Raw genomic sequence first — 72089 nt, 5'->3', positions numbered from 1 at the left:
GTAAATTTGTACAAAGTGTGTAAGTGCATATAAAAGAAGAAGATAAGTAGTAAACTTACGAGTCATTCAAACACCAAATTCTACACATATCTATTTAGTTTTCTTTGTCTCCTGCTAATCTCATTACTCTGCTCTCTAATTTTTATTGTGATGATAGATCATGTAGGCGAAGCGTACTAACTAACTTTGCACACCCACAAATTCTAAACGAAATATCAAATTTTGATGATTTTTTGTTGTTGTCACCACATGCGACTTAACTACTTATAACTATTATTTTGGCTTCTAGGTAGTAACTATTAGGATTCCCACAGATGCTGAGAGGGGGGGGTGAATCAGTATTTGACCAATTAGAGCAATTTTTTAACTTAAAAGATGCATAACATATTAATACTATATACCGGCAAACAGTAAGTAACGCAATAAATAGAGATAACAACAACCACATGAAAAGAACACCATAACACAATATTTTAACGAGGAAACCCAGTGTGGGAAAAACCTCGGTCAGATTTGTGACCCACAATATTCACTTACTGGCCAATAAGAGAATATTACTGCTACAATAGGGGCCTGCACATGCAGGAAGGCCAAGTGCCTAGAGCTCACTGCTCAAATACAAAATAGGAAGTCTCACTGACTTACAAAATGGATTATATAAATCCAGTGTCTTGTACTACTTCAAAATAGCATCTATAATGCTAGATCCAGTACCGGTTTCTGCTCTACTTCTTACATAAACCCTTAACCTATAATTCTCATAATAGGTATGCCTTATTTCCTTCCTTTATTCTCTTTTTAATGTTCTACAATGGTCTCTTATATATATGAGTCATTTCACAATGTTGCCAAGTCAGCTTAAAATGATTTTACAATAATAAACAAAATATATTAACAACAAAATTCCTATCGGCTTCTATGCTGGTATGCTTCCTTTCACTGCCGGTGCTGGTGGTTTGTGTGGTCGTGTAGAATCTAACTTTGCTGGTGTCGGTAGATTGCCTTGCCAGTGACATAGGATTGTAAGGTTGCCATCAATGACAAAACCTTCAATGACCTACAAAATGTCTCATTGGAGTGTGCATTTGCCAACAATCTCCCCCTTTGGCATTGATGGCAACAGTCATGAGAAAATTCAAAAAGTGTAGTCCAAAAATATGTTACCAAAAATGTGTGAACCAAAAATGTGTGAACTCCCCCTGAGCAGATGAGTCTTTAGCTGATTATTTTATCATACCACTACTCCCCCTTTGGCATCAATGACAAAGGTTGTTAAAGTGTCAATAGAGTATGGTTTCTTGTCTCAACCTTGTAATCGGGTGGTTACAATTTGAAAAAGATCTGCCAAAACCAAATTTAGGATTTCAAGAAACTTTTTACTATCTTTTATTGCTACCTCTGTTCTTTGAACTGTACTGGTGAGGTGTTGCATTTTCTCTACTGGTGTTTTCTATCCTTGAACTAATGCATCAGATATTTCTTTCCTTAAACCTGCAAGGTAGTCCAACTTTGGACTTAATCTCCATTTCAGATTCTTAGCCTTACTTTTTATTTTCTCCTTTTCTCTTTCTAGCTTTAGTAACTCTTCCTCAAAATCTGTTATCTTTTGTTCAAAAATTGATAATGAATCAGATGAATTAATGAAATTGTCAGCTAGCTTATTAATTTCCTCCTGTATCTTGCTCATTTTCTTTTGTATGTCAACTATCAAAAAGTTTGTCTGACAAATGTCTCAGTACAAAATTTTGAACTCCTTAAGTGTGTTGCACAGTTCTGGTAGAAGTGTGTCAAACTTCCTTGTACACTTCTTTATTTGTTCCTCAAAGAATTTATGTTTTTCTTTTTCTAACCTTTCTTTGAATTCTTCTTCCTTTATATACTCAACTATCACTCTGTTGTTAGTAATATATTTAGACAAAGTGTCGAGTTGACTCAAAGAATCCTTATTATCTACATTGCATTTTGTAGCTATCATCTTCAAAATTGGAATTATGTCATCTATAGCTTTATATGCCTTTGAACTACAATCTGTTATTTTCTTTATAGAATCTAAAAGAACTTTAGTTACATTTGTTGATTTAAATCCTGCAGTTGAAGGGTCAACACTCTAAATTCCGTCGGTGGGAGCAATATCCTTGCTTGTAGTGACCTCTGGTAGGTCAGTCTGTTTTTCCATTTCCTTAAGCAAAGGTTTTTGTTGTTCTCCTATTGCCGGTGGCACTGTTTCCACATGATCCTGTTGCTCTATGTTACCATATGTCAGTTTTCCTTATGTGTTATCTGTTTCATTATTTACCGGTGGCTCACTAGCCATATCTATCTTACTAGTTGTGTCCTTATCTATCATAATGTTGACTTTTTGAGTATCAAAATCAACTGTGTATAGTACCTCAGAATTAGGATTTGTATCTTGTTGTGATACATCCATACTCTCATCAACCGATTGATCTTTAGTTGTTGTTACCGGTGGAGTAACCAGAGGTGGTGGGGATAAATTATCTCTTATTTTGATGCTTGGAGGTCCACTAACCTTTCCTTTTCCCTTATCCTTGTCTTTATAATATACCTTGATTGGTTTAGGGTTTCTATACTCTTCCTATTTTTCCTTCTCAATAAGGAATATATCCCATGCATTTTCAATTTCCTCTACAACCTCATTTACTCTTCCAACCATTAGTGCAATATGTCGGTGTGCAGTAGAGAACACTGACCGATTAGCCTCTACAATTAGATCATCTATTTCTTTCGAAGAGTTAACTAGGTAGACAACAAGTAATTTTTCAACTTTTATTTTCTTGTCAAGCTCTACAACAACTTGTCTTCTTGCTTCCAGTCTCTTGAATAGTTCATTTGGTAGTTCATCTACAACCTACATCAAGAACTTCTTGTAGATATCCAAGTGTAAAATAACACTGTTTTCAACCTTTTCTTTATCATCAACTGATAGTGAGTAATATAGTTTGTTGATATTTTTCAGTTTTCCTTCTTTTGTGATTTCATCCAATAGTCTTTCAATAGAGTAATCTTTTGTTGAATCATTTTCTTTAGTGTCAACTTTTTCTTCTTAGGAGTAGACTTCTTGACTGGGGGCCTCACTACCTATTGTTTTTGCTTGGTTCTTCTAGGTGAAGGTGTAGATACTGGTGAAGGTTCCCTTTTCCTTACAACTCTTTTAAATGTTGTAGGCATATCACTCTCTGAAGAAGTAGCTACCGGTGAAAGGTGAGTTTCAGGTTGCAGTGCTTCTAACTCATCTTCAGTGATGCCAGCTTTCTTGAGTACATCTTCCTTTATAGCCTTAGCTTGTTGAGATCCCCTTCTTACTATTGCCTCAACCTTCTTTACATATTTCTTTGATTGGATCTATTTTTCAATGGTTTCAGCACTACCAAATACCTCTTCCTTAGGTTCCTTGGGTGCTTCTAGAAGGGCTTTTGCATATGTTTCAATGATGTGGTCATCGGTCTCATAACCCATTTCAGTAACCCAAATTGTTCTTGGGATAACTACTTCCATCCAGATCTCATCCTTCTTGATGACAAAACATATCTCATCCTTGTATTTATTTACAATTTCTTGTGACAGTCTGACTCTAGCATTCATCCAGGCCTTTAATGCTAGAAAATACTCATTGATATTCTTCTCTTTGTTTTCACCCATATTGTTCAATAAGTCAGATAACTATTTCCTTACTGATATGTCAAATCCAAGGTTCTTGTTGCCTATACCGGGCACCTGTTTTGTTATATGTAGCATTAAACATACAAGTAAATTGCCAAACTTAAAATGTCCCTTTCTTATCCTTCTTGATCTTTCCTAGATTGTCAATAAGTTCATCCTTTAACCATTCACATACAACAATTTTCACATTATCTTTAACCATATCATGAGCACTTTTTATGCATAAGCTGGAAACTAAGTTAAGTCTGTTTGCATGAGTTGTTTTGTAACCTAGAATCATGCTAATGAATCTCACATTTGTGTCAGTTACATCATTCACCCTTAAAGACCTTTTGTCAGATGTTGCACCTATTAGGTTCATTACCAGGTCATTTGAGAACTTCTTTGTCTTGTCTGGTCTGTTACCGGTGGAAGGTAACCCTGTTACAACTTTCACATCTTCCTTGGTAATTTTATGAACCGAATCTAGCGAAAAGAATGCACCATGTACCCTGCTCAATACTATCCTAATAACTTCCTTAGGAAAATCTAGAATGCTAAGGATTTCAGTGAATCCTAGCATTTCAATAATTTTGTGTTCAGGTTTCACATTACCGGAATCATCACATATGACAGTTTTGTACATGTTCTTAATTTCTTCATCTCCTAATTCTTCTATGTGGCAATGGATGTACATTCTAGGGTCTTCTACAAAAATAACTCATTTGGGGATTTGGAAAAATGCACCAACATTATCATCCTTTTTAGCTATCTCGGGAACTAGTTGAAATACTGGCCTACGGTGTTTGATTACCTCGACTACAGTAGGGTTTGCTATGAATTAAGGTACAAAAGAGGATTTCATGATTATAAATACCTTTTTCTGCCTTTGGAAAGATTGATTGCTGAAATGCTTTGCCTCTTTGCTTGAAATGCCTTAGCTCTAGAAATTTCGTGCTCTTTGAATGTTTGAATGCTTGGTGAAGTGAAATGGAGCCAAAATCACTAATTTATAATGTTAATTCACCAACTACCACATTTAATGCATGTCGACTAAGTAGTCACTTAACCTTATTTGCCAGTATAGAAGTAATTTTTACTTCTCACCATCAACCAAGGGAATAATAGCATATTTCACATTTGGTTGCTAAACCCTCAAAAGAATTTTCTTTAATTAGATGAAGAGACTCCTGCCGGTGGAGTGCTACTTTGTTCGGCCGGTGGAGTGTTGCTTGGTTCTACTGGTGGAGGAGTACTCCCAACACCATTTAGGTCTGACTTTCTAATCCATTGTTTTGAGAATTCTTGCTTAACATCTTGAACTTTTTCTTTTCCTTTCAAACTAAAACCTTTGTTGTTTTTCGGTGGTGCCTTACTTCTACAGAATTTTGCAATATGTCCAATCTTGTTACAAGCATAACAAGTCACATTATTTTTCTGAATAGACTTCCCATAACCTATGCCGGTTTGTGTTCTACATTGATTAGATAAGTGTCCAAATCTTCCACAAACATAACATCTTACATTCATTCTGCAATTTCTAGAGTTATGACCAATTTTGTTGCATTTTGAACATTGACCGATGGGTGCATTGGTATTCTGATTACTTCTAGATCTACATTGATTTTCTCTATGACCATACTTGTTACAGTTAAAGCATTTGCCATTGAATTTATAAGAAGTAGGTTGTCTTACCGGTTTGCTATGATCCTGTGTGTTTGCAGTACCGGAGCTTTCTCCTGGTTCAAAGCCAATTCCACAAGTGTCACCTTTAGGTTTCTGATTCTTCAACAAGTTACCAAGTTGTTCTGAGCTTTCCTTGAATTTCTATTTATGCTAATTTGTAGTATCTAGTTCTCTTTCTAAGACTTATTTCTACCTCATCAGTTCATTTGAGTCATTATGTGTGCGCATCAGATCTATCTTCAACAAATCATTTTCATAGCTAAGTCTTGTGTTTTCATTTGCAGCATCACTTAGTCTTCTAGTCAAATCTTCTTCATTCTTCTTTCTATCTTCAATTTCCTTAAAAAATCTCATAGTCATATCTTGCATCTCATTCTTTGTTGTCATGTTCTCTTGCTTCAACTTGTCTATCATATAATTAAGTGTTTCCTTTTCATCATTCTCAAATTGCATCCTTTCACAAAGTTCTCTTCTCTTGTTTCTTGCAATAGTAAGATTTTCTTGAAGTGCTTGAATAATATCTTGAGCTACTTTTAGGTCATCTTCAAGTTTTATATTTTTCAACTTTTCTCCATCATAGTCTGAGAGAGCTACTTCAAGTTGCTTCATCAAGTTTTCCATCTCTACAAGTGTCAAGATCTTCCTCAAGCTATTAGGCTTCTGAAAATAAAGGACCAAGCTCTGACACCAATTGTTAGGATTCCCACAGATACTGAGAGGGGGGGGTGAATCAGTATCTGACCGGTTAGAGCAATTTTTTAACTTAAAACATGCAGAATATATTAATACTGTATACCGGTAAACGAAAAGTAATGCAATAAACAGAGATAACAACAACCACATGAAAAGAACACCATAGCACAATATTTTAACGAGGAAACCCGTTGTGGGAAAAACCTCGATGGGATTTGTGACCCACAATATTCACTTACTGGCCAATAAGAGAATATTGCTGCTACTATAGGGGCCTGCACATGCAGGAAGGCCAAGTGCCTAGAGCTCACTGCTCAAATACAAAATAGGAAGTCTCACTAACTTGCAAAATGGATTATATAAATCTAGTGTCTTGTACTGCTTCAAAATAGCATCTATAATGCTAGATCTAGTACCAATTTCTGCTCTTCTTCTTACATAAACCCTTAACCTATAATTCGCATAATAGTCTACCTTATTTCCTTCCTTTATTCTCTTTTTAGATGTTCTATAATGATCTCTTATATATATGAGTCATTTTACAATGTTTCCAAGTCGACTTAAAATGAGTTTACAATAATAAACAAAATATATTAACAACAAAATTCCTGTCGGCTTTTGTGCCAGTATGCTTCCTTTCACTGCCGATGTCGGTGGTCTGTGTGCCAGTGTAGAATCTAAGTTTGTTGGTGCAGGTGGATTGCCTTGCCGGTGACATAGGATTGTAAGGTTACCATCAATGACAAAACCTTCAATCACCTACAATGTCTCATTGGAGTGTGCATTTTCTAACAGTAACAATCCATGTTGTGGGATCCATTATGCACGCAAGGGTAAAAAAGTACACATTTCAAAGTGTCGTTTGCTACCTTCTTAAAGATGCCCCAATAAGCATGCACTTAAAATTGTCAATACTTATGCACAAATGCTGCAATAGTCATGTTGATGAGGGAACAACCCGAGAAACTAGAAAAACACAACAATTGAGAAACAAGAAAATTTTTATTATTATTTGAAACCAACATGCACTACATGCATTACAATTTCAAAGGATTAAAACCTCATAGGTTGCAACACATGTAGCTTATAGATTCTCAAAAATACCCTTCCCACAATACAATCTCCCACCCTTAGGACACAATATGACCCATAACAACACAATTTCGTGTCCTAAGGGGTCATATGACCCCTAACGACACCGTATAGAGTCGTAAAGGGTCATATTGTGTCCGAAGGGGTCATATGGTGTTTTAAAGGGTTTATATGACACAATATGACCCCTTAGGACACAATATGACCCATAACGATACAATTTGGTGTCTTAAGGGGTCATATGGTGTCCTTAGGGGTCATAGGACACAATATGACCCCTTAGGACACCATAGGACCCATAACAACCCAATATGGTGTCATAAGGGGTCATATGTTGTCCTTAGGGGTCATATGGTGTCCCATGACCCCTTAGGACACAATATGACCCATAACAACACAATTTGGTGTCTTAAGGGGTCATATGACCTGCAACAACATCGTATAGAGTCGTGAAGGGTCATATTGTGTCCTAAGGGGTCATATGATGTCTTAAAGGGGTCATATGATACAATATGACCCCTTAGGACACAATATGACCCGTAACGACCCAATATGGTGTCATAAGAGATAATATATTGTCCTTAGAGGTCATATGGTGTCCCATAACCCCTTAGGACACCATATGACCCCTAACGACCCAATATGGTGTCATAAGGGGTCATATGTTGTCCTTAGGGGTGATTTGGTGTCCCATGACCCCTTAAGACACCAAATGACCCCTAACAACATAATTTGGTGTCTTAAGGGGTCATATGATCCATAATGACACTATATAGAGTTGTAAAGGGTCATATTGTGTCTTAAGGGGTCAAATAATATCTTCAAGGGGTCATACGATACAATATGACCCCTTACGACACAATATGACCCATAATGACCCAATATGGTGTCATAAGAGGTCATATGTTGTCCTTAGGGGTCATATGGTGTCCCATGACCCCTTAGGACACCATATGACCTCTAACGACCCAATATGGTGTCATAAGGGGTCACATGTTTTCCTTAGGGGTCATATGGTGTCCGATGACCCCTTGGGACACCATGGCCCCTAACGATATAATTTGGTGTCTTAAGGGGTCATATGACCCATAACGACAGCGTATAGAGTCGTAAAGGGTCATATTATGTCCTAAGGGGTCATATGATGTCTTAAAAGAGTCATATGACACAATATAACCCCTTAGGACACAATACAACCCATAACAACACAATTTGGTGTTTTAAGGGGTCATATGGTGTCCTAAGGGGTCGTAGAACACAAGATGACTCCTTAGGACACAATAGGACCCATAACGACCCAATATGGTGTTGTAAGGGGTCGTATGTTGTCCTTAGGGGTCATATGGTGTCCCATGACCCATAACAACACAATTTGGTGTCTTAAGGGGTCATATGGTTTCCTAAGGGGTTGTAGGATAGAATATGACTCCTTAGGAGCCATAACAAACCAACATGGTGTCATAAGGGGTCGTATGTTGTCCTTAGGGGTTGTGTGGTGTCCCTTGACCCCTTAGGACACCATATGATGTCATAAGGGGTCATATATTGTCCCTAGGGGTCATAGGGTGTCCCACAACCCCTTAGGACACCATATGATCCCTAAAGACACCATATGGTGTCATAAGGGGTCATATGACCCAGAACGACATTGTGTAGTGTCATAAAGGGTCATATTGTGTTCTAAGGGGTCAGATGTTGTGTTAAAGGGGTCATATGAAACAATATGACCCCTTAGGACACAATATGACCCATAACTACATAATTTGATGTCTTAAGGGGCTATATGGTGTCCTAAGGGGTCGCAGGACACAATATGATCTAGTAGGACAACATAAGACCCATAACAACTCGATATGGTATCATAAGGGGTCAAGTGTTGTCCTTAGGGGTCATATGGTGTCCCATGACACCTTAGGAAACCATATGGCCCCTAACGACACCATGTGGTATCATAAGGGGTCATATGACCCATAACAACACCGTATAGAGTAGTAAATGGTCATATTGTGTCCTAAGGGGTCATATGGTGTCTTAACGGGGTCATATGACACAATATGACCCCTTAGGATACAATATGACCCATAACGACACAATTTGGTGTCTTAAGGGGTTATATGGTATCCTAAGCGTAGGACACAATATGACCCCTTAGGATACCATAGGACCCATAATCTCTCTCCCTTTCCCCTAATCTCTCTCTCTCCCTCTCCTCTCTCTCTCTCTCTCTCCCTCCCTCTCCCATAATCTCTCTCTCTCTCTCTATCTCTCTCTCTCTCTCCCCTAATCTCTCTCTCCCTCTCCCATAATCTCTCTATCTCTCTCACCCTCCCCCCCTCTCTCTCTCCTCCCCCAATCTCTCCCTCTCCCTCATATGATATACTAATTTATTTATAAATTAATAAATTAAAATATTATATATTAATATATTAATAAACAATAGATTAATTATGTGCAAATTTAGTTATTGAATTTACTTATTAAAAGCGAATAATCGGATATCTGATTGTACCAAATATCTGATATTTCATTTTATTGGATATCCTGATAGTTCTTATACTTAATGTTAAGTACAAATTCCAAGCTAATAAGATGAGAGGGGGGGGGGGTGAATCATACAACTTAATCTTCCATAAAAACAACAGATTCAACCTTGGTAACATATACTTTAGTAATATAACCAAAACTGCTAAACATGCAAACTCAAAAGCATATGAACATCATAACACTGATAACACCAGATTTAACGTGGAAACCCAAATAGGGAAAAACCACTGTGAGATTTCGGACCCACTAAGAAATATAGTCTTCTAGAGTATGCTCGGTTAAAAGCAAATCCTGTTAAAGATTACAAACACATTGCTAGATGTGACCCGGTTAAGGGATTTCCCTCAATTCTGTTAGGATCTTCACCTTGTTAGAAGTGACCTTGTTAAAGGATTTCAAACACTCAATCAGAATGTCACCTTGCTAGAGGGTTTTACAAATAAGACTGTTAGGTCCACTCGGTTAAGAGATTTTCTGTCACTTTACAAAATAATAGTAATAAAAATCTATCTGCAACTTCACATCTAAAATGCTAAAGTAGATTCTTATTTGCTCAATACAATATAGACATAGAACTAATCTTGTCCATCTGTTGGGCTCTATACTTTGTTATTCAAAATAGGTCTTCAAGCTTCAGTGCTCGGTAATTACTATGTAGCATCCCTGTGCATACACTTGCCTGCATACATTGTTTATCAACAGTTCCTTATTTATAAACAATTTGCCCACTACTTAATCTCCTTGATCACATTTCCCATGATCAATCATAGCCATCAGATCTTCAAACTTTGACCAGGTTCAATGTATCCCTCGATTTGAAAACATTTTACCCCGCCTTGGGACTTGCATACATTTCTTGGAACTTGTGCTAGGGTAATGCAGTGCAATCTGCATTGTAGATCTTCTTGCCGATTTTCCTTTGCCATAGATTCTTTAACAAACTTCATTCATGACATACCAATCATTTAATCATAGCTAGCTCATCAGCTTCCTTCATTAAATAATTCTTCTATTCATTCAATACATTCTATTACTACTCAGTTGCAATTCGATAAATACTAAACTTCACTCGGTAGACATTCTGCCTTCATTAATCGATAGCGATAACCTTAGTGTTTACTGACTAGGTTCCTTAGGGTTTACCAACTAGATTCTTTGCTCGGTAACATAGTATAGTATTAACCTTACAATCAATAACATATGTATGATATCAAAACAATCTAAGCATCATGATCTCATCATTGTCTAGCTCGGTAATAGTTGCCCATTGAATAACTTATTTCTCCCTTTATTCATCACATTCTTTCTATGTCTCTTACCGACATCTTTATACTCATCAAATCATACTTCTTAAGATATGGCAACATCATACCGAATTTGAAAATAAATTTCTTGACATCAATGACAAAATAATAATATTAAGACAGTAAAACATCCTTGATCAGTTATATCCATAATCATCAACAACCTTCTCAATATCCTTATTGAAATGCCAACAATCTCTCCTTGTCTGTTATAATGCCAACAATCTCCCCCTTTGGCATTGATGACAAAACCAATTGATTTGATCTAATTGATTCGGATTGTTGTGAGATTCTGAAATGCTGAAATGCTCTCCCTCTGTCATTAGTCTTCTCCCGCATACATTAGTATCCACTCCTTTTCTTCAGTCTTCTCCCCCTTTGACAACAATGCCAAAAAGTAAAGAACTAAAACATAATTTCTTCCTGTATGAAGTGATTTTCTTCTGTTATGTGTCAACTTAGTCTTGGTTAGAGCATTTATGTATTGAATTCCTGTTCCATGTATTTGTTTCCTGCACACCTTTAGAAAACATCCTAAAGTGTGTAAATCTGCATCAACTCCTAAAAGATATTCTGTAGAGTCATCGAATTGATGCTTTCACTGAACTCGGTCAGTGAGTAGAAGATAGGGGTAGGACCCCTAACTTGCTTCTGAGATACTCAAAAGTATCCCTTGGTAGTGGCTTGGTGAAGATATCTGCTATTTGTTCCTTTGTGCTAACATATTCCAACACCACTTTCTTCTCATGAGCTTCTTCTCTAAGATAATGCTATTTGATAGAGATGTGCTTTGTCTTAGAGTGCATAACATGATTCTTTGAAAGTTAATTGCACTAGAATTGTCACAGAATATAGTTACTGGCTCGGTAACTTTCTCATTTATACCTTCCAATAGTTGTTTGATCCATGTTATGTTGGTACAATTCAATGTTGCAGCAACGTATTCAGCTTTTGTTGTTTACTGTGAAACACATCCTTGTTTCTTGCTAAGCCAACTCACTAGTCTTTCTCTTAAAAGGAAAGCTCCTCCACTTGTGCTTTTCCTGTCATCAATGTTGCCTGCCCAATCAGCATCAGTATAAACTTTTAAATCAATATCATTTCCTTTCTGATATACTAAACCATAATCCTCAGTGCCTTTCAAGTATCTGAAAATTCTCTTGATTACTGTCATGTGTGTTTCCTTAGGGTTTGCAAAGAATCTTGCAAGTATACCTATTGCATGTGCTATGTCTGGTCTACTGTGAATAACATATTGTAGCTTTCCAATCATGGATCGGTAAAGTGTCTCATCAACATATGCAGATTCATCATTCTTTGATAGTTTACAGTTGGTAGTCATAGGAGTACTTACTAGTTTTGAATCCTCCATTCCAAATTTCTTCAAGATTTCCTTTATGTACTTGGATTGAGTAATGAAAATCTCATTATTCATTTGTAGTATTTGTAAACCTATAAAATACTTTATCTCACCAATTAATGACATCTCAAATTCTTTGCTCATTTCATTTCCAAAGTTCTTGAATAGAGAGTCATTTCCACAAAAGATAATATCATTAGCAAATATGGCTGAGATCAGTATTCCATTTTCATCAATCTTCATGTATATATTGCAATTTTCACTTGTTCTTATAAAACCAATCTTGATTAAATAAGAGTGCAGTCTTTCATACCATGCTCTAGGTGCTTGTTTCAGACCATATAAGGCTTTGTTCAGTTTACATACCTGATCTTTGTTCTTGTCTTCAACAAATCCTTCAGGTTGTTCAACAAAAACTTCTTCTTCTAATATACCATTTAGAAATACAGATTTGACATCCATTTGATATACCCTGAAATTCTTGTAAGCAGCATATGCCAACAATGTTCTTACTCCTTCTAGTCTTGCCATAGGTGCAAAAGTCTCACCATAATCAATTCCTTCTTCTTGGGCCTAACCTTTGCAAACTAGTCTTGATTTATTTTGAATGACCTTACCTTTTTCATTCAGCTTGTTTCTGAAAATCCACTTTGTACCGATTACATTTTTGTCCTTCGGTCTTGGGACCAATGTCCATGTGTCATTCTTCTTGATTCGATCAATCTCTTATGTCATAGAATTTATCCAATCTTTACTATTAAATGCCTCTTTCACTATTCTTGGTTCAAATTCAGATATCAAACATGTGTTCTGTCTCAGTTTGTTCCTTGTCATCACTGGATCATCCTTATCTCCTATAATCTGACTTGATGCATGATGTCTTCTGACATACTTGGCTAATACTAGCTCAGTAGGCTCTGTATGATCTTCTTCATCACTCGATAACTAGACATTTTCTTCATTTCCTTCTATAGTTTTCTCGGTAGGATTTGTCAATTGAACATAGACAAATTCATCATAATCTTCTGGTTCCTTGGAATTTCCTTCATCATTTCTTTCTACAAATTCATTAATTTTCACATTTGCACTTTCTACTATTTTGTTAGATGATTTGATCAGACATTTAAATGCTTTACTTCTAAAAGAATAACCTAGAAATATTCCTTCTTCACTTTTCTGATCAAACTTTCCATTTCTATCATCTTTATGTACATAGCATCTACTTCCAAAGATTTTAAAATAACTTACATTGGGTTTCTTGTCACACCAGATTTCATATGGTGTCTTCAAAGTTCCTTTCTTCAGTTGTACTCGGTTCAAGGTGTAAACTATTGTTCTTATTTCTTCTCTCCAAAATGTTTATGGCACTTTCTTTTCCATCATTAGGGTTCTGGCACAACCACAATAGATCTATTTCTTCTCTCAACAATTCCATTTTGTTGTAGAGTTCTCGGTGTAGAGACCTATCTTTTAATACCATGATCATTGCAGAATAAGATGAACTCATCAGATGTGAACTCTCCTCCTCTATCTGATCTAAGACATTTCAGTTGTCTTCCTATTTCATTTTTAACTCTTGCCTTGTACCATTTAAACATTTGAAAAGCTTCTGATTTTTCTTTTAAAAACATAACTGACATCATCCTTGAGTAATCATCCACAAATAATATGAAATATTTATCACCATAATAACTTTGAACTTTCATAGGACCACAAATATTAGTGTGCACAAGATCTAAAATTCCCTTAGAAGTGTAGGACTTACTTGTAAAGCTTGATCTTGTCATTTTACCCATCTGGCACTCTCAGGTTTTTCAAGAATCGGTAGACCTCTTACTCGGTGCTTCTTGCTTATTTTCATCAGATTATCAAAATTTACATGACAAAACCTTTTATGCCATAACCAGGTATCATCTATCTTTGCATATAGACACTTATTTCTAGTTGAGTCAAGATGAAATGTATTACCTTTTGTTTGTGTCCCGGTAGTAGCTAACTTTCCACTCTTGTCATGAACTTTGACAATTCCTTTCTGAAATTCTGTTCGGTATCCTGTATTGTTTAGTTGTGCTACACTCAACAAATTGTATTTTAAACCTTCAACCCAATAAACATCATTGCATCTTGCATGATCAAGAAGTGTTATAGATCCTTTACCTTTTACCGGACATGGTGAATCATTACCAAATCTTACATAGCCTCCATCATAGTCTTCTAACATAAAAAACTTGTGTTTATCACCTCTCATGTGATGTGAGCATCCACTATCTATGATCCAGGAATCATTAGTGTTTATGTGAGATATTAGGGCTTTTTCTTCATACCTTTCTTCATTTGATCCATCTTTGATAGCCACATAAACTACTTCCTCTGTATCAGTTTCATCTGATTTATCAACATTGGATTCCTCATCGGCTACTAAGCATGACTTTCTATCTCTTCTTCTGAAGTCTCAGTGTCCTTTGTAATGATTATCTTTCTGTCTATCATCTCGGTAATCTCTCTTTTCAGTAGAATCTTTGCCAGGACAGTTAGAAGCCATATGTCCTATCTTATCACAATTGAAACATTTCAAAGGTAGTTTTCCTTTATACTTACCTTTGCTTCTTGGTAACATTTTGGCTAATAGTGCTTCAAACTCTTCTTGCTTTCTAATTTCCTCATACAGTTTGTGTACTTCCTCCATGTTCTTGCGAAATCTTTCACTTGCTCAACTGTGATCCCCTTTAGTGTATTTACTCATTCTATCATTGTAATCATCAGATTCACCAATATGAAAAGAAATAAATGCAGACTCAACTTTATTTACCAATGACCCACTGTTATCAAAGTTACTTAACTCAAATGCATGTAGCTTACCAATAGTAGCATCTAAAGAAATTGGCATATTGGGTAGACCTTAATTCATTGATTGCAGAGACACAGATTGCATAAGTTGGTAGAATGGTTCTTAACAACTTACTTGTTATATCGTTTTCTTCAATAGTTCCACCTTCTCCTTTGATTTGATTGACAATCTCCTTTAGTCTTGTACTGTACTGGGTTATGTTCTCACCTTCATTCATCCTCATAGATTCAAGTTGTCCTCTTAGACTATCCACTTTTGCTCTTTGAACATGTTCATCTCCACCATACATAGATATGAGCTTATCCCACATTGCCTTTGCATCATTGTAGCCTTCTAGATCATTAAACTTTGAGTCAGTCAATGGAGATGTTATTTCAATCATTGCTTGGATATGTTCTTGCTTTTCTTTTATCTCTTCCATTGTTAATGGATAGGTGCTCGGTGTAATGAAATCATTCTCCAAATAATATACAGCATATTCTCCAACTCCTAATAGGTGCAGCTTCATCCGTTTCTGCCATGTAGAGAAACTTGACACGTTCAGCTTTGGTGCATCCCTCTTATACATCTTTGGATATTTTCCTCAAGTACCTTTAAACTTTTTCTTCCAGAGTCAAAAGCTCTGATACCAATTACAGTTCTGATACTTAATGTTAAGTACAGATTCCAAGCTAATAAGATGAGAGGGGGGGTGAATCATAAAATTTAATCTTCCATAAAAACAATAGATTCAACCTCGGTAACATATACTTCAGTAATATAACCAAAACTGCTAAACATGCAAACTCAAAAGCATATGAACATCATAACACTCATAACAACAGATTTATCATGAAAACCCAAATAGGGAAAAACCACTATGGGATTTCGGACCCACTAAGAAATATACTCTTCTAGAGTATGCTCGGTTAAAAGAAAATCCTGTTAAAGATTACAAACACATTTCTAGATGTGACCTGATTAAGGGATTTCCCTTAGACCTGTTAGGATCTTCACCTTGTTAGAAGTGACCTTGTTAAAGAATTTCAAACACTCAATCAAAATGTCACCTTGCTAGAGGGTTTTACAAATAAGACTGTTAGGTCCACTCGGTTAAGAGATTTTCTGTCACTTTACAAAATAACAGTAATAAAAATCTATCTACAACTTCACATCTAAAATGCTAAAGAAGATTCTTATTTGCTCAATACAATATAGACATAGAACTAATATTGTCCATCTGCTGGGCTCTATACTCTGTTATTCAAAACAAGTCTTCAAGCTTCAGTGCTCGGGAATCACTATGTAGCATCCCTGTGCATACACTTGCTCACATACATTGTTTATCAACAGTTCCTTATTTATAAACAATTCGCCGACCGCTTAATCTCCTTGATCAGATTTCCCATGATCAATCATAGCCATCAGATCTTCAAAATTTGACCAGGTTCAATGTATCCTTTGATCTGAAAACATTTTACCCCGCCTTGGGACTTGCATACATTTCTTGGAACTTGTCCTAGGGTAATGCGGTTCAATCTGCATTGTAGATCTTCCTGCCGATTTTCCTTTTCCATAGATTCTTTAACAAACTTCATTCACGACATACCAATCATTTAATCATAGCTAGCTCATCATCTTCCTTCATTAAATAATGCTTCTATTCATTCAATGCATTCTGTTACTACTCGGTTGCAACTCGGTAAATACTAAACTTCACTCGGTAGACATTCTGCCTTCATTAACCGATAGCGATAACCTTAGGGTTTACCGACTAGGTTCTTTGCTCGGTAACATAGTATAGTATTAACCTTACAATCAATAACATATGTGTGATATCAAAACAATCTAAACATCATGATCTCATCATTGTCTAACTTTGTAATAGTTGCGCATTGAATAACTTATTTCTCCCCTTATTCATCACATTCTTTCTATTTCTTTTACCGACATCTTTATACTCATCAAATCATACTTCTTAAGATATGGCAACATCATACTAAATTAGAAAATCAATTTCTTGACATCAATGACAAAATAATAATATTAAGAGAGTAAAACATCCTTGATCAGTTATATCCATAATCATCAACAACCTTCTCAATATCCTTATTGAAATACCAACAATCTCTCCTTGTCTATTATAATGCCAACATATCCGATTTTTGTTGGACGAATTTCAAATTTGAAATTTTGGCTTGGGAATGCTTTGGGATTTGGCTTGGAAGTGACAAGCCTAGAAAGTCAACTGAAAAAACATGTTTTTCAGTATTCCTTGATTTTCCAGAATTTACACTAGTGGCTGACGACTTTTTTTGTAGCCAAAACTGATAAAACGAAAAGGGTTTTTTAAGAACGTTCTGAGCTTTCCAAAAATATAAGGCTTGTCTTATTTTGACTTTAATAAATTATTATTATTTATTTTCTAATTGAATTCTGATAATAGTCCTAATTGATAGACTGATTAAAAAACACTCATAACTTTCAAACAGTATAATATTTTTTGAATCCGAAATATCCATCACATCCTATGTTTTTTATACTATAGGTAAAAATTAAAAAAAATTAAATTTCATAAGGTTTTGACCAAGTTCAGGTGGTCAGACGTAGGAGTTTGTGAATTTCTGAAATGTTGTAGTAAACAATTCATAAATAATTATTTTCTTAATAAAAAATTATTAAAAAATATATGTCACATACGGACATGAGTCTAATACTTATATTATAAATATTAGAAAAAAATATTATGATTTTATTGTGATAAGGGTGGTCAGACATACGTCTACTTCTTATCTTATTCCTAAAATTTTAGGACCACTGCATTGAAATTTGAAATTTTCATCAAATAGGATTTTTTTTTTCAAAAGACAACTAGTAGCTTAAAAATTACATTCAATTTTCTATAGATTCTCTTCTTACATATTTTAAAAATAATTTTCACAACTTATTCAAATTTTCATGTCAAGTTGCATAACTCTAATTTTTCTGAAATTTCATTACCACTTAAGGGTCTGTTTTGGCACACCATTATCCTGCACATACCCATGAAGTCGGCCATGTTTTCCCATGGAGCCATAAGATCTTTTTTGGTGTAGCCACCGTTGGCCATCTGGGTAACTCTAGAGCGCTCCTTGTCTTTGTCAAAGAAACTCATCAAGTTCTCCTCCCCAGATTTCTTGTCTCTATTAAATATTCTGCCATTCATCGCTAGACCAGTGACCGTAGCCACCGGGGTTTCATCAAGATGATACTCAGCTTTATAAGCCATCAGAATCCCTTTCTTCCACCCATTAACAAAGGACTCTGTGAGTAGAGGACAAGGGCCATGAAGTCTATCCAAGAAGGGGATGATTCTCCCATCAACGACTTTCTACCACACATCCTTGTTTTTCTTCCATTTCCAGCAAGTATACGGTTCTTTCTTTTTCTTGTCCCCGCCCATTATACTCCTGATCGCTGAATAGCAAGAAATGGGCCACACTGGAGAAGTCTCCAAACAGTCGCCGAAAATGGGCCACACCAGAAAAGTCTCCAAATAGTAGCAAAAAATGGGCCACATAATAAGATAGAAAATCCAAGTACACATTCTTTTATTGTGTTATACAACTGTTTACAATGTATTATTAATTTCTTATACTTGATAATTGTTTGCAAAATCCAATATTTGTGCTTTTAATTTTTATTGTTGTATATTCTTATTAAATTTTTAACAGATGCCCTTTTTGTCAATAAAAAGAGAATTATGCATTGTAGAATGTTATACATTATGGAAGATTCATTTCTATACTTTGATTTTCACTAAAATTTTGATTTGTATGTGTTTCTAGTATGGACTCCCTCTATTGTTTTTTTTTTCTTGGGCAAAAGGTCATAGGCCCATACTTGTATTAGTATTAAATATTTGATAAAATATTATAGTATATGAGGAGAATATATCAACGATATCAGATTTCTACATTTTTATCAGCTTTCCTATAGTTGCTAATATTTTCTTGACTCGGTTATCATCTGGACATATACTATCTTGACAATACAAAAAAAAAATCCTTGCAAGTGATAGTTAGACATCCAGCTATGAACAAAATCAGGGGTTTCTTATGTTACCCCTTATGCATCCAATTGATTCTCTTACATGTTACACAAGGAGATCTCGATGTAAGTATGAGTAACTAAGACTATTGTATGCCATGAACAAAATACCTAGAGGAAAATTAATCTCCAAAAACTTAATCTAACATAGAGCACCCACAGAATCGTTGACTCCCTCTACTATTACTACTGATGGTTGCGTAGGTTTCAATGAATATGAATGTGTTATTATATTTTGAGTGATTTACATGGTTTATTTGAATAATTAATATATAAATTATTTATTTATTTTTTTGCATTTTTATTTCAATTGATACAAAAAATAATTATATTCTTGAATTTTATAATCTATTTGCCAAAATTCAGATATATTGATGATCATTATCTCATTAGAATGATAATATTTTGGTGAGGTTGGGAGTGATAGGAAATTTGCCAAACATATAAGATGTTGATTCATTAGATTCACTAGAAGATGGTCTTGTTTCACAAACATTATCATCACCAAATTTTAATAGTTTAAAATTAAATGTAAGCATTATATAAACTTCACTTGTATTCTTAGATTTTATATTTATTATTGGTTTGTGTGCTTGTGATATGAACTCCCTCTACTATTATTGAGAATTTCCTTATAGAATAATTTTTAATTATCGATGCTTTATTGTATTTCAAGTGATTTTTGTGATTGATTTTATGAGTTTGCCTAAACATGGTCATTTTTAGGTGCTTTGAGTAATTTTCATATTTGATCTCTTTGTGAGTTTAATTGAACATGACAATTATATCATGTTCTCTGTGATTTAATTTAAGTGGATTTTATTGAGAAAGTGTTTTAAGTAATTTTCACGATTGATTTCCTTGTAAATACATTTAATCATGATTTTTGATAAAATTTAATTTTCTATGGTGTGACAATCTATATGCTTGTGAGGTTGATCATGAGGTCAACCACCCATGATATTTTTGAGGGATAACCTCTTGTTTGTGTAAATTGTAAAATAACTTGATGTAGATCCCTTTTTGTTTATTTCTATTTACCAAATCCATTAGTATAATTGTTTATGTTAAGTTACTATAACTCTCTATATATCCTGATTGATGTGCCTTGGAATATTATAGCAATCATATTGACTAATAATATATTTTAATAAAACTAACTCAAGGTCGCCTCTACATATTTAGTCTCCCTGAGAAACATAAGATATTAAGAAAAATAAACTAATAATGAGCTCCATCATAGTACCTTACACAAGAAGAGTCAACAAGAAATTCAATGAGATAGGAACAATGTTTGACATCCAAGTGCAAAAATCTTGACAAGATGAAGAGATTAGGGCCACTATAAAATATATCTAGGTTTTGTAATTTAGGGTCTCCTACAAGAACCAAAGCTCCAAAAGTTTGAGTCCCATACACCTATTAAATTTTCACAATAGATAGAAATACTAACTAAGAAAAAAAGAAGTCCTGAATCCACCAATCTTTGCCATTAACTAACTAATTCTCACATGTGAAATGGTGACATGATATTTGAACCAAACCCTAAATTAACATTGATTACTACCCCTTTTGTGGCTATTGAGTGCTCTGAATTTTCCTCTTGCTCTTTCTTTTGTCCTACCAGTGGGATATAACAACGATATCCACTTTATCCTTATCTCTTGCTGAAGGTTTGGGAAGATTTCTTAATCACTAAAAGGCTAATATTTACATTCAAGGATGGAAAGTGGCTTGGGTTTGTAACTTAGTATTTTATCTTCAATTTGTAAAGACAATCATAATTATAAAACAAAATTTCCACAATTTTTTCCATATATCTTATTCATATAATGAAAAGAATATAATGATATCACAATTTATTTACTTTGTCATCTGAGTAGGAGGAAAATTTTATAGTAATTGAGACCATATAAGGTCTATTATATCAATAAATAATGACACTATAAGATAGTGAAGTCTTTTCTCACCATGAATCCTTTCTTCATTTGAAAACTATGAGACAAGAACATGTTCTAGATGCTTTTCTAGCCAGCTATGAAGCATAAGCTTCCCCAAGATTTTTTTATAAAAGAGCTTCCGAAGCTATAGAAGGTACCTAGCAATTTGGAATCGACAAGCATGATGGAATCTAGTGCAACATGATATATCTAACATACATCTCACATAGAGAACATGCTTGTCCTATTATCATGATATGACAAAGAGAAAAAGTATTAGTAATCCCCTAGAATCAAAATAATTAGAAAAAGCTTTGGCTAAAGCATCTTTTGAGTTTCTAATCGAAAGATAGATCTAGAGTGAAGATATACCCTTCTATGTTTATCCATATTCAACACCTGTCCATAAATTAACATTCAAAGTTATTTCACATTCAAGGAATATTTCCATTGAATGATAAGAAAACTACTCCCTCACTCTGAGAACATTAAGAAGGTAATTTTATCATCTATTTTAAGTATGTGTTCTTCCAATTATTTTTCAAACAAATGTTCTTAACAAAAGATAATGATTATCAGAGTTTAGCATAAAGTCCAAATATAAAGGCCCAACATATAAACCATAAGTTAGACTTAGTAGGTTATGCTATGAGTAAGATAGGTAGATAGGTAGATGGGTAGATGGGTAGATGGAAACTGGTTAGACTTAGTAGGTTATGCTATATGGATATGAAGATTTTTTATTACTTTTCATATGGAGGACTCTATTTCTATGTTTTGTGGGATGGTTGTTCTAAACCAGGGTTAATGTTGTTGTATGGTAATCTTATTGTTTCATAGTTTTTAGGCCCTTCCCTTGCTTATATAATAAAAAACAAAAATATTGATTAAACTACTATTCTTAATTTTTAATATAACTGATATTCTTTCAAAGACTCATTCTCCTTTATTCACAAACTTCATTCTTGCTAAACATATATTTCATCGATAAAGAAAATTCAAAACATTTGAATTCTTGAAAAACTAATGGAATTCAATAGAGACAACAGGAAGAACATTAAGATATAATGTAGCCAAATCAATGTACAAAAGAAACTTATTTTCGTAAAAATTTGCTTCCATTGTTTTTCTTTGTCAAAATTATGTGTCTACTTTAGGAAGAAATATGTGTACTGGTGGATGTATGTAGTCTTAGTTATTAGTTGACTCAATCTAAGTTGCGAACTGGTGGATGTATGTAGCAAAATTTGCTTCCATTGTTTTTCTTTGTCAAAATTATGTGTCTACTTTAGGAAGAAATATGTGTACTGGTGGATGTATGTAGTCTTAGTTATTAGTTGACTCAATCTAAGTTGCGAACTGGTGGATGTATGCAGCAAAATTTTATCTCAAAGCAATGCAAATGCACAATGAAAAACACTCAAAATCACAATAACAATGCAACAATGAAGATTAGAAAAGAGGAAGACAAACCAACACAAAATTGAACTAAAATTAAGTATGTCAGCCTCCTCAATGCAAAGATTTATCCTGTGATAATGGTTTTAATGTTTGCTCACAATTTCAATAGAATAAGGGTGCTCAAAGTGCTCAAAATTGCATGAAGATGGTCTAGCTATTCTAAGTTACATAAGGATAGAATGAGAGATGTTTTGCCTAAGTGTTGAATGGAATGGCATGAAGAGTTAGTATGAAGAGATGAAGATCAAGGGTGGAGATTGATTTGGTTCTCATCTTTCATGAGAGGTTGACAAGAGTCAGCCTAGGATGGGATGAGAGGATGAGGTGGTTGGAAAAGGGAATTGGAAGAAGTGTAAAGAAGATTCTCTATAAAGGCATTTCTTGTCCTCACACTCCAAAGTACATGGGGATGAGGAATAAAGGAATTTGAAATTCTTTAAGAAGGACAAATGAAAAGGGGACCCATGTGGGTACTTTCCAAAAGTGGTTGGCTTTGAAGGATACATGGAGAAGTGAAGAATTCCATTTATGGCATGTGTTGACTCTCCTCCCTAATCACTATGATTAGGGGTGTGCACATGTTTAAGGAAAGATGATTAAGTTAATGAGGGATGATTAAGGTGGAAGTGGAAGAGATGGACGATGCTCAACATTTGGAGGGAGAAATGGGAGAGTAATTAAAATTGGATTTTAATTCCAAATAGAGGAAAAGGGGGGTTTTTGAATTAATTTAAATTTTAAATGGGAGAAAGGGAAAAATAAAATTTAATTAAATAAATTTAGGAATTTATTTAATCAAATTGGAAGGTGAAGGACTATAGTGTATTTAGATCAAGTAAATAGATTAATTTACCAAAAAAAAAAAAAGGAATAGATGTTAATTAAGTAATAATAATATTATTATTACTTAATTAATATGATGATCATAATGGAGTAATAGTGATGATAAATTTGATCAAATGATAATGTTCAAATTTAGGTTTCTACAATAGGATGATAGTCAAGCCAAATGCTAAACCAATAATAATTTCTACCTATATTGTGGGTAATTTGAGTGCTCCTAAAACTATTATTACAATATGAAATTAGATACAATATAGATATTGTAGTGTCACAAAGTATATACATATTGTAGTGTCACAAAATTGCACCCTTATGCAAATTCATACTTATCTAGGCCTCATTTTATCCTTCTTGGACTTTAGTGCCCAATATGCTTGACCAAACTCAATTTAGTATATGTTTCTAGTTTCTTTGCCACATTTAGGACCTCAGGTCCCAATTTAAGCTTGCTTTGGAGTGAGCATAGTGCCTAGGGTGCCCCAATCCCCTCGGTTTGGCCCCAAATTGAAATCACACAAATTCGGCTTCATTTAGGAAGAAATCTTTTTTTGTGTTGGTGTGATCCATGTTTTGCACCCCAAAATCCTTGGGAGAGGTATATAAGCAAGGTAGCTTCCTTGATTTTGGCATATATATCTATCATCTACCAACTACAAGGATGAAGTTCTCCTTCAATTCCATTTCAAGAGAAAGAGACCAAACATCAAGGCAATGAATACTAGGAGTTTGTGGCAGATCTTTGCATTTGTGATGGCCACAATGATCTTCTCTTTCTAAACCAATTACAAGTCAACATGAAGCATCTTCATGAGAATTTTGACACAAAAAACACCTATGAAGGTATAAACATTTCAATTTAAGTTCTAGACTCTACTACCTAATAGCATGCTTTCAATTTCAATTGCAATTCAATTCAATTTCAAGGTAAATTCTATAATCAAGATTTGACCTACATAAACCCCTTTCTCCCTAATAATTTCCTCTGTTTTCTATGCGCAGGGATAGGTGACGAAGCTACGAAAAGAGGTGTAGAATCATCAGACAGAGATCTATAGTCTACAATTTGTTGAAGGCAAAACTAATAGGAGTGGGTTGAGCTAGGTGACTCAATCCTTGCACTTTCCCCTCAAATTGGGACTTAAAGTTAGTTACAGTCTGTACTTTCGCATAATTTTTTGGAATTGAGTTTTGAGTCTTTTATTTTCATGCACATGCAAAAAACTATCATTTTTGCTAACTTGATCCTAATTTGTTCTTTCTTCCTTACAATTACATTTCACATTTCAACTCAATAATGAATGACCACTGTGCATCGACTTTGTGCTTTAGTCATCTTTATCTCAATGAATCATTCTCCTTCTGAATGTAATCAATGTGAAAATAGGCCATAGTTTGCATGCATTAAGCTAGTGAACCCTATTTCCTAACATTACATTTTGGTGATTCCAACATCTTTCACACTTAATTCTTATTTGGATGTCTAGATCTAATTTTTTTCACAGTTTATGCATTTAAAGATTTAATTTTTCTTCATTTTATGCAATGTTTAAATGGTCAATTTGATAAAAAATTATATTTTTTAGACTTTTCATTGGTGTATGAGTTTTATGACTTGAATTCCTACATCTAATATCCCTATGAGAAGAAGTTATATACTTATGGCTTCCATGAAAGGTGTAGATCTTGAGTCAATTAAATAATTTCATGGGAACTTGGTTGAAAACTCTATACCTCCACATGAAATACCTAATATTGTTGATAATCATTCTTCCCATACTTCTCATGATGAAGATGACCCCTTAAAATGAGTGTCTTCTAGCCAAGTAGAAAAGATTGTTCAAGAATTAGAAAAGTTTGAACATTGGATGGGTCAAGAACACTCAAATAACAAGGCCATCCCCTTGATTAAAGGGTTAGGGAGGATGCTTCAAAATGATGAATATGGTGTGAATTTGGTGCATGGTATACCTCATATTGTGAATGATAATGTTATGTCCATGAAAAGTTATGCCAAGTTTCTTCACTTTTCTACTTCTCCTAATAACACTGAAATTCCTATTTTTATTCCAACGTCATTGCCTAATTAGTCTACTTATACTCCATCTATCATGGCTACATCTACACAAAATGTCAATCCTACACATGTTAATCTTGGATGAATCCCTTTCATACCACCTTTTTTGAGTGTCGCATGTCCTTCACAAACATCTTCTATACCTACTTATCATGATGTCCCATTTTCATATTCCAATGCTCCTTGCATTTCTCATACCATTCCACATCCTTCATTATCCATCATGTTCAATACCAACTTATCCAATGAAGAAACCATTAATATCCTTTCCCAAAATATGTCCTTGCAACAATAAATTGCTTCCATGACCTAATCCAAATTCAAAGTTCCTACAGATGATGGTGCAATCACACTTTCCTTTAATGGGGTTCTACCATTCCCCCTAAGGATATTTAAATTCCCTAGTTGGAGGTGTACAATGGAAAAGGTGATCCCTTGGCTCATGTGAAAACATTTTGCGTCTTGTGTAGTGACTTCTCAAATGATTGTAGATTGATGACTAAATTATTTTCTAGGACATTTCGAGATAATGCCTTACAATTGTTTTTCTCTTTACCTCTTTATTCGATTGATTATTTTACAAAATTAAATAATTATTTCATTCAACAATTTCAAAATAACATTGGTCATCAAATTTATTTGATTGATTTAATTCATTGTAAACAAGGTGTTAAGTAAAAAGTGATTGATTTAATTGGTAGATTTAAATATTTTCATGCTCAAATTGTTAAGGTTTAGGCAAGATTCAAAGCAAATACAAATTAACAATTATATGCAGATTTAAATACACAAAAGATGAAGAATCATACACAACATAAATAACACAAATATTTAATGTGGCTCATCCAAGATGGGCTACATCCACAGAACACATTCGTCCAATATTTTCTTATTATCTAGTAAAATAGTACAACACCATTACAATCCCTTTTTTCAATCCAACCGCTTATAACATGCAATTTTTAGGGTTTTTTCAATGTTAGTTTTTTCCTTAAACCCCCGAAAGGATACATTACGAGTGCATAGTACTTGTATGATCAATCACCCCATACCAACAATCTTCCACTTGGAGACCGATCCTGGATGACATTGTGGCACTTGCAACTCCCACTACCTAGACTCAGTTGTTCCTTAATTCCATGATTTTTAGTCAAGAAGGCCAATAGAAACTGATGAGTAAATTAGCTTGTCTCGTGTGATTTCCTTTGTGAACATATCTGTAGGATTTTTCACTTGTGTGAATATTTTCAAGATGTAACTATCCATCTTACAAAATGGACTATATGAAGTGGTACCTGCGATTAATGTGTTTTGTCCTTGAATGAAGAGAATAATTTTGGGCAAGATGAATGGTGCTTTGTCTATCAGTGTATAATGGGCTATCCTCCTGCATCTTGCCCAATTCCTCCAAAAAAACATTGTAACCAAATCATCTCCTTGCTAGCTTTAATAGCAGCCACATACTCAACTTCAATGGTTGAAAGTGCAACAACCTTTTGTAGTCTAGAAATCCAACTAATTATAGTTTCCCCTACAATAAAGACATACCCTATAGTGTTGGAAACTAACACTCATTGGATTCATTTTGTTATCATTGATGGCAACAAGATCAAATGAAGTCATATGCCGACACTAGGAAGCATATACCAGCTTTGGAGCATTCACGGCTACACCGACATCAATACATCATTGGAAGCCGACATCAAGGAGGATTTACTTAATAAATTATTTTGTAATTATTGTCAAGGCCGACATTGAATATCTTTTGTAAATGTATTATAAGATGACATAAGGCATATTATTTGTAATAGGTATATATGTCAGTCTGCTAGGTTATTTTTTAAGTGAAAGGATAGATATGAAGTGTGTGGATATAGGAAAATATAGTAGAACTTTATAATGTGAAATGTATGTATAAATATCATTTTGTATATGAATGTTATATCATGCAATGATTTGTAGATAGCTTGGAAAGCATTCTTGGAGGAGAAGAGATACCGGTAGTAGTTCAAGGTTTATAAGCGGGTACAAAGAAGAGACAGAACCGGAACTCTATTTGGTATAGAAAATGTATTCTTGAGTTCATTTTCTATAATTTACTTTAGCAGAAAGCCTGTAGTTGTAGCATCGTCAATTGTACGCACTTGCTAGGGTGGTACAATTTCACACCTAGTTTAGCACCCGCCTTGGCGCATTTTGCATTTTGCATTGCATTTCCCCTTTAGCACTTAATTAATTAAATTAATTAGGTCTAAGGTTCGATTTTATCATCTCCCATATCATAAAGTTGGGCCCTTTTCATTAAAGTGTGCCCCTTTCATTTTATTCTTCGAATACATCATTTAATCAAAAACCCTAATTAGGTCCTATTTTGAACTTGGGGGCTTGATTTCGGGGGTCAAAACATCTCGAAATCACCTGTAACTTCGGGATTCTCTCTAAAATCATCATATCTGACGGCCTTGAAAATTTGGTGAAAAGTTGTCGAGACCGTGGCACCCGGAGTGCACACAGTCCCGGACATTTTTCCCGAAATTTTAGGAGCGCGATCCAATCATAAAATAAAGCTTAACCCCAAGAAATTGGTGGGATATTCAATCTCTAGGTTGGCCAAAAGTTGAAATTAAGACCTAGGGTTTCATATATAAGAGCTCTCTTTCTTCATTTGAAAGGATCCAGGTTTTTGGTTTCAAGGGCCTTCTATGCAGCGAAAGAGCAGATCTTTGAAAACTTCAACAACATTCAACATCCATCCATCAAGCATTCATCAATTTCATTCATCCATTTAGGGCTTTGAAGACATTGAAGAGAAATAGGGGATCACCGACTGAAGATTGGATTGTACCCCTCCCTTGGGGTTGGGTATGATTTCAAGTTGTTTTCATGTCTTTGCATAAGCCTCATTATATCATTTGTATTCATGCTTTAGATCACTTTGCATCTTGATTTGGAGCATTTACATTATCATTTACAAGCAATTAGGGTTTACTTTCTAGGTTGCTCTAGTTTGCTTACTTGCATTTTAGGATCTTGCACACACACAAGGTCTGCACACACACTACTTTTACAATACAACTTGGCTATTCGTGGAGGTGGAAATCACCAAAGTGGGGGTTTGACTAAGGCAAAACCCTACATAGCCAACCAACACACCTTTTCAGATATAAGTACAGATTTCGGGATTCAGACGACGCCGCAAGTTGCAGATCCGGCGGAAGCAGATGGAAACCGAGCCCTGCACCAAATTTCAGAGCAAAAGACCAGGACAGGGGCGTGGGGCGCCCTGGTCCTACCAGGACAGGGGTGCTGGGTGCCCTGGTCCATGGGACAGGGGCGCTGGGTGCCCTGGTCCTTCTGTCAGACAACAAGTTTCAGCATTCTTGACAGCTTTTCAGGTTGCAAAACAGCAGTTTCAAGGGCAGAATCAGGACAGTGGCACCTGCGCCCTCGTCCTGAACATTTTCATTCATATTTTAACACCGGGTATGCATTTACATTCTTGTCTTGTCCTTGTGTTTATAGCTTTCCATTGTTTAAGTTCAATTCTGCAATCTTGTTATTAGTTCATACTTGCACTTTGGGGTTAGGGATTGAACTTGCATCATTCTATCTATCATTTGCAACAAAGGAATAGAAATCCTAATAGGTAGCCCGTGGCTCTCTCTTCCACAAAAAGAAGTAGCCAATTGTGTGATACCTCTAGGCTCTTTCGTATTCCACAAATCTGTGATTGAAAGTGAGATTAGGGCATGTTTGCTTAGTGTCACTTTTTTCCCCCACACATTTTGGTGAACCCGACGTGAATTCCAATCTTCTCTAATTCTGATTTATGTTTTCAAATTTGAGTGTTTATGCTATTTCAAATTCAAATTTGTGTTTACAAGTTTTAATTTCTTGCAAGATTCAAAAATTTAGAGGAAATTTTTGCTAAAACCCTAATTTTGTTGAACTTGTGGATAGCTTAATTGGGATCAATAATTTCAAATCTGATTTAGGAACTCATTTGAATCATAAACTTCATTTTCTAAATCTACATTCTAAGTGCTTGCATTGGTTAAAATTAAACATTTCCTTCTATTTTGCATGTGTTATCATTTGAAAGAGGAAAATTGATGTCATGATGCATTCATTTCATAGATGTGAAAATGGGTTAGCTTCCCTTGTTTCAATTTTTCCTTCTCCTAAAGAACCTCTCCCCATATATAACAAAATTTTAGTGCCTAAAAGAGTTTCTACCAATCCCTTTGAGACTCTCCCATGCTCTAAGGATGAAGACTTTAAGAGTGATCTTGACAATTCTCCTAAAATGTGCCCTTCCTATTTAGCTATCCTAGAGGAAGAGAATGATATCATAAACACCTTTCTTAATGTTACTTCACCTTCCCTACATGATGCCTCTCTAAGTGAAAAGGTATTGATTGACATTGACTTATTTTATCCTAAAGTTGGTCCTTCCAATGGGGGCATGTTAGTGCAACAAGAGGTTATGAACACTTCTTTCAAAGATCTCCTTCCTAAGCATGAATCTTTGGAGAAATATGTTCATGTTCCTCCTAAAAAACACTCCCCTCATGAGGATCCTTTTGTGCAAGAAGATGATATTATCCCTACATTTCCTAGTGATGGCATTTCCTTTTCCAACAAAATTCCCACTAGAGATGATGAATTAATGATAAATGCTTACCCTTCTCCTAAAGTTTGTCTTACCCATAAGCATCCCTTAGAGAAAGAAGATGAAATAATAAGCAATTTCCTTAATTCTCTCTCCCCTAAAGATCATATTGAACATATTTTGAGGAAAGAGGATGATTTTAACACATCTATTGATGCTCTCCCTCTTAAGGATGAGGAATTAATAAACAATGTTATCTCCTCTCCCGAAATTATCAATACTTCAAACATTCCTTTCAACAACTTCACTATTTGGGATGAACCATTAGAAGAAGGTGTAGATTATTCTCTATCCCATGAGAGAACCCTAGCCAAAGGGGATGAAATCAAGATTGAAAACTCCCTTGATAGTTTCTCACCTTCCTTGAATCTCAATTATTCTCCCTCTAAAAATAAAGTATCTCCCTCTCTTCAACTTGGTTCTACTCATAAGGATACCCTAGTTCAAGGCAAGAGGGTTAACATCTCTTTCAAAGATCTCCATCTCAAAAGTGAGACTTTAAAGAGTAATGTTGATCCTTCTCCTAGAGAGTTTATTCCCCATGTAGATCCTTTGATGATAAAGGATGATATGACCTTTCCTAGTATTACTTTTCCTACTAGAACATCAATGCCTATCCCTTGTCTCTCTCCTAAAATTGATTTGATCCGTGATAAGATTTTAGTGCAAGAGAAGACTATCAATAATTCTTCCAACACTTTTGTTCATTCCTCTAAACCATCCTCAATCAATTTGATACATGTGAATGAAACACCTAACAAACCTCTCTTCACTATCCAAGGTTCTTGTCCTTCTCAAAATTCTCAACCTTTAAATAAGCCTATCTTAGTGGTTCAAGGTGGTTATGCTAATGATTCTTTTTTCACTCCTAAGAAACCTATTATTACTGTGCAAGGAGGATATTCTACTAAGAGCCCTTATGAGTATGCTAAGCAACTGACTAGAGAGAGTTATCATGCGGTTGCTCATACCTGTAACACAAGAAACAATAGGCAACCTAATCCTCCTCCAGTTATCCCAACTTCACTTCCTCCTTCCCAACCTATTCTTCCTAAAGCTCCTCGTATTTCACAAATGCTTAGTAAGGACTATGATCTCATAGAACAACTTAAAGCTACCCTTGCTAAGATATCCCTTTGGGATTTGATCCAAACTTCTTCCGCTCATCATGGAATGTTACAAGATGCCTTGAAAGATTTGAATGTTCCTCCACCTAATACATCTAGTAATATAGTGTCTTTGGTTAACTCTGTGATGAATCCTAAAGCTCAAATTGTGTTTACACAAGATGAACTGCCTACTAGTGAAATTCAACATCAATATGATCCCTTGATGATTGTGGTTATCATAAATGACACTGCTATAAGACGAACACTGGTAGATAATGGTTCTGGCCTTAATGTGTGTAGCATTAATCTATTGCATAAGATGAATGTGGATACATCCCTTATTGAGCCTGACTCTCGTCCCATTCGAGGCTTTGATAATGTGGCTAAGTCTTCATTAGGTATTATCACCTTACCCATCACAGTGGGACCTGTTACTTTGCCTACTCCTATCCATGTTATGTCGGGAAATCTAACATACAACTTGTTATTAGGGAGACCTTGGATTCACAGTATGCAAGCTGTCCCCTCTACATTGCATAGACAAGTTAAATTTATTTATAATAATAAGACATATACCTTGATAGGTGATACTAATTTTCAAGCTTGTTTGCAAACATCTACTTCCAAAGGGAGTTCTTCTAAGCCTTCCTCTTCTAGTGATGACTCGTTAAACAAGATACCTATGGATGAATCATCACCCTCTGATAATCAAAATTATTTGGATGAGTCTGAAGTTCCTGAAGAAGATTCTTCTCAACTTGAATCTACACATGAAAAGGCTTTTGATCCTGAGAAGGTTCTTGCAGAAGATGATTGGGGATCTCTTGATTTTAATCCCACCTTTGTAGGTGAGTATAGGGTTCCTCCTAGAGAGCTTAAAGTTAAAAAGAAGGAAGAAACTAGAGATCAATCAGTCTTACCTGAACCTATGAGCATTAATTTTGTGGCCGTTTCTCAAACTTCTTCTCCTCACACCTCTAATTCTGAAAAATTTGATTCTTTGTCTTATGAAAAACCACCTTTTCTTTCTAAAATGGCTAATCGTTATGGTCGTGGTTTTCACATTTTGGCTAAGAGTGGCTATAGTGGAAATGGTTGTGGCGCAAATGAATGAGGAATTAAAGTTCCTTTAGAACATAACATGCATGAATATTCATTTGGACTTGGATATAATCTTTTTAAGCCCACCAAAGCATCTAAAAAACCATCTCTCAATGTGAATGCTATATCTAGTAGTGATGATGATCTCACTTCAACTAAATCATCTTCTACTTCTATCAACTCTCATTCCCCTCATAAGGAAATCTTGGTGATGAACAAATCTCTTTATGACTCCCCTCAAATTTCTAAATCCACTTATGAATCTTTATCTCCTATTCATCATAAAGTCCTTTCCTCCAGGGATAAGGCTCTAATAAATTACACTCATCCCTCTTCTAAGATTTCTTGTGACTTTTCTTCTTCAATTTTTATCATTTTATACATTTTTTTGATCTCACTTATAGTTGAGCATTTAGCATGTCATATTCAAATACCTCATTCAATCTATCATGTCTTTAAATAACATTAATGGCTATTATGTTGCTCATCATTATGTGACATTGGTAGCTCATTTACTGGGGGCTCATTGTCATTCATGATGGTACAATTTCAAGTGCAATCATATTTTTTTGAAGCAACATAATAGCCTAATTTTTCTATGTTATCTCTTATTCCTATGGGGTAATAGTGTGGAAATATTGATCATCTTTTCTTTAGAATTCTCTTTTCCTAGATATGGGAGAAGATGTGTATTCTCTTTCTTATCCTACCCACTTCTTGTGAGGAGCATTTTACATACACTAATGTCTTGCTTGCATGAACTCATGTGAGTATGTAGTACATTTTTCTTATGTCTAAATCTCTCCCTAGAAGATTGTGTAAGTCCTTCTCATTGTCCTTATCCTTGGGAGGCAATGATCTTTCCTTATTTTTATCTAAGGATCCACTTTTTCCTATTTCATGGATGGTGTGAACTTTATTACTTGATGTTATTCCTTGTATGCATTTGTTGTTGTTTGTTCAAGGATTCTCTCTTACAAGAGGTGTAAGTCCTTGACTACAACCTCTTTTGCACTTGGTAAAATACATCCATAATGAATTCACTCTCCCAATTGGGTTAAAAAGAGCGTCATCCTTCATTAAGAATCACTTTCACCTCGCAAAAGAAGGAAGTATTGCATTCTTATTCTCTTCTTTGTCTTATTCTAGAAGATGTTATATTTGTCTAAGACAATTCCTCTTAGGGATAGGTGTCTTTTGTACAAATATCTCTTCTCCTCTAAGGATCTCCTTTACACATACTACAAGATATCCTTTTCCAACTATCTTATCCTTGCTTAAAGAGTGCAAAACTCTCTTGCTTGGATCTATGACATTGTTGCATTTTTGGGGTATCTTCTTTTGTGATGGAGGTAGGTATCCTTGTTCTACTTTACTTATGACATAAACATTACACTTTTTGAGCAATGGGTCATTCTCGGAACTAGAGCACAGACTCTTAGAGCGACATGTCTCCATTTTTCTTTTATGCAAGGTGATTATTCTCGGAACCAGAGCACAGACTCTTAAAGCGAGATGTCACGCTTTTGTACCATACATATACAGGTTGTAGCATACTCGGGCATAGACTCCTATGAGGTGCTTCTAACCTCCCTTACACACACATGCATGAGGTTGAGTGGAACTAGCGGCATAAGGCTAGACTTTCTCACTCTCCTCCCTTACATGGATCACCTAGACAGACTCTAGGGGCCCTTTGTCCCATGGATCACCTAGACAAGATCTAGGGGCGAGAAGTCCATGTTTTCTCTCTCAATATTCTTTTCATGGATCACCAATGTGTGTATTCATGCTTTTTTTCCTTTCTTTTCTTCTCTTTGCATTTTGTTTCCATTCACATCCTTCATCTTGTCTTAGAGAACTCTCAAATCCTCACACTCTTTGTTGTGTTGGAATTGAGATTTAGTCCTCTTTCTTACCAAATGATTCTCCATTAGTTTTTGATCTCATATCAAATCTTCTTGTGAGCATTTGTCATCAATATTCTTTAACAATTCGAAGTGGTAAACATGATACCCTGTTTCAACTCACTAAAATTAGCAAGCCGAAACAGGGGGGGCATATATCTACCCTCAAATTTTCATCACCTTCCTTAGTAAGCATTAGGTGATTTTGTGATCTAACGTGTGTTTTGTAGGGTGCGGTTCCTAACTGTGTACTACAGATACCGCTGGGGGCTTCATCCGACAACTTATGGATATATCCTTTTTCAAATAATGTTTACTTTTCTGTACTTTAGCTTGCATATGCACGTAGTGTTCATATGACCGCTAAAGTGGGGGCTAAATGTAGCATCGTAAATTGTACGCACTTGCTAGGGTGGTATAATTTCACACCTAGTTTAGCACCCGCCTTGGCACATTTTGCATTTTGCATTGCATTTCCCCTTTAGCACTTAATTAATTAAATTAATTAGGTCTAAGGTTCGATTTTATCATCTCCCATATCATAAAGTTGGGCCCTTTTCATTAAAGTGTGCCCCTTTCATTTTATTCTTCCAATACATCATTTAATCAAAAACCCTAATTAGGTCCTATTTTGAACTTGGGGGCTTGATTTCGGGGGTCAAAACATCTCGAAATCACCTGTAACTTTGGGATTCTCTCTAAAATCATCATATCTGACGGCCCTGAAAATTTGGTGAAAAGTTGTCGGGACCGTGGCGCCCGGAGTGCACATGGTCCCAGACATTTTTCCCAAAATTTTAGGAGCGCGATCCAATCATAAAATAAAGCTTAACCCCAAGAAATTGGCAGGATATTCAATCTCTAGGTCGGCAAAAAGTTGAAATTAAGACCTAGGGTTTCATATATAAGAGCTCTCTTTCTTCATTTGAAAGGATCCAGATTTTTGGTTTCAAGGGCCTTCTATGCAGCGAAAGAGTAGATCTTTGAAGACTTCAACAACATTCAACATCCATCCATCAAGCAATTATCAATTTCATTCATCCATTTAGGGCTTTAAAGACATTGAAGAGCAATAGGGGATCACCGACTGAAGATTGGCTTGTACCCCTCCCTTGGGGTTGGGTATGATTTCATGTTGTTTTCATGTCTTTGCATAAGCCTCATTATATCATTTTTATTCATGCTTTAGATCACTTTGCATCTTGATTTGGAGCATTTACATTATCATTTACAAGCAATTAGGGTTTACTTTCTAGGTTGCTCTAGTTTGCTTACTTGGATTTTAGGATCTTGCACACACACAAGGTCTGCACACACACTACTTTTACAATACAACTTGGCTATTCGTGGAGGTGGAAATCACCAAAGCGGGGGTTTGACTAAGGCAAAAACCTACATAGCCACCCAACACACCTTTTTAGATATAAGTACAGATTTCGGGATTCGGACGACGACGCAAGTTGCAGATCCGGCGGAAGCAGACGGAAACTGAGCACTGTACCAAATTTTAGAGCAAAAGACTAGGACAGGGGCGTGGGGCACCTTGGTCCTGCCAGGACAGGGGCGCTGGGCGCCCTAGTCCCTGGGATAGGGGCGCTGGGCACCCTGGTCCTTCTGTCAGATAGCAAGTTTCAGCATTCTTGACAGCTTTTCAGGTTGCAAAATAGCAGTTTAAGGGGTAGAATCAGGACAGTGGCGCCCGTGCCCCCGTCCCGAACATTTTCATTCATATTTTAATACTGGGTATGCATTTACATTCTTGTCTTGTCCTTGTGTTTATAGCTTTCCATTGTTTAAGTTCAATTCTGCAATCTTGTTATTAGTTCATACTTGCACTTTGGGGTTAGGGATTGAACTTGCATCATTCTATCTATCATTTGCAACAAAGGAATAGAAATCCTAATAGGTAGCCCGTGGCTCTCTCTTCCACAAAAAGAAGTAGCCAATTGTGTGATACCTCTAGGCTCTTTCGTATTCCACAAGTGTGTGATTGAAAGTGAGATTAGGGCATGTTTGCTTAGTGTCACTTTTTTCCCCCACACAGTAGTTAGTGAGGCTCTTTAGTGATGAGCAGTATGCTCTAGGAAGTGTTCCTTCCTGCATGTGCATGCCCCTATTATATGTAATATCTTTTCATATGGCCAGTGAACTGATATTGTGGGTCACAAATCCCACCATGGTTTTTCCTCATTGAGGTTTTCCACGTATAAATTTTGTGTGTTATGGTGTTCATTTATGTGGATGGTTTATTTGCTTCTTGTTATATATTTATTTGTTTACCGGTTTATATATGCATGGTATAAAAGATCAAAAATTGTTCATACCGGCAGAACACTGATTCACCCCCCGCCCCCTCTCAGTGTTATTGGATCCCAACATATAGTACTTCTCCCTGTATCAATATCACCTACTAGATCAAATTCAATATATCCTTGTAGAGAAGAGTTTGATCCTCTGAAACATAATGCCCTCATAGTAGAACCTCTCAAATTCCCGAGAATCCATTTAACAACATTTTAATGTTTTATTCCTGGATTGCTCATATACCTACTCACAAATCCCCCTACATGTGCAATCTCTGGTTGTGTGCATACCATCACATACATTAGACTACCTAAAGCTAATGAATATGAAAACATTTTATTTACCTCTTCATGTGTCTCTGGACACATACCCTTAGTCAATTTGAATTGACTAGACAAAGGTGTATCGACTGATTTTGAATTATGCGTTTTAAATATTTTCAATACCTTCTTTATATACTCACTTTGCGACAAAGTTAATGTTCCATTTTTCCTATCCCATGAAATTATCCTACCAAGGATTTGCTTAGCTACACCCAAATCCTTCATAGCAAATGACTTAGCTAATTCTGTTTAAGTTCATTTATATGATGTATGATAGAGCCAACAACAAGCATGTCATCAACGTAAAGTAACAGCATAATATAACTTCCATTATCTAATCTCTTAAAATAAACACAAGAATTAGAATGACATCTATGATAACCTTGTTCATCCATGAAACTATCAAAATTTCAAATACCATTGTTGGGGTGCTTGCTTTAGGCCATATAGACTCTTATTCAACCTACACACTATTTCCTCCTTACCTTTGACCTCATATCCCTATGGTTGTTGCATGTACATTTACTCCTCCAAATCCATATGGAGAAAAGAGGTTTTAAAATCTATTTGTTCAAGATGAAATCTTGTACAACCAAAAGATTAGAATAGTTCTAATTGAAGTTATTTTTCCAACTAGAGAAAATATTTCATCAAAATCTATACCCTTTTTCTATGCAAAACGTTTTACCATGAGTCTAGCCTTATATATTTTTAATCCTCCTTCAACCTATAAACCCATTTATTTGGGAAGTCTATTTTTCTTAAATATAATGGGACTAAGTCCCAAGTCTAATTATGCATCAAGGAATCTATTTCCTCTTTCATGCCTAGCTCCCACTATTGTTTGACATCCCCCTACATTGCTTCTTCATATCCTTTTGGTTCACCTGAATTAGTTAATAAAATAGAATACAAAGAAGGAGAAAATATTTCAAGAGGTCTACTTAACCTCATAGAATGTCGAACACTTTCAGGAGTTAGTGGGATATTTTGTTGTTGTTAAGCATCAAGTACCAATGACATTTTATTTTCAGGAATCTCATCCAACACTATATATTCTTTTTTTGACCTATTCATGATTCTTTTCCTGCATCTGTTCTTTATACATGACCTTCTCATTGAATATAACATCTCTACTTCTAATTATTTTTTGATTTTCAAAATCCCATAATCGATAATCAAAGTCATCTATTACATATCCTACGAAGCTATATTTTTTAGATTTAGCATCAAGCTTGGTTATGTTTTCTTTATCAACATGGACAAAAGCTTCACAACCAAAGGATTTTAGAAAAGAATAATTTACCTTTTTACCAATCCATTCCTCCTCTAGAATGTCACCATCAAAACGTTTTGAAGGTCCTCTATTTATCAAATAAACAACTCAGTATGTACAACATCTGCCCAGAAATGTAGGGGTAGTCCATTATTGCAATCGCATGGTCCTAGCACACTCCATGATGGTCCTATTCATTCTCTCAGACACACCATTTTCTTGTAGGGTTTTTAGAACCGTCTTCTTCCTTCGGATCCCATTGAAAGAATAGTAGTCTTCAAATATTTTACTACAATACCCAACTCCATTATCAAATATAAGATACTTCAACTTTTTTCTTGTCTCATTCTCAACCAAAGCTTTACATTTCTTAAAAGTTTCAAAAATATTTAATTTTTATATTAGGAAATACACCCATATTTTCCTAGTCGCATCATCTATAAAAAATAACATAATAAAAAGAGCCACAAAGATATGATACCCGAGTAAGTTCTGAGACATCTCAATTCACAAGCTCTAACTTCTCTCTCTTCTTCTCTTTCCCAACCCTGAAAAATTTGACTCTTTTATGTTTACCATAAACACAGTTTCCACACAACTCTAAATCAATCTGTGTCAATCCTAGCAACAAATTTTTAGAGTAAAGGAGTTTCATCCCTTTCTCACTCATGTGCCCAAGTATATGGTGCCACAATTTTGAGTCTGTCCTTGCAACATCTATTGTAGTTATCCCTGCAACAACCTTTTTGTAGCAACTAAGGTACAATAACTATTACCAGTACACAAATATAATGTTCCTACCTTTGCACCTTTAGCTACTACTAAGGCCCCTTTAGTGACCTTACAGACATTGTCTGTAAAGGTAACTATGCAGCCTCCACTTCCCAATTGTCTTATAGAAATTAAATTTCTTTTTAAAATTGGGACATGCCTTACCTCCCGCAGCAACCAATTTTTTCCATTGTGCAACTTGATTTTTATCTTGCCTTTTCTAACAATGTAGTAGGGTTCATCATCACCCAAGTATACCTATCCAAAATCACCTTGAACATAATTTAGAAAATATTTTCTATGGGGTGTGGCATAAAATGAAGCATCTCAATCTATTACCCAAGAATCATTAACATCATCTAAACATAGAATTAAGAGATCTTGTAAAGTATTACTTGCAATGTTGCTTCTTTACTGTCATCCTCATTTTCATCTCCTTGTTTCTTTTTTGAGACCAACAATCATTCTTTAAATGTCCTGTCTTTCCATGGTACTAACAATTCTTTCTTCTTGTAGATTTAGAGCATCCTTTCTTTGACTTCTCACAATTTCCTAGGCTTTTTCCTCTCTCCTTTGATCTTTCGTTATTCGCTACATTCAAAATAGAACCCGATGATGTTTAAGTCTCACCTGTGATTTTACATCACATTTCCTCTCTTAGGATAGCACCAAAAACATCATAAAATTTCAAAGAGTTTGTACCAGAGACTGAGTTACTTACAGTCATAACCAAGCTATTCCAATTTTCTAGCAAAAAATATAAAATTAAGGGAGCCCTAACCTTTTCATCAAAGATAACTTTTACAAAATTAAATTAGTTGGTAACTCTATTAAGTTCATTTAAATAATCTACTACAAATCGTCCTTCACTTATTTTTATACTAAACAAATGCTTCATAAGAAATGCCTTATTCAAAGTTGAGGGTTTCTCATACAATTTTGTCAGTGTCGCCATATGGGTTTCAGCCATTTTTTTCATTTGGTATATTGAATTCTATAGATGGTGCAAAGTACAACCGAATGGTCCCTAGTGCCATTCTGTCCAAAATATCCCAATCTTCATATGACATCCTGGTTGTCTTTCCTTCCAATGGCCACCACAGATCCTTTTGATATAGGTAATCCTCTATCTATATTTTCCATAACTTATAATTCTGGTCGTTGAACTTCTTGACCTTGAATTTGGTTTCTTCCATTTCTCCCACTCAAATCTGAAAAAGTCTCTACCAATTTACAAAAATACATAACTTTGATACCAATTGTTAGGGTTTAGGCAAATCCAGAACAAACACAAATTAACATTTATATGCAAATTCGAATACACAAAAGATAAAGAATCATACACAAGACAAATAACACAAATATTTAACATGGTTCACCCAAGATGGGCCACATCCATAGAACACAGTTGTCCAATCTTTTCTTATTATCCAGTAAAATAGTACAACACCATTACAATGGCATTTTTCATTCCAACTGCTCATCACATGCAATTTTTAGGGTTTTTTCAATGTCGATTTTTCTTCAAAAAATGACAAGGATACATTATGAGTATACAATACTTTCATTATCAGTCCCCACATACCAACACAAATACCTTATCCAGTGCGTGATGTGGATGTTCAAAGAAATTACATTTCTAATTTATAAAAATACACAAGAGATAAGTTATTATTTTATGAGTTTACCTATTTCACTCAATTGTGTGAGGTGCATCATAATTATCAACTTCAAGTGATTCAATTTGAGGAATGCACTCCAATGGATCCGATTGATAAGAATAATGTCATTCAAAAAGATTTCATAAAGTTTCAAAAACCAAACAAAAGATTCATTACGAACAATAATTTCTCAAACAATATTGATGCACAAGTGGTAGCTACAACACTAGGTGTGGCTCCTTTGTCATCCATTTTTAAATCAACATATAATTTTACACCTCTTTTTGAATCTTTGCATAATATTATGTTGCAATTGATTAACACTAACATTTTGTAAGGTCTTCCCATTAAGCCACATGACCCTTCCAAACCATTTCTAGCTTCCCATGTTCCCAAAACCTTTTACCAATATAATCATCAACCTGGCCATGATACTAAGAAGTGTTATAGGTCGAAACATCTTGTCCAATATTTCATTGATTCTAATACCATAATTGTTATGGGTGTTAATGAAAAAGGAAACAAATCATTTCCACCCCCTAATAAAAACATACAAATATATACCAATCCTTTGCCTTCTCATTCCACCAACAACATAGAACCTTCGAGCTTATTCCCTTTCTCTTCCACCAATGTTGTTGTGCCTAGAAACCCTACCACCATGAATCTTCATGATTCTTGTGTTGAGACCTGTTGGGAACTATAAAATTTTGTCAGTTTGAGAGGCCCATTTCAAACAAGGGTACAATGAAGCCGACATGCTCCCCTCACGTGCCTGTGAAACATTGGAAGCAAAGAAGACTTCAGAGCAAATGCAATCAGTCTGCGTAAGGCATTTTTACTTGGGTACCAAATTGGGTTTACAAAAGAAACAAGTGCGAGGCATAAAATCATTTGTCCCACATTGGTTGTGCAAAGGATATTTTATGTATTAATATCCAAACCCACACACATTCATAGGGTCAAAGATTAAGGGATTTTGGAAAGAGGTGGCTCATGGCCAAGTGGACCTCGCATGTGTGCGCATCTCAAGGTGTCCAAGTTTTGGGACAGGATGGCATGAAGAAGTTTAAGGGTCCTGCAAATTGAGAAGATCCAACGATAGATCTAAGGATGATCAATGGTGGAGTAAAATTCTGGGACTATTAGCAGCTGTCACTGTACTGAGGTTGCGAGGTGCCCAAAATGAATACCCTTGCGACATGGTGACCACATGGTGGCAGTCGGCAGCAGAGCGGCTAAGGTGAGTTAAAGGCCGAGTAGATAACAAATGATCAGATGGAGATCAAGGTAATCCAATGGTGGTCGCTAGGGCGGGATGGGAAGCTACTCGTTAGAGTATCCCTTGCGACTTGGCGACAAAGCGGGCCTAGGTTGTGGTGGGTCCAGTGAAGATGAAGTGGCCGGTCCAACTAGCAAGACAAGTGGATCCATGAACGGGCCAGAAGTGACATGCAGTAGAAGGGAGCCACTTAGGCAAGGTAAAAGTTGAGCAAGATCAAGCAAGATCCAATGTTGATCATTGATCTGCGACCAGAAAGTGCTTGTTGGTTAATCCTCATAGATTAGCAATAAAGCACATGCAGAAAAAGGGGAAATTTAAGGATTGAGTAAGCCTAAGGAAGATTAACAACTATCGCTAGACCGCGATGGGAAATGGCTCAATGAATATCCATCATGACTAGGCGACAAGGTGGGACCGACAAAAAGGGTGAGAAACAAAGACTAATTTGAGCCCTCGTGACTTAAACCCAATCTCCAGCTTGCTAGCATAAAGTGGTAACACCCAAAAGACTAGAGATCAAATGAGCGAGCAGATCCGAAGATGATCCAACAGTGGTCGCTAGGTCGCGATGAGAAACCGCTCGTCAGCTTATCCATCGCAACCCAGCAACAAAGATGAGCTTCATTTCGACGGTGAGTCCAGGTCATGCTGAGGTGGAAGGACTGGGACCATGGAGCCAGTTAGGGGGTGCCACATGGTAGAGCGCAGAAGGAGGATCAAGGCAAACATAAAAGTTAAATGATATAGTTTTAGACTATAGTGTAAAATGCAGAAATTTAAATGATTGTTGCATAGAGAGACATTGATGGTTGAGGGGTTATTTTTTGCCCGAATATACAAGTATTATATATCGTTGGAAAGCTTTTGATCTGAGGAGTTTGTTTCTATAGTCAGTTGTTGCACATGTAAAGTATCTCAAGGGTAGTTGCCTCTAGATTTCAGAAACTTTTTGAGTTTGTCAGAGAAGATTTTCTGCAGGCCAAGTGCGTGAGCAGTTAATGCAGAAATATTTGGCAGTTTCCATGGTCAGAGATGAAATCCAAATTTTTTCTCTCTTCCTTCTTATTCAAAGGTCTTCTCATTTTGTAGGGGTTCCAAAATTTTTGTGAGAAGGCTCCAGAATTCTAAGTTCCTAGGTTTTGGAAGGGTTCCAGTTTTATGCATTTTAATTTTCTGGGTTGTAATGGTTGATGTTCTTAATCTTCTATCATTTAATTGATGCATTTTGCAGATTGTTTCTTAGTTTCAGGTCACGTATATGTAAGGCATATACACAGTGCATTAGATTGTCTTCAGAAATTCATCAATTTCAATAAATTCAGTCTTCAAGGAAGTTTGGGATTATCCTCTCAAAGTGACAATGTAATGGGTGTTCTCAGGTACTCTTTAAGGAAGAGTTTAAATTCTCTAAACAATAGTTTTGTATTTGGGTTAGTGTTTGGATATGTATGATCCTTTGATGAAATTAGAATGTGTTAATGTCAGGTATTAATATAGGGAAATATTTTCAATGAATTCGATATGCAGCTTGGATTCCATTTGTGGTTTTTTGTATTGGCTCTATGCCCAGGATGAGGCACTGGTCTATTACAGCTAGAAGTCACTTGCAACAATTTTAAAATCAAACCAGAATATGTTTCTTTACTTTTTATTCTATTGAAATTTTCCACCTATCTCATGCTTCAACTTAGTTGAGATGTCAATGTAGATCTAGCCCATCTGCAGTAACCTCCTAGTTGTTAAGCTTTATGAGATCTATCTGCTTTCATTGATGCTATCATATGTGGGTAATGAGTCAGATTCAATGCATCAAAGGTACATGCACCTCGGTTTTATAGAGATTGAAGAGTAGAAGGATTCAACTCCTTGTTCTATTCTCCAAGTCTTGAAGTTCTTCATTATATGAAGTTGGCTATTTCATAGATAAATTGCAGGTGAACTTGGTTTGCTCATGTTTTAGAATAATAAAAATGGTGATTCTATTGGGGAATTCATCAGTCTAGCCAATTCATTTGGGGAAGAGTCTTAGAAGTTTAGAAAGCTGAAAGTTGGTTTCAAATTTGAAAGTGTGTGTCCTAATTTTGTTGCTGAAAAATAAAAAAAATATTATGTGACTCTGCTGTGTGAGACCCAGAAATCTTAAAATGTTTCAGATTGAAGATTAGTAGTTAAATTTTATTCCTCTTCAAGGAGCTGGGGACTCTGTAAGAATGAACCTAAGATTTGGAGGTTCTCTTCAAATATGTAGTCAAAGGTGAAGTGGACAACAACAACAAATTTACTCCAGGTATTCCTCAAAGTATTCATGAAATAATTATTTGTTCCTTATAAGGTGAAAAGGTCACCATAGAAAGGTAAAGAAATATGCACTTCACATACTTCCTATTTTGAAAAGTATCAGTTAAATGATGGGAGAAGTATGTGGTTATGAAGTTAATGGCTGCATGTGTTTTGCAAAGGGTTTGTAAAACATTATGATGCATTTTCATGGTAATGGTTCAATAGTTTTTTCAAATTTCATGGATCTAGATGTGGTTCCTAGATCTGAAAACCCTTTGTCAAATCTGAAAGAAATTGATAGGGAGATTGAAATACATCTTCAAAAGATCCAATAAAAATTCATTTTGTTTTTAAGAAGGAAATTAGGGAGAAGAAAGGAAGAATTTTCATATGACTTTTATAAAAGATTTATTGCTACATTAAATGAGCTCCCAGTTGATGTTAGACCCCATGAGTCTATTTGGATTCAATTATTCTTAGATCTCGATGATCCTGACTTAGTCAATTGGTCTTCAACCTTGAGGGAAGAAAGTGTTGCACATATTAAAGAGCGGATAAATGAGATTGAAATGAATAAATCTGAAAATGCACATAATATTGAATATAGTAATGGAGATGAATCCATGAGTGGAGATGTCTCATATGATGCTGAAGATGATTTTTACTCTCCGCCTGATAGTGCAGACGTGTATTCAGAGAAAGAAGAAAATTGTGAAATTATATGTTATTGTTCAAATAATCATGATCCTGTTGAGGTTTCAGATTTGAATAATATAGACCATATTGTTGTCAAGTTCAATCCACAAAATGTTTGCAACCAAGGTTTTGAAACCATGTTCCAACATATTGCAGTACTTTATGACCAGCATGATAAAGGTAATGATGCAAATGCAAGTTGTTGTGATGACAAAATAAATATGCACAAAGGCATGAGTACAAATGATTTAATGTAGTCATCAGATTGGGACAATGTTTACAGCATAGAAGGTAAAGCCAAGGAAAATGAAAATAAAGGAGAAGGTTCACTAAGTAGTCAACAAATCTCAGAACTCTTAGTTGTTGACCTTCAGAGGTATGCATCTAGAAGTGTCCCCAATCTCTCATACCCAACCATTACACATTTTGATACTGATGATATTTTTTAGGGTGTGAAGTATGATACATATGCTATTGATTCTTTCCCTAAATTTGATTTGAAAAGTAGACAAGGTGAAAATGCATATAAGATTGATAGATATAATGATGTGGATTCATATGGTGATATGAATTCAAAATTTAAATCTTATGCTAATCTTGGTGTTAAAAAGAAAGACAAATCTAAAGTAGTTTTCCTAGATTTGCAAGTGGTTAAAGAACCATTACTTGATGATATTTCTTCATGTTTACACAGTGCTGATAGAAATTGTGATCACCAAGATAAAGTGTAGTCATTTTATGAGGAAGTGTTCCTCTCTAGTTTGCAAGCCATTATTACGGATGAGTGTCTTCCATTTATGCAAACTAGCACTCAGCATGTGCCTGATGTTCCTAGTGATCAGATGGAGTTGGGTTACTTTTCTTTTTAGCTGGGAAATAATTGTAAGCAATATGACAACTATGTGTCATCTGATAATCGACATTTAGAGGCTGGTTTTGTTTTTCAAAGATTGAATGATCGTGAACATGTTGATTATTTGTTATGTGATAAGCTGATGAGAATTTGTAGCATCAGTGATCAGGTAGATGACAGTGAAAATTCAAGCTTACCTTCAGTTTATGGAAATGAGAATCATGTGTTTGATAGAGGTAAGCATTGATTTCATTTTTGATGGCCCAGGGCCATTTTGTAAATAAATCTATATTGTACAGTTGCTTTGCTTCAGTTGTGTGGTTTTCAATAAGGAACCCCTATTTTTTGAGAAGAAGAGAAGTGTCCTCCTTTTTAGGGTGGTCTACTCAACCATAGATTCTGAATTCTTGTTTTGATCTTGCAATCAACCATCCCCAGTTAGAGCCACTATTGGGACCTATAAACTTTTGTTAGTTTGAGAGGCCCATTTCAAAGAAGGGTAAAATGAAGCCAGCATCCTCCCCTCGCATGCTCGTGAAACATGGGAAGCAAAGAAGACTTCAGAGAAAATGCAATCGGCCTGTGTAAGGCATTTTTACTTGGGCACCAAATTGGGTTTACAAAAGAAACAAGTGCCAGGCATAAAACCATTTGTCCCACATTAGTTGTGCAGAGGATATTTTATGTATTTAAATCCAAACCCACACGCATTCATATTGTCAAAGCTTAAGGGCTTTTGGGAAGAGGTGGTTCTCGTGGCCCAGTGGACCCCGCGTGCGTGCACATCTCAAGGTGTCCAAGTTTTGGTATAGGATGGTGTGAAGAAGTTAAAGGGTCGTGCAAATCAAGAAGATCCAATGATAGATCTAAGAATGATCAACAATGGAGTAAAATTTTGGGACTATCAGTGGCTGTGACTTTACCGAGGTTGTGAGGTGCTCAGAATGATTACCCTCACAACATGGCAACCAAGTGGTCGGACCCGACAGGAGAGGGACTAAGGCAAGTTAAAGGCCGAGAAGATCATAGATGATCAGACGAAGATCGAGGTGATCCAAAGGTGGTCACTAGGTAGCGATGGGAAGCTACATGTTAGAGTATACCTCGCGACTTGGTGACAAGGAGGACCCAGGTTGTGGTGCATCTGGCGAAGATGAAATGGTGGGTCCAAGTGGCAAGAAAGTGGATCCGTGAACCGGCCGGAAGTGACACATGACATAAAAGAGCCACTCAAACAAGGTAAAATTTGAGCAAGATCAAGGTAGATCCAATGGTGGTTGCTAATCCATGATCGGAAAGTGCTCGTTGGTTAATCCTCACGGATCAGTGACAAAGCATGTGCAGAAAAGGGGTAATTTAAGGATCGAGTAAACCTGAGGAAGATCAACGGATATTGCTAGACCGCGATGGGAAATGGCTCAATGAATATCTATCATGACTAGGCAACAAGGTAGGCCCAGCAGAAAGGGTGAGCAACAAAGACCAATTCGAGACCTCGCGACTTAAACCCAGTCTCCAGCTTGCTAACATACAATGCTAACACCCAAAAGACTAGAGATCTCACAAGCGAGCAGTTCCAAAGATGATCCAATGGTGCTCGCTAGGTCGCGATGAGAAACTGCTCGTTAGCATATCCATCGTGAGCCTGTGACAAAGATGAGCTTCATTCCGGTGGTGAGTCCAAGTTGTGCTGAGGTGGTAGGACTGGGACCCCAGAGCCAATCAGGGGGTGCCACATGGCAAAGCGTAGAATGAGGATCAAGGAAAAAGTCAAAGCTAAATGATATAGTTTCAGACTATAGGATAAAATGCGGAAACTTAAATGACTATTGTGCAGAGAGAGATTGATGGTCGAGGGGTTTTTTTTGGCTCGAATATACAAGTATTATATATCGTTGGAAATCTTTCGATCCATGGAGTTTGTTTCTGCATCTAGTTGTTGCACATGTGAAGTATCTCAAGGGTAGTTTCCTCTGGATTTCAGAAACTTTTTGAGTTTATCAGAGAAGATTTTTTGTAGGCCAAGTGCATGAGCAGTTAATGTGGAAAGATTTGGTTGTTGTCATGGTCAGAGATGAAATCTTAAATTCTTCTCTCTTCCTTCATATTTAGAGGTCTTCTCATTTTGTAGGGGTTCTAGAATTTTTGTGAGAATGCTCCAGAATTATGAGTTCCTAGTTTTTGGAAAGGGTTCCAGTTTTCTGCATTTTAATTTTCCAGGTTGTAATGGTTGATGTTCTTATTCTTCTATCATTGAATTGATGTATTTTGCATATTGTTTCTTAGTTGCAGGTCACCTATATGTAAGCCATATACACAATGCATTGGATTATCTTCAAGAATTCTTCAATTTCAATAAATTCAATCTTCAAGGAAGTTTGGTTTTATCCTCTCAAAGTGAGAATGTAATGGGTGTTCTTAGGTACTTTTCAAGGAAGAGTTTAAATTTTGTAAACAATCATTTTTGATTTGGGTTAATGTTTGGATATGTATGATCTTTTGATGAATTTAGAATGTGTTAATGTCAAGCATTAATACAGGGAAATATTTTCAATGAATTCAATATGCAGCTTGGATTTCATTTGTGGGTTTTTGTATTGACTCTATGCCCAGGATGAGGCACTAGTCTGTTACAGCTAGAAGTCACTTGCAACAATTTTAAAATCAAATCAGAATATGTTTCTTTAGTTTCTATTCTATTTAAATTTTCCACCTATCTCATGCTTCAACTTAGTTGAGATATCAATGTAGATCTATCCCATCTGCAGTAACCTCCTAGTTGTTAAGCTTTATGAGAACTATCTTCTTTCATTGATGCTATCATATATGGGTAATGAGTTTGATTCAATGCATAAAAGGTACACCCACCTAGGTTTTGTAGAGCCTGAAGAGTAGAAGGAATCAAATCCTTTTTATGTTGTCCAAGTCCTAAATTTCTTCATTGTATGAAGTTTGCTATTTAATAGATAAAATGCAGGTGAACTTGGTTTGCTCATTTTTTAGAACAACAAGGCCAACAATGTTCTTAACCATATTGAACAAACCAAATAAAAACCTAAACCTAAACCTGAACCTTGCATTACCTTTGATCCTAAGGAGAGTATTAAGGAACTTTATGGACCCCTTTACATTGTAGCATAGATTAATGACATTTTCTTAGGGTGTGCTTGTTTCTCTTTTTTGTATGGTGAATTCCATAACTAAATAATATCTCTTTTTAAAACAATTTCTTCGAGACTCTTATGAGAAATTTGATGTGATGATTAAGACATAATAGTTTTACTTGTCCTACCCATGGTTCCATTACCCTTCCCATTAAAGTTAACAAAAAGTTCTTATATGTTATCTTTTCCATTATCCCAACCTTCGGCCGATTTCAGGTAAGACTATGACTTTCTTGGCTTACTTCCACAAAAGATATTTCTTATCCAATCCATAAGTATTTTAAGTTCCCTCATAATGGAGAAATTATCATGATCAATCATAGTCTCTATAAGGCTATAGTGAGTCATAGAAACCTTGACTTTGACTAATTTTGGCATCAAAAACCTAAACCATTGCAACTTTATCAAGATATTTTCTTCTTATCTCACCAAAAAAAAAAAAAAAGATTTCAAAATTGAGCAAGCCAAAGAATGTCCCACTTCCTCATCCTAGACCCAGACTCCTTCCTACACCTTCCATTGCTCCTATTTATGCTTTACTTCCACCTCTTGTTTCATACAAACATTGAGGATCCTTTATTTCTCCATCTAGTGAGCTTCCTTTCGTTGCTTATTCTACAATGGAAGAAAAGGAGATGTTGGTGGTTGATCCCAAACCTTCTCAAATTTCAACTCGAACCAAACAAACTACAATTCTCATGATCATCGCCAAAGATCTAAGGCATGTGAGCTTTCTTCCCAAACCATTTCCCCTCCTAAGAAACCTACTAATACTTTGATCCCATTTGACCAAACCATAACTAGCCCAAGGGAAGGAGAAAATCTGAAGAAGATTAAATTATCTAAGTATGATAATTTTTCTTTTTGCGTTAAAGATCCTATTGTGATTAATATAGATGATGATATGGATGATAATGTTTTTGATACTACAAATGTTAATATAAATAATAAAAATAATTCTAATTATTTCAATGATATGTATGAGGTTATTTAAATCAATCATAAGCTAACTTCAAGATTTTCAAAAGCATTAACCCTAGCTCCTACTGAGAAAGAAGTGACATATCATTAGATCATGGTCCTTGTTTTGAATTGGCAATAGCTTTGTCTACCATGCTTTCTATTGATTCTCTTGTGTCTTGTTCACCTTTCCTAAATTATGTTAAGTGAGATTGGGAGGTAGATTGTTTTTGTTATCACTGTTTAAAGAATGGGTTTGCCTTTCCCATAATTTGGCTGAAATTTTGAATTTTTGAGTTAATCCTACCTTCAGTTGGTTCAGCTCTCTGTTAGGTCTTAGGGCTTTTAGGGTTTTAATTTCAAATTCTCCTTTTGCTTCGCAAAATATTGAAAACCCCTGGTTTCTAATTCCTCGTTACTTTATCCACTTAAATAATGGGTCTCAGAATCATGAGAAGTGTCCCCCCCTTGTCATTTGCCTAGGTTGTCTTGTGAGTTAATTATAATTTTTACGCCTTATACCTTTTCTTCCTAGTGTTCTGGGCCTGTTAAGTTGGGTGCATCTTTTAGAAAAATCTATGGTTCGTACTTTTTCACAAAGGTAAAGTGCTCGTGGCTTAAGACTTGTGAAATGGCAAAAAAAGTGGTGGGCCCGGAATGAAAAGAAATTGTGTTCAACACGACTAAAAGGGTCACACTTAAAAGACGGTCATCATAGATTTCATCCAACGGCTGGTGTTGTTTCGCAGCCTGAACTTGCGGATAAAATACCTCTCGTGAAATGGCGAAATGATGGTGGGCCCCGAAATGAAGAGGAATTGCTTAAAGGGTTTCACTTAAAGAATGATCATTTTCAATTTGATCCGATGGTTCACGTTGTTTCGCAAGACAAAATGGCTCGTGGTTTAAGACTCGTGAAATGGAAAAATGATGTGGCATTCCAAGTGGATGGTCTGGCTAGTCTTGAAGGTGAGTAAGATGATGGCACACGGCAGAAAAAGCAACAATCAGCAAGGCGGTTTCGAGGGTTTCAAAGAAGGTGGGTCCCAGAAAAGAAAGATGCCGCAGGATAAAAGGTATTCTGACAGATACAGGTGGTGAAAATAGAGAGGAACCTAATGTTTTTCTCTCAGCAAATCAAAGATTGACATGTCAGCTTGAAAGATGACTAGATGTCGGGTGTTCAGAGTTAAGTCAGAGGACCCACATTTGCAGGTAAAAGTTCAGAGTGTAAAGATCAATCAGGTCTCATTTGATCGGATGGCCCACGTTATTTCATGAAGGTGAAGTGCTCGCATTTTAAGCCTGCAAAATGGTGAAATGAAAATGGTGACAATACAGCAGGCTAACAGGTGAGCAAGTTAGATGAAGATCGATGGCCTGCGCGGTTTCGCAGATTGAAGATGCACCAATATTAGAGGCCGCAAAGTGGCGAAAACGTTTTTCATTCTTAAAGGCAAAGAGAACATGAAGTGTAAAGGTCGGTCAACTCTCATTTGATCTAACAACTGGTGCTATTTCGCGTTTGTAAGATGCCTGAAGGATATGCTCAGTGAAATGGCGAAAGTAAAGGAGATTCATCTTGATGCCAGGCTAAACGGTGATGTGTACATGAGCACGTGGTTTCCACAGAGATTGAAGGTGCCAAGGTGTAACCAACAGTTTTAAAAGGGGGTATAATATGCAACTGACTCAGATTTAAACTTAATAAGTTTCCCAGGGTAAATGGTTAGGTGCCATGTGGTATCCAGTAACCAGAGGGGGAGTGGAGCAAGCAAGCCAGTATAAGAGTCTTCACTTAAAGGATGATCAAGTATGGTTTGATCCGATGGTGAGTGTTGTTTCACAGCCTAAAGTTGAATGCAGATTAAGCTCTGTGAAATAGCAAAAACCCATTAGCTGTTAGGTGAAGGCGCGGTTAGTGAAAAAGTTGACTGTCTAGGTGAAAGATAAAGGCCGCGCAGTTTGGGTCCCATCTGATGCTTGGTGTAGTTTCACAAAGGTAAGGTGCTCACAGGATAAAACTCACAAAATGGTGAAACTAAATAAGGCCCAGTGAAAAGGGTAAAAGCACTAAGCTAGAGTAAAGACCGATCAACTCTCATTTGATCGGACGGCTAGTGTTATTTCACAAAGTAAAGTTGCCAAGAAATTAAGCTTTGCAAAATAGTGAAAGAGAAAATGCATAGGCGTTGTGACCCATTGGGGTGAAAATTTTGAATTCTTTCATGAATTCAACTCTGAAGGGACGACCAAGCATGTGGAATCAATGTCACAGTTAAGAGCCCAGCCTCCATATATGATCTCTTATCAACTAAACTGAGGTATTATTCTAAAGAGCACTTGTAAAGAAGCAGTTACAGAGCATACTTCTTCAGTTGTAGAGCTAATTCCTTCGAGTACAAGTAGGTTTTTCTATACTCTTGTTCGGCCATCATTTTTTAACTGTGTGTGTTTTATTGAGGCTTTAATCTGTCATAGAACAATTGAAGGAGATTGTTAAATTGCTTGCTTAAATTTTCTAAAAGAGATGGCACCTAAGAGGGAATTCTCAGGAAAGGTCAATTACCACAAGAGGGCCATTTGTGATGATTTCCTTGAACACTTGACTTTGTCAGCTAATGTGGATTCCAAAATGAAAGAATTGGTGCCAAGAGCTTCTCACCTGAAAATAGGAGAGGGTTTATATGATAAGGGAAATTGGTTAAGAGACCCTCAAATAGGGATGTCTGGGTTGGGATTATTCAAGATTGGACTCAACATGAGAAATTCTCCAGCCCCTCAGAATAGTATATGGGAGTTGGATGTTGGAAAGTTGGTGGTTCCTGGGGTTTTCTTTGATGTAGATCTTCTAACTCAGATTGCACATAACTATGACCCAACTTCAAGAAGTGTAAAGGATATCAGTGGGAAGACCCTCATTGAAATTAATAATGAGGAATTTAGGAATGCCTCTGGGTTAAATGAATACACTAATTTTCTGGAGCCTATTGATTTTAAATCACTAGCTCTAGTGTATAATGTGCAAAGAAACCACCTAAGAAATGGGCCTCTCAAAGAATTATTTTTGAAGATGGGCGGGTTGACTATTGTGGGACCTAACACTGAAGAGCCCTTTTCTCTAAATTTGTTTACCCTTAGGGCTAAAGGATTATACTGGTCACTCTTCCAAATCCTAGGGGAAGATGCTGAAGCAAGTATGCCTACTCACTACATGTTGATGGTTGCTCAGATTTTGAATCCTTCTGTGGCAATAACTTTTGATTATGCTTCTTTTATAATTGATGCTATCCATAATGGATTGATAGGGATCAAGAATGGGAAAGTAGATAGGCCCTTCGGGTGGTACTCCCTTCTTATGCATTTATTTTTATTCAAAGGTGGTGATTATTTTGCAAGTGGGATGGACCTTGTAAAAGAGAAGGATGGAGAAAAGATGTTAGTGCAATTATGGAGTACAGTTCTGTCATGGGATAGTGAAGATGCAAGTTTTCTAAGGTTTGATAAATATTTTGCATCAAAAATTAGGACCCTTATCTGTTCGGAAAACCCAAGAGTTCCTAAGGTGCTTTTGGAATTCATTAGGCCACAAGAGTTTGCAGAGGACATAAAAATTGTCCACAATTGGGGTGATAAATACTTATACCCTATTTCCACAGTGTCTAGAATATATGGTTTCACAGGTGCCCCATTTTTGTTACCTTATCAGGTCCCTCTTAAAGTGGGAATTGTAGAGATTCTTAGGAAGATTGGTGTTGTGCAAGAGGCAGAATTGACTAGCAAAGGTAAGGGGACAATTTTCCCTACAATTACCATGGCACACCAATTTGTGATAATCAAGGGAGGTTGGAAATGTTTTGAAGATTTCCTTTAGCCATATCATTTATCGACTGCAGTCTCTCGGTGTGCTGACCCCGAAGATTTATTCAATGGTATGTTTAGGAAGAGGGCTGTATGCAAAGCTAAACCCCATCAATTTCAGTTCCCTGAAGACCTCATCAGGAATGAGTTTGATTTAGATGAACAAGAGCTGAGAAAGGAAAAGTGGGTAGCCTATAAGAAGGCCTTAGACTTGGTGCACCAACTTGACATAAGGTATTACCCTTTGTCTTGCTTTCACCCCTTTGCAGAGAAGATGAAGTTCTGAATTCTTAGTTTTGAGGAGGTGATGCAAGTACTAAAAGAAAAGAGGGAGGTTGTAATTAAGAACAATCCTGAGAAAGCAAGATTGATCCTGAGTAGGTCTGCATTTGCTAGGCTGATCCCTCCTAGTAATTACATGCTACATAAGAAATCTAATTACAGTGTACTTTTGCCTACTTCAGGGGAGCCCTCTACCTCTAAAGGTAAGAGGAAGATACATGATGTCATTGACATCCTTAGTAGCCCAAAGAAACAAAGAGTGGGAAAAGAGGTACAACCTGAAGAACCTTTGTACTCCCCATCTCAATCACCTGTCCATATAGGAGATGAACAAGTAGCAGCTAAGAAACTATTGTAGTTAGGCAGTTTAGGGGAAATTGCCTACACTTATGATGAGGTAGAGGAAGGAATGCCAGAAGAGCCCTTAGCTACTGAAATGGATATCACCATCAATGAATTCAAAGGCCATGAATGGGATCCTGAGATCAAACAGGCTAGTGAAGATTTCTTGGCTGATGACAAATTTATCACATCAGAAGCATTTATACAATCTTTGTGGAAGCAGAGCATTGACAAATACAATGCAAGGTGTAACAAAAGGAAGAGTGAGCAACCTCATAAAGACCCAGCTACAGTAGAGGAAGAAATAAAGCAAGAAATGGTTGAATAATTTAAGACCATTACTCCTCAACAAGGAAGAGACATGGTGGCACGGGCTGGGGTACTCATTCTCCCCGAATGGGATATAGTAGATGCTCTAGTCCTGGAAGTAGTAAGAAAGGAGACTAAACCTATGGAGGGAGTCACTTTCAATAAAGACAATGTTGCATCAGTTATGTGGTCTCTAAAAAGAGATGAAAATAAGAAGAAAAAGGACACCTCAATGTCAAGTTACCTTGGAGGGATTATGGTGAAGAGGGTGCAGACTACTGGGGTAGTGGAAGCTGCTAGCACTTTACTAGAAACTGCAAAATTTAGTGTTGCAGTAGCGGAAAGGGAAGCTAAGGAAAAGGCAGATCTCCAGGTTAAATTGGAGACAGTTTTAAAAGCCTATACTAATGCCCAAGAAGTGGTAAGGAACAAAGATAGCATCATTGCTAAATTGCAGAAGCAACTAGCAGGACAGTATCATCATGGTGAATCCTCAACACTGATGATCTCCTCTTATCCTGCTAGACCTCCACCTACCAGCCCTATCATTGAGTTCCCACCATCTCCAGTGCCTTCTAGCTCACAAATGATTGAGATTACTCCTCAAGAGTTAGAGAATTTAAGACAGGCTCAAGCCCCATATGCAAAGAAGTATGAGGATAGAGTAAAGGCCACTGTCACTAGTTTTGCAAGTACCATGAATGCCTCATTGCTATACAATAATGTAGGTTGAATTTTGGATATATGGAATGAGCTCAAGGGAGATAAGGCCATGTTGACACCTATTTTTGACAAATGGAGGCCTAGGGAGCAAGATTTAGAGTTTATGTGTGCATCTTATGATGAAGCAAGGGCCAATCCTATCGTTAAATCCACTTGTGACATCACCAAAGATTTAGTACAATTAGCAACAAGGGTGGATAATGTTGATAGGAAAGTTAACTTGTGCAAAAAGGAATATGCTGATCAGGTTTTTGAGTTGCTCCCAGGAATTTTTGCTAGCCCAGATCAACTGAAGGACAAACAAATGTGGCTTAAGGAGGTAGAAGACAAACTGTCAGCAAGAATTAAAGGAATTATTGATCTAGATGATGCTTCCTTCTTTGTTGTGACAATACAGGAGATAGAGAAAATTAAGTCACATTATGGTTTTCTCAATTCAGAAGTCAACAAGATGAGAAACTCCTGGAAAAGGTTGACCAAGGCCAAGGCTAAAGTGATTAATTTCTCGTGGCCAACCGATGATGTGTATGATGAGTGGACAATAAAATATGCCACCCATGATCCGGAACAGTTAGAGAGCGCCCCTGAAAAGGTAGAAGAGGTTGCAACCGAATAGCCTATTGAAGAAGTTGTAGAGGCTGCAAAGAACTTGTAACTGTTTTTGTAAAAGGCTTTGTAACTTCTTTTTTGGAAAGAAATGATTGTAACAAATTCTCCTCGGAAAGTCTGAAGCTTTGTGCATCCATATTGTTATAAATGGATACCAGGACTAGAGAGAGAGGCATCGCAAAGAATTGTAAGAAAACACTACAAAAATTCATATCTGAGCTTTTCTAAGTGTAATGGAGGAAATTCCAAAGTTTTTGTAGTACTTTCTTGAAAATATATCAATATACAGACCATTGGCCTTTGAGTAAACTTTGTGTCATCTTCAAGTGTGTTTACAATTTGTTTACTATTTTCATTCTGAATAATCTAGGGTTATTTTGTTTGAATGGGGTTGCAAGGCAATTTTTTGTAGATGTGTTTGCTGGCTTTTCTCTTTAGGAGGGAAATTAAAGATGCGGGGATCACTCCTACTAGTAAATTCTTTGGAGGGAACTTTGAATCTTGATGATCATAGTTTAATTTGATATGCATAAATTCTTATAACTGTTAGGCATGTATAAGGATTAACAGAAGCCGAGCCAATGGGATGTGTAAAGATATTTTGTTTGGGGAGTATTATCTAAATTTAGATGACTCTGTGACCTTGGATAAGGCACTGGTTTTGATTGAAGTTGTTTATTACATTTTTTGTTGGTCACAATACTGAATATGAGTATAATTTGCATTTGTTTGTTTCAGTTGGTTTCATGGTGATTAAATCCACTAGTTTTCTGGACTGGTTTGCTGTGGGTTTATTTTTGAAAGTGTGAAGTTAATTCACAAAGGTATACCCACCTGGACTCTGAATAAGTCCGAAGTGTAGAAGGTTAAATCAAACCTTGTCATATGTTGTCCTAAGAATTTCCTTACCTTTGGTATTTCTTCTGCATAGAGTTCAATCATATTATATTAAGGATGTCAAAGAGAATCAGATTTGAAGACAAAATTTTTCTTGATTGGCTTCATTCATGTTATGGATCTTCTTCTTGCGTGTTTTATTGTTTGTAATGTGCTTTCCCAATTATGTGCTACTTGATATGTTTGTGTTATCTTGGGTCCTATTTGAATTACCCTTGTTACTCCACTAGTGCAAGGTAATAAATAGATTTAAACCATGGTGACATTCTTCTATTTATATCTCATTTTTTCTATTTTTCATGCATTTTCTCTTTCTCCCTTGTGTTGTCTACTTGGGGATGATTCAAGGTGTTGAGATCTCTTTTGGTCTATTCTATGTTGACCCAAAGAGTTATTTTTTTGTCATCCTATGTGTTCTTATTCCATTGTGCTTTTAGTTTTGCTACCTTTGGGAGATGAGGTTAATTCAATGTAAATTTATACTTAATATACATTAATTATCACATGCATATACTAACCCCTGAGTTAGTAGATCCTTTATGTGCTATTTTTTTCATGCTCTTTATTTTTCCTTAACTTTTTCCTTGTCTGGGAGCATATCATAGTGGAAGCATGCTTTTATTTTTTATGCATGTATGCTACCTTAAAGGAATTTCTCATGATAAGGCATATGCAATCGCTTTGACATTGGGGAATATAATCCGCTCTTTGTTACACTTCATGAACACACCATTGATTAATTTTTGTAGTCATTTATTTTTTTAGGTTACTTATGAAACTATGTATTTTTCTCTGTAATCTTCTCTCTTGGTGAATTTCCTTGGATATAATGCTTTCCTTGGTTATCCTTGTGATGGATTGACTAGACTATTTTAGTTCTCCTTTGTACCATTCTCTTCACATGACTCATAATAATTTTTAACCTTACTAGGATAGTATGGTCATGTTTTATCTCTTTCCCTCTTCTCATTTGTTGCTCCTTTTATCTTGGTTTTATATTGATAATATCCTAAGTCACTTGGGGGCTTGGTGATCCTTATCTCTTTGATCTTGATGAAATTTTATCATTCTTGATCTCCTTTATTATGAATATGAATGTGGATTCATACTCACCCTAAAGTGGGGGATAAATGTAGTGTCACAAAATTGCACCCTTATGTGGATTAATGCTTATCTAGGCCTCATTTTAGTGTTCCTAGACTTCGATACTCAGTATGCTTGATCCAACTCAATTTAGTATATGTATCCAACTTCCCTACCCCATTTAGGACCTTGGGTCACAACTTGGGCTTTCTTTGGATGGAGAATGGTACCCAGGCTTCCCTTCTCCCCTTAGTTTGACCCCAAATTGAAATCACACAATGGTCAGCTTGATTTGGTAGGAAATATTTTCCCATGTTGGTATGCTCTGCATTTTACACCCTAAAATTCTTGGGAGTGATGGTATGATGAAATAAAAAGTCTCTGGTAGATTATTGAGAGGGGGGGTGTGAATCAGTAATTAGAAAAACTGATACAAACTTCCCAAACTCAAACTCAAACATACAAAGTAATCTTATCAATGAAATACCACTGTCAAGATCAATACTAATAAGAATACTAGCTAGCTGTTACAACAACTTAATACTAAACATCATTTAAGTTGTAATCATCCAAATCCTTTATCATATGTCAATAATTCACTTCGCAATGCATCAGGTTACCATGCCTTATCATAAATAGTTAATCAAATCAAAATAAGATCATAACCACAAAAATATTCACCACATGACACAAGTATTTATACATGGAAAACCCAAATAGGTAAAAACCATAGTGAGATGAGACTCATAGGATAATATCTAAACTCTTCTGAAGTTTGTCCTGTTATGAGCCAAGCCTGTTAAAGCTTTTACAAAAAGTCCTATTTAGAATTGATCCCGTTAGGAACCACCCAGTTAAGGGATTGACTACAAATGCCTTGTTAGAAGCAAATACCCTGTAAGGAGTAACCTCAATAGAGGATTTAAAAATCCAATCTAATGGACCACTTGTTAGAGGATTTATTAAGTAACCAAGCTTGTTAGATCTTACCCGGTTAGGGGATTTCAATTATTCTCTAATTGTTAGAAAGCAACAGGATTTTCTTGATCTGTCTGAATAGCACTACATTTGCTTGATCAGATCCATTTAAGCTTCTATCTACCTTTACTCAAACTGTAGACTCATTCTCCAGTTCGGCAATCACACACTCAATTGATTTTTGCCAGCTCTTTCCAACACTCAACAAAACATCTTCATCGACCTTAAATACAAATCAAGTAAGTGGGTAACACAACAAAAATCTAATCCTATCATCAATATTACAAACAAGTCGGTACAAGCATGACAATTAGATTTCATAGCAATCTCTACACATCAATCAATAAAAACTCAACTACTCCTTGATTACCACTTCATCAAGCTCAATAACTCATCATGCATTGCATTAGATGCAATACATTTTTCTCATTCCCTAGACAAACAAACATGCCAAAACATTTTGAACCTGCCTTCATACAATGACCTTATGTGTCACCATCATTACCGCTCAACATCAGATCATAGACCAGCATAACCAATTGAACAACCTTAGTCAGTTAGGCTTTAACAAAAACAACTGGTAGGGTTTACTGGTTACATAAAATAGAAAGGGTTTAACCTTTTACTCTGATTACCGGTTCAACTCACAAACTTACATACTGGTTTACAATAACCTTCACAAAGCTCTTCCTATCAGTTAGAAGACAATATCAACAATAACAAAAATATCATTACCAGTTCAATTGACATCAAAGAAAATATAACATATCATTAATGCAATCTTCATGAAAATGCCAACAATCGACCCCTTTGGCATTGATGGCAATACAAAATATTAACACCATTGCTTTGTTGCTGTGATTGTGAATAGGAATCCTAGTTTACCTTACCAAGTATTCACATGCTCTCTCTGTCATGAATCTATCACTAGTTTTCATTTCCATAATCATATAATTCTTCTCTGCCTTTGAAAGCAATGCTAAATTGAAAGTAAAACATGTAATGCCAAATTTACAATGTGCATCAACAATATACTGCAACTTGATGCTCTCGTTGTGGAATACATCCACTTCTACATCAACCCTTGTAATTTTTTTACAAGTGATTTAGGGACTGATGTAGTCAACATCATGTTCAACTGACTTCATGAAGAGGAACAACCCCTAAATGACTTATAAGATACTCAAAAGTAGTCTTAGGCAGAGGTTTGGTAAAAATATTTGCACGCTGCTCCTTGGTAGAAACATGCTCTAAGATAACATCTTTGCTCTGAAATGTTTCCTTCAATTAATTATACTTCAATTCAATTTTCTTGGTTCATGCATGCAAAATAGGATTCTTAGAAATATTTATGGCACTTGTGTTATCACATAAAATCTTTATAGGTTTTGAAATCTTCATCTTAAAACCTTCCAAAATGTGCCTCATCCAAATAGCCTATGTGCAATTCATATAAGATGCAATATACTCAGCTTTAGCAGTAGATTGTGAAGTATAACTCTGCTTTTTACTACTCTATGAAACAAGCCTTCCTCCAAGAAAAAATGCTCCATCGATTTTTATTTTTCCGTCATCAACATTTCCTACCCAATCAACATCTATTTATGTCTTTAAATCAAAGTTTCTTCCATATGGATACCATAATCCATAGTCAATAGTACCTTTTAGGTATCTAAAGATACTCTTGGTTGCTATCAAGTGTGTCTCCTTAGGATTCCTTTGGAATCTAGCAACTATGCCAACCGCATGGGCTATGTCTCATCTGCTATGAACAACATAGTGCAATTTGCCAATCATTGACCTATATTCCTTCTCATCGATAGACTTAGATTCATCTTCCTTGGAAAAATTAAAACTTGTAACCATTGGTGTCCCAGCTGGTTTACAACCACTCATGCCAAAAGTCTTCAAAACCTTTTTCACATAGACAGTTCTTCATTTGAAGTATCTGCAAGCCTATGAAATTTTTTATTTCCCCTACTATAGACAGTTGAAACTCAATTTTTATTTCATCTACAAAACTATTGCTCATGACATCATTACCTCCAAATATAATATCATCAACAAATACTTCATTGACCAGTATTTCATCTCCTTCAAACTTGAGATATATATTACTATCATCACTAGTTCTCAGAAAGCCTATCCTCATTAGATGTGCATGAAGCCTTTCATACCATGCTCTGGGTGCTAGCTCTAACCCATATAAATCCTCATGCAATCTGCATACCATGTCTTTCTCATCAGTTAAAGCATAACCATCTAGCTTCTCTATGTGTTAGGGTTTCAAGCAAATCTGAAGCAAATATGAACTAACAATTATATGCAGATTTAAGTACAAAAGATAAAGAAATAAAACATGACACAAATAACACAGAGATTTAATGTGGCTCACCCAGAATGGGTTACCTCCACCATACATAGCCGTCCAATCTTTCTTATTATCTAGCAAAAATAGTACATTAACCTTCTAATGCCTTAAGCATCCTAGCTGCTTATAACATGCATTTTTAGGGCAACAAACAAAGTCGGCCTTTTTAGGGTTTTATTACAATGTCAGTTTTCATCAACAAAAAAAATGGCAAAAAAAAATTTCTATCCTCGAACCCCTGCAGCGGGCTTCGCCCGCTTTCTCGAGGCCCGGCCCGACCCCGGACCCCGGTGAGGATACGTGCTGAGTGTACAGTACTTTGTTGATCACTTGCCACATATCAACACTATGTATACCTCTTCTTCCAATATATCATTCAAAAATATAGACTTAACATCCATTTGATATACCTTGAACTTTGTATGGGCTGCAAATGCAAGTAAAATCCTGACACCTTCTAGTCTTGCTACTGGTGCAAAAGTTTCTCCATAATCTTTTCCATCTTCTTGTGCATAACCCTTGTAGACTAATCTTGCCTTGTTGCGAACTAAAACACCATCTTCATTCAACTTGTTCCTGTATACCCATTTAGTACCTATAACATTCTTATTTACGAGTTGAGGTACTAGGGTCCAAGTGTTGTTCTTCTCAATTTGATCCAATTCCTCCTCCATAGCTTTAACCCAATGATTATCGCCAAATGCCTCCTTAGTAGTTCTTGGTTCAATGGTGGAGATCATGCAAGAATTCTCTCTAGTTCTTCTTCTAGTTAGTACTCTAGCATCCTTATCTCCAATAATTTTCTCAAGATTGTGATTCAGTCTCACATATCTAGGAATAACATGATCATTATCTTCAGGTTCAACTTCTTCGTTGTCATCATCTTCTTCTGAATTTATCTATTCTGATTGAACTGGTGCATCAGAATTTTCTTTGTCAGTTTCAGATTTCACAGTTTCTGGTTCCAAAAAAAAAATGCAAGGATCTTCATCCTTCTTCTTTGAACTAGTTCCTTCTGAGACTTCAAGAAATTCAACCACTCAAACATCAGCACTCTAAACAATTCTTTGTGTCTGGTTTTTAAAACATTTTTAGGCCTTACTCTTTGTGGAATAGCCAAGAAATATGCCATCACTCTTCGCCTCAAATTTTCTATTGTAATCACCTCTCTTAATAAAACATTTGCTTCCAAATATCTTAAAATAGATAACATCAAGTAATCTTCCATACCAATATTCATAAGGAGTCTTTTCCTTACCTCTCTTTACCTGAACCCAGTTCATTGTGTAGATAGTTGTGCTGACAGTTTCTCTCCAAAAGTTTTTTGCTACACCTCCTTGTATCAACATTGTTCTAGAAACTTCAACAACTGACCAGTTGTTCCTTTTTGTGATACCATTCTGATGTGGTGTCCTTGGTGCAGAAAGCTGTCATTTGATACCATTCTCTTCATAGTACCTAGTGAATTCCTCAGAAGTAAATTCACCACCTTGATTTGTCCTCAGACATTTTATCTTCTTACCGCTCTCTTTCTCAACTAAGGCCCTTAAATTTTCTTTTAAAATTGGAAGAAGTCATCTTTCCTAACTGACATTCTTTGAAAAGAGCATTAACCAGTTTGTCTAACTGAGACAAACCTCTCACGGTCTTGGACTTGCTCACTTTAACAATTTTATCAAAGTTTATATGACAAAATCTCTTATGCCAAAGCTAGCTATCACCTATTTTGGCAATAAAACAGTTGCTAACTTTAGAATTAAGATGAAACAGGTTACCTTTAGTTTGTTTCTCAGTTGCAATCAATTCACCTTTGTTGTCAAATAATTTCCACATACCATTTTTAAACTCCAGTGGGTATCATTTGTCATTAAGCTGTGCCACACTCAAAATATTGTGCTTTATTCCTTCAGCCTAGTAGACATCATCTACACTTCTCTTCCCATTAAGAGAAATAACTCCTTTACCTTTAACCATGCAGGGTGAGTCATTGCCAAATCTAACAACACCACCATCAAATTCTTTCAAGGAAAGAAATTTTCTCCAATCATCAGTCATATGATGTGAACAACCACCATCAATGATCCAATCATCAGAGTTATCCATCTTAGATACTAATGCCTTCTGGTCTGATATCTCTTCCTCAATAGCTACAAACAGAATATCTTCACTAGCATCATCATCAAATTCTTCATTAGTGATACCACTATCAATAGAAATAAGACAATCTCTTTTTCCTTTACCCTTACACTTCTTGAATTTATCTCTCTTGTGTTCATTTTCACCATTAGGACAATTCGCCACTATTTGACCAATCTTGTTGCATGTAAGATATTTTAAAGGTAATTTACCTCTATATTTACTAGTGCCTCTAGGAAACCACTTTGCCAATAATGCTTCAAGCTCCACTAAACTGTCTTCATCGTCAGCATCTCTGTTAGATCTAGATTCATAACCATGACTAGTATCTCTACATTTTCTCACAGATGGGTTAGAAACAAAAGCTCTAAATGTAGACTCATATTTCTGTATACTACCATCATAACTGTTTAATTCAAAAGTAGTAAGATTGCCAATGATGGAGTCAAGAGTTGCCTTAATCTTGTCAATGGACTTCAGCTCCTGAATAGCTACAAATCGAATAGCATAGACCGGTAGAAGGGTTCTCAGTACCTTACTGGTTACAGTGGTATCTTCCACTTTCCCTCCCGCACTCTTAATTTCACCGACTATCTCTTTTATCATTTGACCATACTGCTGGATATTCTCACCTTTAGACATCCTCATGTCATCAAACTTTCCTCTTAGACTCTCTTCTTTAGCAAACTTAATATGTTCATCACCACTATAAATCTCTTCAAGTTTTTTCCATACTTCATATGTAGTTTGAAGACCATGAACATCTACATATTCAACATCAATTAGAGAACTAATAATAGCCTCCAATTCTTAATGATTTTCTTGTTGTTCTTTTTTCTAATCATCAGTCAGAATTCCAGTAGGTGCAATATACTTAATATCTATATGATCCCAATACTGACTTCTCAAACTCTTGATGTAAATTTTCATTTTGTTGCTCCATATCCTATAGTTTTCTGTTGAACTTCAGACCTTCCTTCTTCATCATGATATAGCAGATCTTTTCCTCAAGCTATTAGGCTTAGACCTTAGAGGACCTAAGACGCTCTGATACCAATTGATGATATGATGAAAAAATAAATATCCGTTAGATCACTGAGAGGGGTGGTGAATCAGTAACTAGAAAAACTGATACAAACTTCCCAAACTCAAACTCAAACATACAAAGTAATCTTATCCATGAAATACCACTATCAAGATCAATACTCATAAGAATATCGGTTAACTATTACAACAGCTTAACAGTAAACATCATTTAACTTTTAATCATCCAAATGCTTTATCATATGTCAATACTTCACTTCTCAATGTATCTAGTTACCATGCCTTATCGGAAATAGTTAACCAAATCACAATAAGAACATAACCACATAAAAATTCACCACATGACAGAAGTATTTATATGTGGAAAACCTAAATAGGTAAGAACAACGGTGAGATGAGACTCACAAGATAATATATGAAGTCTTCTTAAGTTCACCCTATTAGAAGCCAAGCCTATTAAAGATTTTACAAAAATCCATGTTAAGAACTCATCCTGTTAGGAATCACCCTGTTAAGGGATTGACTAAAAATGCCTTGTTAGATGCAAATACCTTGTAAGGAGTAACCTTAGTAGAGGATTTGAAAATCCAATCTAATGGACCACCTTGTTAGAGGATTTAATAAGTAGCCAAGCTTGTTAGAGCTTACCTGGTTAGGTGATTTCAATTCAGCTTTAATTGTTAGAAAAGAACAAGAGTTTCTTGATCTGTCTGAATAGCACTACATTTTCTTGATCAAATCCATTTAAGATTCTATCTACCTTTACTCAAGCTATAGACTCATTCTCTGGTTTAGCAATCACACACTCAACTAATTTCTGCCAACTCTTGCCAACACTCAACAAAACAACTTCATTGGTCACCTTAAATACAAATTAATTAGGTTGGTAACATAACAAAAATATAACAAAAATATTATCCTCTCATCAAGATTAAAAACAAGTCGGTACAAGAATGACAATTGGATTTCATAGCAATCTCTACACATCAATCAAAAAAACCTCAACCGCTCCTTGATTACCTCTTCATCGAGCTTAGTAACTCATCACGCATTTTGTATTAGATGCAATACATTTTGCTCATTCCCTAGACAAACAAACATGCCAAAATATTTTGAACTTGTCTTAATACAATGACCTTACATGTCACCATCATTACCACTCAACATCAGATCATAAACCAACATAACCAATTCAACAACCTTAATCAATTAGGGTTTAACAAAAACAACTGGTAGGGTTTACCGATTACATAACATAGAAAGGGTTTAACTTTTTAGTTTGATTACCAGTTCAACTCACAAACTTACATACCAGTTTACAATAACCTTCACAAATATCTTCCTACCGATTACAAGACAATAACAACAATATCATTATCGGTTCAGTTGACATCAATGACAACATAACATATCATTAATGCAATCTTCATGCAAACGCCAACAGGGAGTTTGCAGTAGATCTATTCATTTGTGATGGCCTCCATGATCTTCTTTTTCTAAGTCAATTTCAAGTCAACATCAGGCATCTTCAAGAGAATTTCAACACAAAGAAGGCCTATGAAGGTATAAATATTTCAATTTCAGTTCTACCTTCTACTACCTAACAACATGCTTTAAATTTCAATTTCAATTCAATTAAATTTCAAGGTTAATTCCAAAATTGGGGTTTGACTTAGGAAAATTGCTTTCTCTCCAATAATTTCCTCTCCTTTTTGTGTGCAAGAATAAGTGACAAAGAAACAAGAAAAGGTGTGGAATCATAAGATAGAGATCTACAGTCTACAATTTGTCAAAGCCGAAATTGACAGAGTGAGCCGAGTTATACAACTGAGTCCCAGGAGCAGATCGAGCTAGGAAACTAAGTCCTTGCATTTTTCTCTCAATTTTGGAATACAAGTTATTTATAGTTTTTACTTCTGCATACTTTTTTAAATTTGAGTTTTGAGTCTGTTGTCTTCCTATACATGGAGAAAACTATCATTTTAGCTTACTTGCTCCTAATTTGTTCATTCTTCCTTACAATTACATTTCACATTTCAACTTGATAGCAAAGGACCAATGCATTCACTTTGTTCCTGAGCCATCTTGAGCCTAGTAGATAATTCTCTTTTTGAATGTAATCAATGTGGAAATAGGCTTAGTTTCCTAGTTTGCATGCATTAAGTTAGTAAACCCTATTTCCCAACATTACAGATATGTCAAGGGTTGCAAGTATTATGACAATAGTGATAATGGAAATAGTAAGAAAAGACACATGTTTTTTATATTCATATTTTTAATTTTATTTCATTACTTTTAATATTTTTAATCATCAAGGAAAAGGATATGGCCCTTCTATATTTACAAACATTTGAATCAAAAACCCATTCTTGTACTCTTTTTTCTATAATAAGGTATTGGGATCTGTTCACATCCTTTTGAATCCTAATAACACTAAAATTGCTAATGCTACTGTTATCATGATTTTTCTTTTTTAATTATATTAGATGAGGGTCTTTTATTCAAGGATCTAATTTTATGTGTAATTAATGAATAATTCCATGTAACTATTGTTGGCATTATTGTCATTGATGTCAAAAGGATGTCAAGGGAGGTTGCATTGATGCAAGTAGCAGTTGTGCATAAGGATGTCAAGGGAGGTTGCAATGATGCAGGAAGCAGACACACATTAGGATGTCAAGGGAGGTTGCACAATGATGTAGGAAACACTTGAGCATAACATGTTGTGTTATGCAGCAGGGGTTTCTACCAGATTCATCGTCAGGGTTTGGACTAGATTCATCGCCTTCACATGTCAGTCATGTCGGCAACAATCATCGACTCACATATTGTGATTTGTATGTCATGATTTCCATGTGGTAGCACCTGTCTCTTCATGTGTATTTGTGGGTTCCATGTTGTGTTTATGAGAAGGGAAGAGACCGTGCAGGATAACTTAAGTTTGTTGAACAAGGTAGTCCTTCTTATCCTGCGCTGTCAAAAGTGATCAGCGATGGTTTTCTGGGATAAGATAGTCAAAAGAGGTCAAAATGGATAGATGTTTCTGCTTATCCCACAGTGTCAAGAGTGGCCAACAAACGTCACACTAGATAAGTCAAGTTTGATGAACAAGATTGTTTCTCTTATCCCACATCATATTAGCCAGCAATGAAAAGTCATGTGGGACAAGAAACTAAAGGGAAGATTGTGGATTCCCTTATCCCACAAGGGTTAAGAAGCTTACACAATGACATGCGGGCTAGCAAAAGAAATGTCTCACAGGATAAGAAATCAAAGGGAGATTGCTTGAAGATGCTTAACATTTATGAGAAAATCATGATGTCAGTGGGTCCACGAGATAAGAAAACAAAAAGAAGTAAAGGACCTGCTTTCCCACATGACTAAGCAGGGATATGAAGATGTTTGTGGAATAAAGAAAAGCGAAGAAAAGAGAGTGTGAGACCTTATTATGCGTGCGTCAACAGGAACACAAAATGTTGCGTGGGCTAACAAGTGAATGCATTCCATGAAGAAAAGCTTATCCCGCACGATGTAAGAGGCTACAAAAGGTTCGTGCGGGATAACAAAATTATAGCAAAGGATACTAAGGAAATCCTTATCCCGCAAGGGTTCGCAACAATAAGGAAATTACTATGGGATAAGAATATAAAGGAAAAAGAAAGGTTTCCTTGTCTAGCATTTCCTTGTGGTGATAAGGAAAGGGTCATGGGATAAGAAAATGTTAAAGTGAAGACAAAAAGGGAGAAATCTTATTCGTGGATTAAGAGACTATGCTAATGTGATGCAAGCTAACAAAGAAAGAGAAAGGCTTATTGAGAATGACAAAATCTTATCTTGCATGAGTAGAACATACATGCAAGGTGTATAACATGAAGGTTAGCCACAATATGAAGTTCAATGGATCTAAACATCTTGATAGTCCACATGGGCATTGACCAAGTTTGACTCGATGATGTAGCATGTACGGAGCAAATCAAAGGACACTTGTAAAATTAATGAAACAATATTTTGTCGATAGAATTGAATATTGTGATCAACTTTGTGGCCATGTCTACAAGCCAATAGACTCAGAGGTCCATGTGAACGATTGACCAGGATTGACCACGTGGCTTGCATGTTGAATAAGAAGATGCCTGCATGCCGATAGGCAAAATGATATAAATGGATGTCGACCGTCCTTGACCATATGATCTACACAAAGAATATGAAGACATCAGGCTCCTTGATTAATAGAGAATGAATCAAATATACATAAGTGGGTGATGGTGGATTTCAGTGTGGTAGTTATCAAACTTTTCAAAGAGGATGAAAGACGTATTTGTAGATCAGGAAATTGAAAATCATCAAAGCAATAGCAATTTGGACAACCACAAAACCTAAAGCTGCTATGAAAGCAATCCTAATCCAATCAATGAAGACATAAAGACAAGATATTCAAATCAAATGAAATCGAAGCAAACCGACGCAGATATCTCCTTCATGTGGCTCCATTGTTCTTCTTTCACCTTCGAATTTGATGTGGATCTCACCTAAAAGTGCAAAATGCAAATGGAAAGAAAGTTGTTGAGACATGAAATTCACAACATAAGGTTACTCAAAAATGTGATTGATCCCCTTCATTGAAGAAAATCATCCAATTTATAGACAAGTTGGAGAGAGGACAAGATTAGCATGAAGAGATTTGAAAGGAAATTCAAATCAAGAATGGCAAAAGTATGACAAATGTATGACAATTTCTATGCAAGGTGTATGACAAATTATGACAAGATTGAAATGCCATTCCCATGACAAAAGGGAAGAGAGAAAATAGCCTCCATGATTGCAACAAATGGAAGCATAAACATAGGAGAAAATGAGGGAATGAAATTAGGGGAAATATTAGAAAAATTAAAGAAAATAGGAGAAATAGAAATTAGGAATTAGGAGAAATTAGCAAATTAGAAAATTGAGGAAAAAGATGAAATAGAAATTAGGTGAATTAATTAATAGGTTTTCATCCATTAATTAATTCATGAAAGAGACCTAGGACTAAATAAATAGATTTATTTAACCCACAAAGAAGAAGAAAAGGATTAAATGAACAAATCATAAAACCCTAGAAATAAGAGGACAAGGAATTAGGTCAAGACAACAAGAAATTAATGTAGGTTCGATCATGATTCTAATTGACAAAGGACCAATGTTGATAAATGATTGAGATTGGTTGACAAAAATCAATGACAAATTGATCAAGATTGACAAGGAGATCAAATTGATAGGCACCAATTAATGAGGAACAATGACTAATCGATCCAAATTGACATGATTGAAAAGGACAAGGATCGATGACCAATCGATCGCAAAATGACAAGATTGACAAGGACAAGGATCAATGATGAATCGATCGTAAAATGACAAGATTGACAAGTTTATAATCACAAATGATTACCAACAAGCTAAAGATGATTGAAAGATTGACAAGAGGACAAAACCCCAATTCTATCATCGATTAGGATTGACAATGTCCAGAATGATGATAAATGAGCACGCACCATGATGCGACAGGATAAGATCGACCAAAATCATGACTGAAGATTGCTATCGACAAGACCTAATTCAAAAGTGAGAAAAATGAGGAATACAAAAGGACTCGATGCTCACAAATGATAAAGACCAAGTGTGCAACATAGAAGAAATGTTAATGCGATGCAAGAACCCTAAAATAAGACAATGCGCAAATGTTAAAGTATGACTCCACAAGCGTTGACCATTTTTAGACATCTACATTTTGCCCCCTCTTTGAGACAATACGATTCTATGCATTGTTTCAAAGAACAATAATGAAAATACCCCAGACAATAACAATGACATATGCATGCCCCCTCGAGGAATTGGCTGGAAAAATCCAGAAAAAAGGCCAAGTGATAGATAAGAATGACGGAAGATGAGAGGTTCGAACAGATAAAAAATCGAAGGTCGGATGCACAAAGGACAAGCAGTGAGAGTCCTAGGTGCATGCAGAGAGATGAGCCACATCTAGCAGATCATGAGTCATTGCAGGATATACCCATAGGGTAGGAGGCAGCTAGCATAGAGGAGATGCATATATGTAGGGCTGCCATAGCGAGTCAGCATGATTACATTGCTACATTAGAGATATAGAATGCTATCTGGAGGACAGAGTAGGATCAGTGGAGAGTAGAGCAGGAGCAGTGGTCAATTGAGAGGGATAGGTACAAAGCAGAGATAGCCAGGCTAACAGTGGCTCGAGATACAGTGATAGCCCAGGCACAGCAAGTAGAGCAAAGAGTGACTGAGTATGTTGGGTCGATTAGGGATGCTAGTGCACGTGAGATGGCACAGATGTGATTAGAGGCAGGAGATGAGATGCACCATTTGAGGACTTTATATGAGAGTGTAGTTCCACCAGAGTAGAGAGTAGCATCATATCAGTCACAATCAAGGACACAGAGTAGGCCATGCTCTCAGAGGTCAGTGAGCAGCATGGGGGTGAGTGGACCTATGAGACCACCACAGCCAGGACCAAGGACAGGAGGGGCTTCATCCTTGAGACATGGCAAGGATGAGGAGGATAGAGGGAGAACCCAGTGATAGAGGCACATGCTCCTTATGATGGAGACATATATAGTATGACATTATGTACTCAGCTTGTGGATCATACGTAGGATAGACAGTCCAATTTTGTACTCCGATATTTTTTTTTTTTTTTTTTATTTTTTATGATATGATATGCAGCTATATGATGGGATGCAATGTGTTATGGATTATGTTTACTTTCCATGTATGGATGTCTTATGCACTATCTATGTACTATCTTTGGAACATGGATGAATGTTGTTTATGTTTTTGATGCATTTATAAGATGAAATGGATAAAATGCTTTGTATGGGCTTGATATAATGCAAATGTACTAACCAATGAATGCAGGATGTAGCTTATATTTTTTTGTTTTGGAGATTGGAGAACTAGACCGAATGGACTGCCAAGACTGATGGAAGAAATGTTAGTAAGAAGAAATTAGACAGAGGATAGTTAGAGATGAAGGAAAACTTCCTTTCACAAATGCACATAAGTAGGTGAGAACCTTTATTTAATGTAGCAAAGCGGGTGCAAAGCATCATGGCATTGAAGGCCAGAGCTGGAATGCAACCCCTTTTGCAAAAGACAGACACATCGCACACAAGGAATGAGTGAAGCATCCTAGGGTGCATACATCAAGGGTCGAGGTATGTACGGCGTTCACAAAGCAAACATACTTATCACAGACACCCCATGATATAGTTACCCCAGTTTGTGACAAACATTCCACAAATAGAAAACACAACAAAAAAAGGAAAGGGACCATGAACCATCCCAGTCACTCTAAATCACTCAGTGACATCATCGAACAACATAGGAACATGATCGAAGCCAAAGAAAAATCAGTAAAAAGATAAGATGCACAAATTCAACCAAGTCAAACAAACAATCTGACCATCATTGTCAAAAGTGGAAAACAAGAATGATCATGCTGTCTGGT

Source organism: Cryptomeria japonica, chromosome 9, assembly GCF_030272615.1.
Source record: "Cryptomeria japonica chromosome 9, Sugi_1.0, whole genome shotgun sequence".
In the NCBI taxonomy this organism is placed as follows: domain Eukaryota; kingdom Viridiplantae; phylum Streptophyta; class Pinopsida; order Cupressales; family Cupressaceae; genus Cryptomeria; species Cryptomeria japonica.
Note: the sequence above shows the minus strand (reverse complement) of the source record.